This window comes from Sinocyclocheilus grahami, unplaced genomic scaffold (genome assembly GCF_001515645.1).
Source record: "Sinocyclocheilus grahami isolate Dianchi unplaced genomic scaffold, SAMN03320097.WGS_v1.1 scaffold824.1, whole genome shotgun sequence".
In the NCBI taxonomy this organism is placed as follows: Eukaryota; Metazoa; Chordata; class Actinopteri; order Cypriniformes; family Cyprinidae; genus Sinocyclocheilus; species Sinocyclocheilus grahami.
In genome coordinates this window covers 213,135-268,312 of record NW_015506003.1, presented here as the reverse complement: position 1 = coordinate 268,312, position 55,178 = coordinate 213,135, and the positions used below count along the sequence as shown (strand labels likewise).

General features: G+C 37.3%; 2 protein-coding genes across 3 annotated transcripts; one reads left to right on the top strand and one right to left on the bottom strand.

The window, feature by feature from the left end:
- Positions 1-9,621: 9,621 nt before the first annotated feature.
- Positions 9,622-29,239, bottom strand: LOC107562466 (protein FAM110B-like). 2 transcript variants are annotated; one of them, XM_016247101.1, is made up of 2 exons: positions 29,128-29,239; positions 9,622-12,506 (listed from the first exon to the last, which is right to left on the bottom strand). In XM_016247101.1, exon 2 carries the CDS (start codon positions 11,996-11,998, stop codon positions 10,646-10,648), a length of 1,353 nt encoding a protein of 450 aa, XP_016102587.1. In that variant the 5' UTR covers positions 11,999-12,506; positions 29,128-29,239; the 3' UTR covers positions 9,622-10,645. The 2 variants fall into 2 exon arrangements, with proteins under 2 accessions (XP_016102587.1, XP_016102589.1); XM_016247103.1 differs by lacking the exon at positions 29,128-29,239 and adding an exon at positions 20,027-20,137.
- A 15,080-nt stretch (positions 29,240-44,319) lies between these two features.
- On the top strand, positions 44,320-47,297 carry LOC107562451 (cytochrome c oxidase subunit 4 isoform 2, mitochondrial-like). The gene is made up of 4 exons (XM_016247084.1): positions 44,320-44,467; positions 46,513-46,611; positions 46,739-46,903; positions 46,943-47,297. The coding sequence occupies exons 2-4, from the start codon at positions 46,513-46,515 to the stop codon at positions 47,039-47,041; spliced, it is 363 nt and encodes a 120-aa protein (XP_016102570.1). The 5' UTR covers positions 44,320-44,467; the 3' UTR covers positions 47,042-47,297.
- The last annotated feature ends 7,881 nt before the right edge of the window (positions 47,298-55,178 follow it).

The window sequence follows — 55,178 nt, the reverse complement described above, 5'->3', positions numbered from 1 at the left end:
CCTGTGCCTCGAATTTACAGCTAATTACCCAAAAGACAAAAGGCAGTTATAGTTAATTTGTCTTGCTAACATCCATAACTCATGAGAGCTACATGATTCAGTTCACTGCATGATTCAGTTTATTAAAATGCATTTAGAATGAACACAAAATTCAAGATATGGGGGCAGAAATTTATATATTTATATAATTTCATATAGCTAATCAGTATCACGCGAAGACTGACGTTTTTCCACCAAAAAGCAGCATGATTACAAATGTGATATTGATTTTATACAGCCGTTCAATAAACAAGAATTTAATATTAAGATACTTACGTTTTAGACACAATATTGACTGTTTTTGCTCTATTTCGCCAACAAATATAATTCCAATTTGCATCTCTGAGCAACATGAGGTGTTTTGTTCCTGAATGAATCAACCGTTTAAATGATTCGGTTCAGTCGCAATGACTCACTTATTAACGGTGACTTGCTGCCACCTACTGGCGGTTGTAATTTCACTTTTTTAAATATTTAAAATATCAGTATTCAACATTTTATGTTTAAAATATCAAAACAGTATGAATGCATTTGTAACAGGAATATTCCTTTAGGCAAATCATAAAAGTGTCCCAAATCTGTGCATCATATCAAATACACTAAATCCTGGCCACATAACCGCTCAAAGGACAGAGTGAGGATTGACTAAAATATACAACATTTAATTAGTGCTTTGTAGCTTTTCAATTATCTGAAGTAGTTTCCCTTGAATAATTTATGCCCACAACATAAAAAGACATTTAGAGACAAGCAAAACTACTTTCCTTTCCAAAGTGATAAAGGAAACTATTTTGGGTGCACACGTAAACAGACTCAGAGATTCAAACAGGAACCAGGCAAACATTCTAGCTCTTATCTACCAAAACACCTGCCGTCAGTTGGGACCTATAGGGTCATTTCACAGAATGATGCAAAGACGACTAGGAGTTGGGCCGAATTGCGTATATCTGTTCTTGAGTGAGAGAATGTGAAAGTAAAGTTAATAAGGTACAGACACCTGGTAATGAATGTTCAGAGACAAGAGGAAAGAGGAATTGAGCAATGAAATAAAGAGATAGAAAAAGCAGAAAAATTAGAGTCTGAAGGCAGTAAAGTAAATACATTGTTTCTGTCATGTATTACTTTTGTTACATTTACTGACTGTTCATTTCTAATTTTAATCTGAAAGTGAACTAAACTTGTACTGTAAATTTTAGAGTTAAAAACTGTTGTAATGTACAAAAAAACCTGCCTTTTTCTACAGCATTACATTTAATAGTATTATACTGTAAAATGACATGAAATTACCAATAAACAGGATTTTACCATAGCATTTTTACAGCATTTTACCAGTAAAATTCCAATCATTATTTACAGTGTAACAATGAATGCACTTCATGGAGAAACTGAACTGAAATCTGAAGGGAGGAAGTGACAACATCTGACCTGGTTTATTAGTCGCTCATGCCTAATTAAGTGCCGCTCATCCATCAGGGCCAGGAGCCATTGATCTGTTGAGTCTGGTTGTTCCAGAGAAGGATGAAAGACCGACTGACACATGTCTGACTTTCTGTAAAAGCTCAGTTGGACTGATTTGAATTAAAAATATTAATCTAACAAATTTTTATTGTTAAAATTGTCATTGCAAATCGTTCATGATTATTTACAGGCTTGGATTTGGATTTTTCTGCTAGTTGTGTGCTAGCACGTGGCTTGTTTAAAAAAAAAAAAGCCATTAAGATGTTGCACGTGTTGGCTGTTGGTTTATTTCACAAGGACCACATGAACTCACAAATCTCAACTGTTAGTCTGAAATAATGAATAACCATACAGTCAAGGCTTGTATAATTTTAAGGCACGTTTTACAACTTACAGCAAGAATAGCAAAACAATTGGGTCAAAGTCCAGATAAACATGGCCTTCAGCTCATTGGCTAACCCTCCTTTATCTCATGGGTTTAAGCCCAGAGCAGACAGACATAAGAATGCACTACATTTCCTGAAGAACTTTCCCTAGCCAGCAGCCGTGTCTCTCTTCCACTATATACCGCTTCTCACAAACAATAAAGCCAAAGAAGCAAATTTCACTGCCTGGGGCATGATTGTCAAGCTACCCTCATCCAACAAGGCCACAATTTTAGTTTTCCACTGGTCTTTAAATCAGCTTTCACAGATTAAATATGTATTTAAAATGTCAAATGTTCATAGGGTGCAGTTCATGCCTGTTAAATAGTAGCCCTCTTCTGCTTAGTGTTTCTCTCTCAGATCTCTGAGAGTGATGAAATATTGAGCAGGCCTCAGTGTGTGTGTCCTCTCCATCTATCTATCTATCTATCTATCTATCTATTCTATCTGTCTGTCTGTCTGTCTGTCTGTCTGTCTGTCTGTCTGTCTGTCTGAAAAAAATGTCATCATTTACTCACCTTCATGCTGTTCCAAACCTGTATGATTTCTCAAAATATCTTTTGTATTCCACAGAAGAAAGTCATACAAGTTTGCAAAGGATGAGTAAATGATGACAACATTTTATTGTGTATTATAGAAGTTGGAGCAAAGGGTAGAAGTTGGAGGTATGCTTTCTGAGAGTAAAACTGTTTACAACGGAGTACCACAGGGTAGTGTATTAGGTCCTCTTTTGTTTTTATTATATATCAATGATATCCAGGCTGCTTGTGAGTGTAATATGTTCTTGATGCTGCCGATGATGGTGCTTTATTGGATTCTGAGAAGGAGACTAATACAATTCAAGAAAAGTTAGGTGAAGAGTTAGTTAAGGTGAAGGATTGGCTGTCGGAAAATAAGCTTTTATTACATTTAGGAAAAACAGAATCTATTCTTTTTGGGTCTAAGTATAAATTGAATAAGGAGGATGATTTGGTAGTCAAAGTTGATAGGTATGAACTAACTAATAAAACATCGGTCAATTAACTAGAATGTGTATTTTGGATAATAATTTAAGTGGGGTTAGTATGGCCAGGAAAGTATATGAAAAAGTGAATGCTAGAATGAAGTTTATAGCTAGATACGCTGTTTTTTTGGATAGAGATGGTATATTATTGGATATATATATATATTATATTGGATATTAATGGTACTTGCTACAGGCTTAGTTCAGTACCATTTTGATTTTGCATGTTGTTCGTGGATAACCGATTTATCCAGAACTTGGATGATAAAGTTACAAAAATCACAGAATAAATTGATAAGATTAGTTTTAGGATTACATTGTTTTAGTCATATGGATAATACACACTTTCAACAGCTTGGTTGGTTACCAATAGAAAGAAGATTAGTATTACGGAAATTAAAAATGGTACATAAAATCATTAATAATAGGGCTCCAGTATATTTAAATTCTTGTTTTCCTCGGGTTAATGTAAGACATGGTCATTTTATCAGACAGAGCATTATGGATATTAATTTATGTAGATACAAGACACTGTATGGTCAAAGGTCGTTTAAATATTCAGGCGCAAAAAGAATGGAATATCCTGCCTTTAGATATCAAGGTATTAACAAATTGTGAGGGTTTTAGAATAAGGGTGAAGAGACTGTTCTTAGATAGGATGTCTTAAAATGTATAAAGAATTGTTGATCTGTTTGTTATTTTATGGGAGTGAGCGGATTTTTGACTAGGATTTCTTCTCTCTTTTTTTAAAGCAAGAACTACAATGGAAATTAGTTACTGTAACTTTATTGTGTTATCCTTGACAAGAAGGTTGTAACACTGAATTGCTACTTTTTGTGTCAAATAAACTCAACTCAACTGTCCATTGAAAGCTGTTGTAATCAAATTTTCGGTTACAAGAGATGGTATATTATTGGCATAAGACTGACATGACACCTTCATAATCATGACATGACACCTACATAATCATGACATGACACATGTCATGAATATGAAGGGTTTTTATGCATGTTTATGACAACTGTCATTAAGTGTCATTTGCTCAGTTATGTAATTTTTAATGCAAAGATGACATTGTTTGAGATGTCTTTGTTATGGGCTATGGTTAGTGGTAAGGGTAAGGGTAGGGTTAGGTTAGGGTTAGGTCAAATAATGTCATATTTGCATTAAAAATGACATAACTGAGTGAATGACACTTAATGACAGTTGTCATAAACATGCATAAAAACCCTTCATATTCATGACATGTGTCATGTCATGATTATGAAGGTGTCATGTCAGTCTTATGCACACCCCTTCAAGTAAAGTGTTACCAAATTTTCTTATCGAAATCTACAAAATAAACTGGCAAACTGACATTAGAATTAAATTTTGCATGTGGAGTTCAAATGGGCAAAAAAACCCTAAATTTTCTAAGCTAAATTTCATTGTTACAGTTGAAATGTTGCATTCACTCTAACTTAGATTGAAGACTGTTTATGTAATGTATATATGTATGTGTATGTGTATATATATATATATATATATATGTATATATTGTGTGTGTGTGTGTGTGTGTGTGTGTGTGTGTATATATATATATATACTACTGTGCAAAAGTCTTAAGCCATTAGTATTTTCAACAAGTCAGCTTCTATCTTTTGCTGTAGTGTGTCAGTAGGAAATATCAGTTTACATTTCCAAACATTCCTTTTGCCATTCATTGTAATAATCCAGTGAGATTTTTGTATGCACAAGGAGTCTGACAACAGCCAGTGCTCCACATAGAGATCTGAGCTCACCGTCATCCAGTCCATCTGGAATCAGAAAAAACTGAGACAGACTAAAGAACTGTGGCAACATCTCCAAGATGCTTGAAGAAACCTCCCTTGAATATTTATTGAGATTTTGCTGTTTCCTCATTCAAGTAGACAGGAGTTGCTCATGTATGGCTCGAACGGCTGCCTGGATGTGATGCAAAATGCCCACTGAGTGAACTGACTTTTCTTGAAAGGGATTTGCTAAAGCACAGATGCTTAATAGGTCAAAGTTCATTCCCACTATCAATAGATTCTGATGCTTAAGACTGGCCAAAACTGACATAGATCTGTACAGCTTATCTCCCTGACTTCAGCTGCTGACAGTCTGCTCTCTAAGCAGATGAGTAGTGAGAGTTAAGTGGCTTCAGCTCAGCGAAGAATGGAGCTGATGAGAGAAGACTAACCAATACTCAACGCACATCCAGTTAGATGCAGAGGGCAGATGGGACTGAGTATGTATCTAATCAGCTTTCGAACACATATCCACCCGACCGCCTGTGAGGCAGCCCATGGGTCAGGCAGTGACATACATTGGAGGCGGCCATGCTTTGTGGTTTCCATCAACACACACCACATGTCCTGCACTGTAAAAAATACATATAATTGTGAAAAAATAAATAAAAGGGAAAGATTATGCATTAAGACACCTTATTTTTTCCAATAATCCTACTTAGTTCAGCAGATTTTAATGTGTTTGTTCGCTAAATGCAAAATGTCTCATTCACCCAATAAATGGCTGTGAAGTCAAGACAGAGATTTCTCATTTGGTCACCTTTTCATTCTTTCCATGGTTTTAAATGACTCTTATGATGTAAAAAACTCTTTTAAGTGAACTGACTTTTCTTGATAGAGACTTTGCTAAAGCAGATGCTTAATAGGTCAAAGTTCATTCCCACCATTGAATAGATTCTGATGCTTAAGACTGGCCAAAACTGACATAGATCTGTACAGCTTATCTCCCTGACTTCAGCTGCTGACAGTCTGCTCTCTAAGCAGATGAGTAGTGAGAGTTAAGTGGCTTCAGCTCAGCGAAGAATGGAGCTGATGAGAGAAGACTAACCAATACTCAACGCACATCCAGTTAGATGCAGAGGGCAGATGGGACTGAGTATGTATCTAATCAGCTTTCGAACACATATCCACCCGACCGCCTGTGAGGCAGCCCATGGGTCAGGCAGTGACATACATTGGAGGCGGCCATGCTTTGTGGTTTCCATCAACACACACCACATGTCCTGCACTGTAAAAAATACATATAATTGTGAAAAAATAAATAAAAGGGAAAGATTATGCATTAAGACACCTTATTTTTTCCAATAATCCTACTTAGTTCAGCAGATTTTAATGTGTTTGTTCGCTAAATGCAAAATGTCTCATTCACCCAATAAATGGCTGTGAAGTCAAGACAGAGATTTCTCATTTGGTCACCTTTTCATTCTTTCCATGGTTTTAAATGACTCTTATGATGTAAAAAACTCTTTAAAAAAAACTTGTGAAGTAGAAGCAACACACATAAACTTCAATAATAAGTGACAAATCAACAAACCTCAAAAGTAAAATCTTTAACATCACCAAAAAAGAACTAGCAAAGATGACAAAAACAACATCATCAGCATAAACACAGCCAGTAAACAGCAAAACATAAGCCTATAAATCTAACTGCATAATTTATTCATGCTGCAGTGAATGCAAGGTACATCAACATTGCAAATTCAGCAACATTATTTGGGAGACTATTGTTTGTGTAACCTGTTTTGCATAGATTCAAAGTAATTCACATTTCTCATCTGCAATTTAAGTTGCTTCTGGACAAAATGCAATTCCTTTTTTACAGCCTCATGGTGAAATCCCCCAAAAAGTCACTACACACTAATCGCTGTAATGTGTTTAATATTTGATCCCATTGTAATATCTAGTGAAAGCAGGGGAGCAGTGAGCACTTGAATATGATTACTAGAGCATAATGCAGTCAGTTATGAAACTAAACAAATTCTTCTTATTATCCAGAAGTGAACATTAAAATCCATTGCCGGAGGCTCACAGGTGCAGAAGTGTTTACTGTACTTTGTGTGTTCCTGAATAAAGCAGCTGGTGTAACAGTAAACACTCTATGAGTGCACGTATCCCTCAGTGCCTCTAGTTCACTTGCACTCTCATCTGTCTACATGCGTTCACTATGCACAACGAAAAACACACTTCACCCCAAACCACCTCACTAGGGAACAGCATTATCATAAATCTTACTCATCCTTCCACCAGTTTCATTTTTTTGGATTAAAATGGGAGGTACTTCAATAAAAACTAATTGGCCTATAGAAGATGTTGTTAATCACACCTCTGGCCTCTTCATCATCTTCTAACATGGTCATATCCCCCTCTCTCCCTGGCTGTAATTCACCGCTTGTCTGCTCAAGGTTGGTCATAATTCACAGGTGACTAGGGCAACAGGCAACAGAGCCTCAGACTCATCCTCAGGGAACAATATTTGACAGTATATAATATGTTTGCAAGCAGAGGTCGCATCCTTAAAGAGATGAAAAATTAAGATTCTGTCATATGCCAAGTGTGCTGCTTCTTTCTTCTGTGGAACAAAAAAGTTTTTTTTTGTCCATACAATAAAAGTAAAAGGGGTCCAATGTTGTTTTAGACTCAGATTACTTCCATTGCATAGCCAAAAACCATTTAAAACGTTATATATATATATATATATATATATGTATATATACAAACACTACCACTCAAAAGTTTGGGATTCATAAGACTTGTAATGTTTTTTTAAAGTCTCTTATGCTCATCAAGGCTGTATTTATTTGATCAAAAATACAGAAAAAAAACAGTAATCTTGCAAAATGTTACTACAATATAAAATAATGGTTTCTATTTTAATATCCTTTAAAATATAATTTATTCCTGTGATGCAAAGCTGAATTTCCATCAGCCACTACTCCAGTATAAAGTGTCACATGATCCTTAAGAAATCATTCTGAAATGCTGATTTATTTATATATATATATATATATATAGTAGTCAACATTTGAAGTGGATTAAAAACCTTGTCCTAAAACCAAAATGCGTTCTTGTCTTAAGACAACTTTGATGATCCTTTTTGATCCACTTCAAATGTTGACTACTGTGTGTATATATATATATATATATATATATGTATATATACAAACACTACCACTCAAAAGTTTGGGATTCATAAGACTTGTAATGTTTTTTTAAAGTCTCTTATGCTCATCAAGGCTGTATTTATTTGATCAAAAATACAGAAAAAAAACAGTAATCTTGCAAAATGTTACTACAATATAAAATAATGGTTTCTATTTTAATATCCTTTAAAATATAATTTATTTCTGTGATGCAAAGCTGAATTTCCACCAGCCACTACTCCAGTATAAAGTGTCACATGATCCTTAAGAAATCATTCTGAAATGCTGATTTATTATTAGAATTATCAATGTTGGCAACAGTTGTGCTGACAAATATTTTTTTGGAAACTGCGATACTTTTTCAGGATTCTTTGATGAAAAAGTTAAAAAGAACAGCATTTATTTAAAATATAAATATTTTCTAACAATATACATCTTTGCTATCACCTCCTATCAATTTAACACATCCTTGCTGAATAAAAGTTTTAGTTTCTTTAAAAAAAAAAGAAAGAATACAAATTTACTGACCCTAAACATTTGAACTGTAGTGTGTATTGTTAGAAAAGATTTCCATTTTAAATAAATACTCTTCTTTTTATTCATCAAAGAATCCTGAAAAAAGGTTCCAAAAAAATATTAAGCAGCACAACAGTTTCTAGCACTGATAATAAATCAGCATATTAGAATGATTTCTGAAGGATCATGTGACACTGAAGACTGGAGTAATGATGCTGAAAATTCAGCTTTGCATCACAGGAATAAATTACATTTTAAAATTATATTAAAATAGAAACCATTATTTTATATTGTGATAACATTTTGCAATATTATCGTTTTTTTCTGTATTTTTGATCAAATAAATGCAGCCTTGAGGAGCATAAGGTCCACTTCAAATGTTGACTACTGTGTGTATATATATATATATATATATATCTATATATATATAGTTTCAGACTTTCACAAAACTCTGTGACAACACAAGATATGAGCAAACCCACGTTCAAAAAGTCAAGATCATTAGATAACAGCATCTGTTCAGTTCAGGTTTGGATTTTGCCTCATTTCTTTTCTGGTAATCTAGATCATGGTTTAAACTACTCAAATTATAGAAAGAATACAGAAGTCACAACTTGTTTTCAAAAACATCATCTCTTTATTGACATCTTCAAAAGACCGATTTTTCATTTGACTCTTCCCAAGTCGATGGTAAACTTCAGAGAACAAGCAGAACCACCATGTTACACTCCTACTTCAATAACTACTGCACTGAACAGTTTTGAGCATTTGTACCTTTGTCTGTATTCTTTCAGTGCAAAATATTTCAATCAATAAATGTTTTGCGTTTACCTCTTCATGCATTTATGGCTATATTTAGATTGCACAGTCAAGGGAAAAAAATAATCTTGATTATTGTACTTTTAATTAAGCAAAACTTTCTCTCAAAAACTCTCAACCAAAAGTGAACATTTGTGTGGCCTCATGACTTGTCTATGTGCACATATTCAACCAACTTCCATCAAAATAACATTTGTCTCTTCGTAAGGCTTTTCTTTCTCACTACAAGTGCGAAAACTCTGCGGTAAACAGAATTAACAGCTTTGAGAATTGAGCCAAACACACTATCTATCAGTCCTTACCTGTCTTACACAACTGTTTAAAATATCACCTATCCAAAACAGAGAAACAGGCAGAAGGAACAGTCACAAACAAAGAAAACCCACACAAATCATACATAAACATTAAGCTGAATGGAATGTACATCTGTGTTTTGGAATGTATGTTTGAGAAGTGCACATCGTGCAACTGTGCTTTGCCACGTAATACAGCTGTACATCCAAGTGTGCATGCTGACAAGAGGCCCTCACATGCTTATATTTTGAACTTCTAAACTTATATTCAACATGAACAGTCTACCAGCCATGTTTGCAGAGGAGCAGCGCCTCTGTGGAAGCTCTGAATTCTTCACAGTATCACAGTTTCTCCTTCAAAAAAAACACTGAACATCTGATGCACTTGTGAATTTAACACCTATGGAGCAAAAGTGTGTGCACAGTGAGCAGGGGTTTGTATGGGTCTCAGTGTCTATATGAGTGCAATTTAGGGCTTTGCAGGCTGTGTCTCTGTTCTAGGTGTGGCTTATTTAACTCGTCCCTGAGGTCTTACTACCACCAACACCAAATGATGACCTCAAACACAAGCATCCTAAATGGCTTCATTCATTCTTCAATTCTTCATCCAATACAGAGATTTCTAAAACTAGAAAGTACCTGCTTGATTTCTACTATGAACACAATGGTTTATACAGGAATTCGCTTAGGCCACGGGTCCCACAGCACTGCTGTTTAATAAAGACTTTGTACCTAAAAAGCACCAGCATAGCAGATCGACTGCTGCCTTCATCATCATCCATTCAGTCACTCTTTTAGTGACTTTAGCTTTAGTCTTATTGCTTAAAACAAAATGTATCAAAGTCACAGTGCTGAGAGTCTGTAGTATTCCACATCTAGAGGTACGTCGTCCTTGAAGATCATCAGACACTCGAAAAACAACAGGATGTCCATGTAAATTCTATGTAACAAACATCATGAACATTATCTGTATAGTAAGGCAAATACAAACAAAACAAATATTTGTCAGAGCCTTTAAACATCTTCAAACAAGAATATAATAAATATTAGGTGTGTGACAGACATCAACCACTACAGCAAGTCTCTGTCTTATTTATACTGTCTGGTACTTCTGGGTGAGTAGACAACCAGAGAGGAGCTTCTAGACATTGGAGATATTTTGTGAGGCATCCCGTGCTTGTCGGATACCATAGAGCCACTTAATGACACGTGCATTCCTCTCGATGACAGATATGCCGTAAGGAACACGCTCACTGGGCTTTATAGGCCCATCATCCTCCTCCTCCTCTTCTCCTCGCTGTCCATCCCCACCGTCCCCACACTCGGAGCTAGGCGTACTGACGCTGCAGAGCTTGGAGACTGACACAATGTCCGAATTTGCCCGGGCAAAACGCTCTATGCCACCCATTCCTTCCACCTCATCTGGGTTCAGTCCACAGTAGTTGAAGAAGCGCTCCAGGTCAGCTGTGGCCCGAGAGTAGCGGTCGCTCAAGTCTGACTTGGAGCGGTGAAGGGAAGGGTGTTTCCGGGTTGAACCAGGACGTGACCCTCGAGAGCTGGCTGAGGAAATGCGGGTGAAAGCGGGGGAAGCCGGGGGTAGAATGCCAGGGCGTAGAAGCAGCGGGCTGGAGGGTATGCAGGAGGATGAAGGGTGAGCTGCCAAAGGTTGCTTCTGAGCAGAAGATGTGGGAGGTGCCTGTGGCTGGGCTAACTGTGGTTGAGCTACTTGAGCTTGTCTAGGTTTGGGTTGTAGAGGCAATCTCTGAGGTTTCCTGATCTCTGCCTGTGGTCGCACATCCACCCGTCGTACAGTTACGGAGTTGGGGGTCCCGTAACTACCTTGTGGTACCAGTTGGGGAGCTCTGGCTGGGACCGGAGGCGGCCTTCGGCTGGGCTCTGCAGGTGAGGGTTGATTGATAAGAGGAGAGGAGGTGCGAGAGGAGTTGGGCGTTGAGCCAAGGTGTGCTTTCAAGTTAATGCAGTGCTGAGGTTCTGCAGATTGTCCACTACCAACACTCTGACCTCCAGAAGAGGGTGAGGAGGCTGAGGGAGAAGGAGAGGATGGGGTAGGTGAAGATGCAAGTGGTCCATCACAGACATTAATTAGATTATTGAGTACTTCAAGGTTGAGTTGCGGTCCTTTGCTCATGCCATGATCCAGTCCTCCGTTCTCTGTCTTAAGTAGCCGCCGGGTAATCTTCCTTGCTGGTGGAGTGTTTATTCTGCATTGCATCATCATGCTTGGTGACAACAGCGGTTTGCGGATGATTGGAGGTTTCACAGGCTCTTGTCTAGTAAGTGCTACTTGCTGACTCTTTACGTACTTGGCCTTGTCTGCTTCCAGGCGCTCAACTGCACTCAGTTTCCGTGTTCCTGGCTCGGGCGCTCTGCGGAAGTAGTCCGGACCTTTGTTGAGGATTCGGAAAGGCATGGCAGAAGTGAAGGGACCCCCAGTAAGACGGCCATCTGTGGGACGAAGGGTCTCCACTGGCATGACTGGAAGCAGTGGGATTAATTTAAGTGGTGAAATGAAGGCTAAGGGTTAAAGTTTCTGTTGTTCAAGAATGTCTTGCAGTCCCAAGAAAAACTTTTGTAGTCACGGGTCTCTTTCCTTCCCCTTTGTATTTTAAGCTCGTTTCCCCCCACCTTCAAGGGCCCCTTTAACTTTCTTACCAGTCTGAACACTCCTGCTGGTGTTACTTCACTCTTTTTTGTGTGCCGGCCTCTTGCCTCTATTATCTGCTCTCTCCTGAGTCCGGCTCATTGAATAGAGGCCCGTGGGATGGGGTCATAAAGTGTCACATTCCACATAAGTCCGGCTGAGTGACCCACCAGGACCAGGCAGATCCTGAAGTGAGCTCCTTGCAGCTGAAAGGTTAGCTGAACTGTTCTGGTGAAACACGGTGGCTCAGTCTTTTCCTCTCAAACTCCAGATGTCCCAGATTTGTAAAACACTCCTTAAAAACCTGATCCTCTTTTTCTTGTAATCCTGGACTCTTTTCCTGGAGGAAGGAGAGAGAGAGAAAGATGCTGTCAGACATGGGTAGGCAAGAGAGGACCTCCTCTCGCTCCCCCTGCTCCACACATATAACAGATACTGGAGTACTCTAGGGCGAATGGGGGCAGACGTTTGGTTTTAATGCACTGTCTGGCCCCTCCCATTACACTCTTAAAGCCTCCAGATGCTGCATGTGTGAGCAGCCAATCAGGAAAGAGAAAAGAGTTCCACGCACAAGAGGTGGAGAAAGGAGTAAACCAGCAGCCAACCTCTGATTGGTCGAGGGTTGGAACGCTGACCAATTGCACCCTTCCCCCACTCACAACAAACAATCCTACTGAATTTTTATTCACATGTGATTCTTTGAAAATAAATAAAAAAAGAAAAGGGCAGAGCTATAGAACAGCTGCAATCTTTTATATTCAGTTGCATCAAATAGTGGTGTTTTATGAAAATATTTAAATGTCCTCCTTCATTCCACTTGTTCAGTGTTCATGAGCACACAAAGGCACTTTGTGCAGTGTCTTTACAGAGTACATTATAGGCAGATTATCATCTTTCATATTCTTGTCTCAGACTAGATCTAAGCAAAGACTAATTTAAATCTGTCTGAAACACTCATGAGCATCCACACAGCCTGTCTCAGAAAAGCTAGTTTTATATAGTGTAGTTAAACTTTTTTAACTTCAAACCATAAACAAAGAGAGTGCTGTTCTAGAATCTGTGCTGGCTCAAATTTACACATTTTCCCTCACTCTCTCTCTTCATCACAACTTTGCTTTCATATTCTCTTGATCCTCATTGTCAAGGGAGTGAAGATAATTAGCCTTTTCCCTTCCCTATTCTTCTTTTTGTTACTGCATTAAAGGTTTGGATTACATCATCAAGAGCGCTGAGAGGCTTGTTCCTTGCCGTTCATCATCATCATCATCACCATCATTATATTCAAATACATATTTTTAATTAATCTTTTTATAGCATGACTTCTTGTCTGGGCCCTCATCCCCATTACACTCCCCCTCCCCTTCTTTCACTAATAAGATAAAAAAGACTTAATACAATAGAAAGACAGACATATTCTCTAACCAAGCAACAGTTCATTTGAAACCCTAAATATAGTCTTAAACTCTAATTACTGAACAGAGTGAACTGCCTTTAGAGAAACCTGCTAATAACCTCACTGACATATTTGGCCGAAAGACTGAACAATAAATAGTCTAAATTGCTTAAATGAGCCACTTGGCTTGCACTGCAGTTATTTCCAACATGAAATCAAAATTGACCCCATTTGCTTTCTTAATACATGTTCCTTGTATTATTGTGAACATTTTATCAGTGCATATTTTTCTGTCTGTCTTTACTGCAAATCTTAATCAAAATGTAGTAGCTTGCTCTTCCTCTGAATTTTCAGGGTTCGAATAATTTTAACTTCAATATTTTACTGATTATCGTTTTAATCTATGTAAAATAGGAACATTTCATGTTAAATTTGATTGACTCTTCAGGGTTATTTGCTTTAGATGCAAGATTAAAAACCATTACTGTTGCCACCAATGATTCCATTCTGGTTTTTGTCATTCAGCCATGTGATTCTGACTCATATGTGACAGGAAAGTGACAGGTAGGTTAAAAGTTGGTTACCATTGAGAAATGTCTTGTGTTGTGATGTTTCCATTACTATGGAAATAGAATTATTTAAACATGCTTGGCATGTCTCTGTCTGTTATTGTGTCTTATAAGAGGCTTATTGACAGAGTAATGCAATAAATGCTTATCCAGGTCAAATTCTGTGATACATTTAGATGATGCATACACACATAAACACATTCAGCTGTCTCTCAATGGTCAGGCTTTTAATAGAAGGCACAGTTGCTCAGGATCCTGCTATGCTGCTAGGGGTGAGGCAGCTCTAGTGTCCAAAAGCCCAAATGGATCATCATTCCTTCCCCTCTACATCTCCGTATTCCCCTGCGCTACACTAGCCTTTTCCAAACACCAACATGGAGAAAGCTCTTCCACAGGGATCATAGACTACAAGCATGAAGGCTTGTACATATATGGATAACAATGAAAGCTAGCAGAAATTCTAGGCTTGTAAAGTCATCAGAGCCCTTTCTCAAAATTATTTAACTACCTCAGGCATCAGTGAGATAAGCACACAGACAAACAGCTAATTCAACATCCAAATGATGTTCCAACTTAAACTATATACTAAAGATGATTTTTGGAACTATAATATTTTGCTAAAATAAAAAAAGAAATAAAACAAAAAATCACTTTAAACATGAATTTTTTTTTTACTTTTTAAAGATTAACTTCTACATATGCACTCTAAACATAAAATATGGTAAATTAACATGAAATTAAATATCCAAGGTTGGCTGATAGTATCCAAAATGAACAGATACAAACAAATGTTTAAAATAGATCTCTAATATTTGCAGATAATATGGGTACCAAAATATTGTACATCTCTAATCTAAACAGAACTTAACCTGAGCAATGATTAAAAATAAAGTTCTCCCATGCAGACTGTAATACGCAGGAATTCGTTCCCAATTTTGGGTAGCAATCCACCAGCTGGGAACCACTGTTTAGAGCAATGATAGACTCTGTCCAACAGAAGTTGAAATCTTACTCATCTTACAGCACTCCGTGATCCCAAAACCATTAAAGTGTTTAGGTCTCATGTAAAATAAGATCCCCAAACAGAAGCAAACACACAGTGGAATGTGAAGGCCAAAGGGGCGAGAGTGGCACGAACAGTCCACAGCTATGGGCACAAGCGTGGTGTGAACTGATTGAGATAACAGAAGCATTTCAGCACTGAGCCAACTGGACCCAGAACACTGAGGACATGGTGAGAGCCAGGAATACACACATTTGGAGCCATACACACCCACGTCAGACTGCTACAACCACAGAGACACAGGCATCTCCAAAGCAAACCTTGCTGGGCACAAAATAAAGATCTGGTCTTGATTTCTGAGAGCTGATGTAATTTTCCCCACAGTGTTTAGTGGTGAACTGGACTGTTGGTTGAGCCACAAAAAAACGTGAATGGAAAATGTTTGCTAACGGCTTGAGCATGGCATCTAACAGTGATGTTTTTGTGGGTGTTTTTAAACCTGAATGGATGTGTAATGTTCATTTTATTAGTGTTTAATGATTTGAGGTACACTAAATGAAGGAAAATGTGATGCAAATAAGCTTACAGTAAAAACCATGGACAAATGCACTGGGAGACGGCGAGTCGAGCACGGAGGTCTACAGCTGCAGGGAGAAAGCAAAAAATGACCTCACTAATTTTGGCTGAAAGAAACTCCACAATGTAATTAGAGGGGAATTCAGCATGACTGGAGGGGATCTGCTGTTTTAAGGATATCTTTTAATTACTGCTGCGACAACAGGCTCAACATGAGAGATACACGTGAGTGGGGAAAATAAAAAAAGAACAAGGAAGAGAGAGACAATGCAAGACAGAACATGAGAGAGAGAGAGAGAAGTGGGTCGGATATCTAAAAAACAGAGATAAAGAGTGAGATAGAGACAGCATGTTGGTAAACAGTAATTTGAAGATTTTTAGTTTTCTAATGTGAGTGGTGCTTGCCAAAGCAAATCGCATCACCCCAATGTCAGGTCTTGCTTAAGTGCTAAAGAATTTTTTTAGTCAGTTACTATGTTGTTGCTAGTGTGTTCAGCTCAAATCCATAAGCCCAGTCTCTATGATGGTCCTTAGATATGCTTGGGTGCTCCTTTTAATGTCCATAATATGTTTTGATACGTTGACCAATTTAGCTTGACACACCACATCTTTCCTCAACAAACCCCACAATTTGAGGCAGCATTCATGTTCATAGCACGTGAGCTGACACTACCTGAACTGTAAAAGACCGGATTTCAGTAATAACTCAAAATGCGTCATAATTTTGACTGCGCTTTGGGAAAGGGAAGAATTGCAATGGTGATGCTTGCCCTAGCTGTACAGTCTTGGATGTCAAACTGTCTATGTAGAGGCATATACGACTTTGTGACTGGAGACTGACAACAGATCAAAACCAACATTTCCTGCTCCTAGCAGCCCAGAAGGATTCACTCTGAGGCTGAGTCACCTGTGCAATGTTACAGTTACCCTCCTGTTCCCCAGGCTACATACTTTCCATCCTTTAAAGTGTCAGGAAGCTCGCATGAATCTGTTCAGGTATTAGGTGAGGACTGAGTGTAGAACATCTGACATCACTATGAGTAACGAGGGAATTCAGGAATCTCTCCCAACTGGAAACATGAGCCATCCTGCTGACTAAAGCGGATGTTAAGTAAAAAGAGAATGAATATGTAAATCGAACTCAGGCAGAGACCTTCACCAACCTGTGTAGTAAAGAGACTTGGTGAGGTAAATATTACCTTTGCAGGGTCGTTTTTTCTGCATGCTACCAAAAGAGGAAACTGATAAAGAGAGTCAGATAAGATGAATTTTGGAAGAGCCCCCATAAACTACTATTCAGCAACAAGAAGTTATTTATTCCCGGTGCTTTTATGTCACAGTTCTCAATTGATTTATTGATAACGGCTTGTTTCAGCTGTATTTAGAGTGACTGAGTGGCTGTGCCCTACAGATGAACCTCATTTGTGTAACCACTCACTTAAAGATTTGACCTCTTGCATGAGAATGTAGGTGTTAGATGTAAGTACAAGCTAACTAGCATCATTCCCAATGTTTTTTCCTGACGGCTTTCACTGTATTGACAGAGTCACACCTCTCCCTCAACTTACCTCAGCAACCGCGATAAAGACGCCCCAGAGAATTCAAGCCTTTAGCCTGATAACCTTTCACACTGCCTCCATCCATTACTACCAAAAATCTCTATTGGTGAGGGACAGCTGGTTAAAAAGGGTTTTAAACAGCCTTCTCTTCTCAACGTGTGGCAACGCACAGCACAGCCGTTTCCCCTCCGTCCACAGCAGGCCAGGATGACCTCTCAACACAACATCATTAGACAGAGCTGGTATTGTACTAAACGTCCCACAGCAAGACCAGGATACAACTAACATTGAATGTCTGAATGAGCCCCGAGGATATTATCATCATTCATCTCCCATTTATAATGTCAGCCAATATATGAATACCTAAAGAGATTTAAATACAGTTGCCCTCAGTGCCATTTCTCACACTCAAAGTTTAGCCAAATAAAAGGAGGCATAACATAGACTTCTGTTGATTTTAATAAAAATAAATTTTATACATTTATGATTACTATAGACTAATCATAAAGCAGCCTTTATTAATATTTTATAAATATTATATATGGCTGTAGCCTACTTAATGATTATTTTGGTAATCTGTCACAATTTCATTGGTTAGTCAGAAAAAAATATTTTCTGTATTTTATTCAAAGAACATGCTATTTCATTGCTGTCCCCCAAACACTGTGATGTAAACTAATAACAATTATCCCCGTAAATGTGTCAGAAGCATGTTAGAGAGGAAACGAGCAGAGAATAGGCTCGGCCCGTTCCTCCATCTCTCATGTTGACTGTAATAAGATAATCAGATGAGAGCAAAAAGTCCATCTGTCTTTCATGGGCCAGCCACAATGTGAGCATAAATTCCCCAAATTTCCCTCCATCTATCACTTTTAAAGTTCAAATCAGAGAAACCAGATTAGATCAAATCAGATCCCTGGAGTTTAGCATGAGAGAGGCTGTGTTGCAGTGTTGCAGCACAGCACCGCTCAGACAGATGTATCTGACCCCAGAGACCTGGGTGATCTGTCACTTACATGACTATTAGTGATTTATCGTTTCCACCGGATAAAGCTCTGCACTACCAGCTGCACTCTTGAGCAAGGACACTGTGGTGGCAGAGGTCACTTTAAAATCTCAACCTGTTCAATCGTCCTGGCAAGATCCTCACAGCGCTGCCAGCGGTAAAAAGAGAGATGCACCTCACTGTCATATTGATCAAGCAAAATGGCCTGATCATCCCCTAATTACAACCATGGCACCCTTCTATCTGTCAGACTCATCTCAGGAATCCATGACCCAGGTGTCCTTTAAATGGACCCTGACCCTGTGGCCTGCCTCAGGCTTGGCAAAGTAAAGCTGAGAAATGTCACTCACACATTCTAAACACTGAAGACACATGCACACTCACACCTGACAGAATTACCGTCTGCCACACACAAGCACGCTAACAGACACACAGAAGCAAATATGTGTGTGGACACAGTGTCTAATCACAGAGATGGTTTAAGCGTCAGTCCAGAGTGTTGTTTTTACCTTCTTCCACCACAGCTACCAATTCCGCTTTCCCACAGTCTCTTACACACACACACACACACACACACACCAAAACAAAAGAAAAACAAACAACTAGTAACTACGTTTACAAAAACTAGAGCACAACACAAACATGGCCTCCAAACAGGCAGAGGTCACGTATTAACCCAGTTTGACCAATAACTAATTCACGAATGTCAGTGAGTTAATGGATCTCAGATCGGGAAAGAGAGAGAGTTCTTTTCCTGCACGAATATGCAGACAATACAACAGAAAACGCCTCACAGTTGTTATTACACACACTGACTCAGTTCCTCATTTCTCATATCACAACTATTTTGACAAACTGTTGACATTCTTTTTTAGGGATGTACGATGTATTTCATATCGGCTATCAAGTTTTTCGATATTGGATATTTAATTGTTGATGCTCATTTCCCCCCCATGTTTACATTCAAATGACATTTGCTGTCATCTCATTTAAAGTTAACCTTCAAAACACTAATAATTTATAAAATGAAGCAAATCTCAAGATGAATGCCCATTTTTGTACATATTAATCTTGTGATGCCTAAATTCACTTGCAGAATTTTTTTTTAGACAAAATAGTATAAAGAAAGTATAGATAAATATACTTTGACTGTTAAAAAATTCTATGCCAATTCTTTGCCAATTATCAGCTTTATAAATAAATAAATATCAGCCAGAACTGTAATATTGGTGCATCTCTAACAACAATGGCACAGAATGACATTCAGCACACACAAAAACCAACACAATCCAACAACTGAGCTCAAAAATGCAAACCCAGAGACATCCACTGTTTTAATGCATATAATAAAAGTCCTAATGGGAAAATGCTTGGAGTTTATCTGTATTTAATTGCCCAAAAACTGAACTCAAATCACCCTACACTCACACGATTCTTACTGATCCCATATAAACAACCATTATGTCTTACTAGGTAATCAGTCCAGTCCCAGCACGCTCAAATTAGACTCACTAGACACTCACATCCTTCATAAATGAATGAAATGAGAGGACATGAGTTATGCATGAGCCTTACTGTGACTGTCATTACAGTTGAAGATAAAAAGACAAAAAAATACAAGTAAATAAAAAAAAAAACTAATATAAAAATATAAAAGAGTTCAACAGGGTCAACACAAACTAACTGCAGAAAGCATGAGACTAATCCACTAGTCTATAAATTACTGGATCTCTGTTACAAGTTGTTTAACTTACCAGGATAAGTGTTTTCCAAGAGCAGGATGAAACTCTCAAGCTGTCGAGCCTTTTGAAGAACGGAGCTCAGCAGAGAGTCGGCACTCCAGTGAATGTGTGTGAGAGTCTGTGTGTGTGTGTGCACGACTGACACGGCAACTCAAATACTTCTCCTCCTCCCTCTTTCCTACATAGCTCCTCCTAGCCAACTCTTTCAGGAAGAGCTGGGCTGGAGAAATACAAGCAGGAAGCACAACTCTTCCCCATGGACACATGTCCAAATTAATTCATTCAGGCACCACAGTATGTGTTTGTGCCTTATTTACTCCACAAATCCTTTGCCTATTCTTGGTCTCGAGGGTTTCCGATTGAAGTTGCTGCTTCTGATCGGTGTTCACCTCCTGGATATTTGTGACGGTCATTGCCCAAAACAGCTCTCAATAATCTTTTCCCACATTCCACCTCAGACTACAGGAGGAAGTGATAGCTTCATCAAAGTAAAAGGAGCGCTGCAGTGGTGGCCATAAGGAAATCCCGTCATTCAGTCGGACAATTTCAGGAAGATTTCCAAGGAATTACCTGAGACAGACTGAAGAGAATCATCTCATATGACTGTTTCTGTTCTGGGAAGCAGACCACTAAGAAGAATTTGTGGTTTGTCTGGATTTAGCATCACCCTCAAAACACAAGTTCATCCCGTAAAATCCTGTAAGAGTGGACTGGATCCAGCTCAAAGTGACAGAAATAAATTAAAGTTACGAAACAACACTTCATTTTCACTGACACGCCTGTATCAAACTCACTTTGAAGACTCCACCTCTCCATTTTAAATAGATTAACTAGATTATTTAAGGAGTGGTTGGATGAAGTCTGGTTTGGCAGACCACCTTTGTGTGAAGGTGAATGTTCTGCTGAAAACAGATAACATCTGCCATCAAGATGCACTACAAATAAACAAGTCTGACCAAAACAGCTCCTCCTTTTCAGGTCTATTCATTCAGTCAAGTGCAGGTGTGGATTCTTATCACATTCCTCTCCATTTGACTGCCTTTGAAACCCACACCCTCATGCCAAGGGGGCATACCAGAGTATTCACAATACCCACAGAATGTCTGCCTGTGGCTACCGTAAAAGATCTCCATGGGAATGGCTGAAGCTCTGTCTGCGTTGAGGAAAGTTCATCAGGCAGATGCTACCAAAGCTCTGAAATAGGGGTGTGAATGATGGAATTGTTCATTCAGACTTCTATTCTAAAGTGAAAATGCACATTGAGTTGCATGTCATTTTTGCAAATGTGCACCCCTAGATTTAGAAAATTAAGCAACATTTCACTGTCTATAAACAATGATTACATTCACTGAAAACACAGTGATAGTGTGATAGAGATCATAACAACAAGCACTATCAGTACTTAGCTTGAAGGATTTTTTCTGCTTGCCCAATCAGGCCAAAACTTGCCCTGCTAACATTTTCACTGGACACCACCCTCATTCCCCCAGTATATAATACATATATTTTGCCACATGTAACTTTATATAATCATATAACTTATAATTAATAAATTAGGTTTATAATGTATTTTTGAAATTAAATGTACAGTGGGTACGGAAAGTATTCAGACCCCCTTACATTTTTCACTCTTTGTTATGTTGCAGCCATTTGCTAAAATCATTTAAGTTAATTTTTTAGCAAAGGGTCTGAATATTTAGGACCATGTGATATTTCAGTTTTTCTTTTTTAATAAATCTGCAAAAATGTCAACAATTCTGTGTTTTTCTGTCAATATGGGGTGCTGTGTGTACATTAATGAGGAAAAAAATTAACTTAAATGATTTTAGCAAATGGCTGCAATATAACAAAGAGTGAAAAATTTAAGGGGGTCTGAATACTTTCCGTACCCACTGTATATGTATATTTTGTATTAAATGCATATATATTAAAATATTGATAACAAAATATAATTTATTATTAAAGCTTATCAAATTTTTCATCAGGAAACTACAAGACTTTTCTGACGGTCTCTGTTTTTCTCAATGTAAAATACTTAATTAGACAAAATTAAGAGTAAATACATTTTTTAAAAAAAACTCAAATGCATTAAAACACAGCGGACTGTTTCAATGAACACTTCAATAATCAAATTGCTTAAGCATATTTATTCACTATATTTATAAATAGGGTAAATGTATAGGGTATTCAGTGTCCTGTACATTAACATCAACAAATCACCTTTAGTCTGAACTATATGAGATTGTTGACATGGGCTACACTAGTTACAATTTTATCTAATTATTGTTTGAATGCATTTTCATAACTATCATCAAGAGCTGATGACCATTGAGTTCTTCTCATGTCTGCCATCAGATTTCCTTTTCTATTTTTCTCTTCAAACTCTGTGCAGGGATGAAGACTTCAGATCCTTCAACTTAACATCATAACTTCATCCTTGCCCAAGTACTTGAAATGTTTATGGTGAAGCTGCTTATGTTGCAGGATCAACGCTAATGTTAAAGAGTCTGGCTGCCCTGTGTGCCACATTGGTAACGCTGTCAGCACTGATCTGTCTGGGTGCTCATCTGCGCTGCTGAAGAATGGCAGGTGTCTTTGAAAGAGAGGATTATGGAGCAGTGCAGGATTACTACTGCCCATCTTTCATTCTGAAGATCACAGCCCACACTGTAGGCTCTGAGCGAGACACACACACTCACTCACAGGGTCAGACTCGTATACGGACATCTCCTTTTACAACTCAAATTACACACAGACATGTCCAAACGGGCTTTCACACCACTAAATCATCACAAATACAAATGCACACACACCCCTCTGTGAACGTTCATGTACACATAAACATGATTGACTGATTAGTCAAATTAGGCATGGGCCAATTACCGGTTTCAAGGTATACAGCGATTTGAAAATTTCACGGTTTCAAAACCGCTAATATTTTCCGTTATACTGTTCCTGCGGTATGCGCTGTTTTTCATGTCTCCTCAAAGACTGAACGTGTAGGAATCCCTCAGGTTGAGTGCAGTGTAGACTAGAGAGTAACACGACCCTGCTCCTCCTGTTGGTGCGAGCGAGCGGTCAGTCACGTGTGTGTAGGATGGCCGAACTTAAGAAGCTACCCCTGAAACTTGCGCGATCGGCAACTGGCCGTTTTTTGTCTTATTGCAATGCTTATTGTCTCTGTTCTGGACTTGCACAAACTGCGTTGCAATGCAATCGTTTTCCAAAATGACATTTATGTGGAAAATATGAAGTCTGTAAACGGTTAGAACGAGCTGTTTTAGGGGGGCGTGGCAGAGTCTTAACTTTGATAAAGAATATCTCTTTGGTTTTGAGACTTTAGTCTTTGCAACTTCAGGGATCTTATCTATGCACAATCAGCTTGTAACACTTCAAAGAGAAAGGAAAACTTGAAATCGCATCATATGACCCCTTTAACACAGGCCAGAGACGTTGAAGATGGACGCAGAGAAAAATACTGTAGCAGGCAGATCACTCACTGTTCATGATGCACAAACTATTGGAAGAAAATCCTAAATATTGATTTGGGGGTTAATATGAATGTATTTCTGAACGGAACTGACTGTCTTCAGAAAAGTTTACGTGGGGTTTTCTTTTCATCTCGTCTCTGTATAGTTCATATGAAAGCAGTGTTTCAGAGCAGCACTGCTTTGTTTACAGCGGTAACCAAGGAAACGCTGTATCTGCTGTTCCAGAAGCGCCTCCTGCTGTCAGAGAGTGAATCTGCATCTCATTCAGAGCTTCTGCTGTTTGTTTCGTTCAGGCATGTAGTATAATTTCACAAAGCTAGTCAGAACATGTTTTTTTCTTCAAATTGGGTTATTATTAAATCAAATTATGTATATGAAATGATACAACTAAATGATATGAAATTATATCAATTATATGTATATGAATTATATAACTAAAATGAAATAACTGTAATTACAGATTTAGGTTAAATAAAAATGTCAGTCTTTATTTTTCTTCTTTTTAGGAAACAAATCAAAGAAAAAATAAACAAATTCTACTGTTCCTAATTTTCGGTGTTGCTCAAAAACAAAATATTGTGTTTTTTTTACCCAGTCATTTAAAAATAACACATTTTAGAGCTGTAACGACAATAGCGTGATACCGTGATATTTTTGCTTAAGGTTATCATACCGGCCCATGCCTAAGTCAAACAGTGATGAAAATGTCTGTTTGTCACGATGAGGTCAGCCATCATAACAAGCCGTTTACATACTTTACAGTTGCATTTAAATAAATGGTTCAGATTTCCATATGGGTTACATTTCTTATCAGAGGATAGAAGAGAGATGGACGCCAAACCAATTCCCTCTGAATGCAAAAGTGGCATTATAAGCAGATCCGGACAGAATCTCTGTTGTTCATTTGGCATTTTTTTGCACAAAATTCTGCAGTATGGATCTACCCAGCTAACAACAATTTGCTAACATTCCCATTAAGTTATTTATTATTAAATGTCATTTCAAAACATTGTTTTTTTTATGTTTTAAAAAATCATTTTGCAAACATTACGGGAATGTTACTTTTGCTCAGAATGTTCTGAAACTAGTAACATTCAAAAAACATTAGATGAACAACTAAAATATTTCAGAAAATTTAACGTTCTGTTAATGTTACTGGAAGAATGTTTGTTCATAACGTTAAGGGGAAGCTTGCCAGAGCATTTGCCGAAGTTCTGAGAATGTTCCCTGTTGGCTGGGTGAACAACCACTCAAGAGGCGGAGCATATATAGAACCTTCAAGTCAGCGGAAAACTGCAGAGTTTTCAGCAGAATTCTGTGCAGAGATTATGTGTAGGCCTGGTTACAAGTGGGTGGCACTGAAAAGAATGTTTGAAATTGAGCCTGCTTCAACATGCGCACAGCCACACACACACAAAATTTAAACAGTTTGCTAAAGAGGCCAGGCAAGTCAACACCACAGATTTGGAAACGTTACACAAAAACAAGAGCACCTGAGCCAATCAATGCATGGCGAAAGAGGGAGATCAGGGGTGAGTAGGGAAAGTAACGATTCACTCAACTTTATTTTATTTTAAAACAAGCCCCAAATCAAATAAATAAGTTACACAAATAAAATAATCTCTTCATATAAACAAAAATAAGGGTTTGTCTCTGCTCTTTCCATTTAAAATTAGAGGCAACCACTGCATTTTAATCATGATCCAAACAAAGATGCTGCATACATGCATCATGAGCAGTTTTTAATCTAAATTAGATTGTATAATTTCTAAATTTGAAGCAAAAACAATGGTTTGACTTCAGTTTTGTGAAATTATGCATAAATATCTGCATGAAACAGAAACAGCAGACGAGCTGAATGAGATGCAGATTCACTCTCTGCCAGCAGGTGGCGCTTAAAGCGTTTCCTGGTTTCTGCTGTAAACAAAGCAGCGCTGCCCTTATGAACTTTAATATGCATTATACAGAGGCAAGATGAAACGAAAAAATACCATCTAAACTTTTCTAAAGACAGTAAGTTCCCTTTAGACATACATTCATATAAACTCCTACACCTAACTGAATCGCGATTTGTTTAGCATCTCAACCGATTTGAATCGTCACATATTTAAATCGGTTTTCATCCGGCTCGCGGTTAATCGTTACATCCCTAGGGGTGAGTGTACTCTCAGTCGCAGTGCCATGGGGAGGAGGCCAGATTCAATCTCTCACGTGCTGGAGGGAAACACGGCCCTCTGGGTAGGGTGGAGGGCTGGCTGGACTAGTGTTGTTTATCTAGGGAGGGCAGTTTCTAGGGAGAGGCTTGAAAGAGCCAACTCACATTCCTCAGGAAAAAAAATTTAGATTTAGAAGAGTGCATGAGGAAAAGAGAAAAGCTAGGTCACGTTTTAAAGTCCAAACGTGGGGAAGCTATATTTAGTAAAAGCATGTGGGTGGTTGATGTGGCAAACTTCTTATGGGTCAAAAGCATCATCAGAGATAAAAATAAGACTAGACTTATTAGTTGAGTGTGCCAGAATTTCATATTTCTGGAATTTCAGTGCTCATATTATGTGACCGTCATGGTTTCCTCTGAATAAAATAAAATATTTACATTTATTCATTTAGCAGATGCTTTTATTAATGGTTAATTTACAAATGAGGAACATCTCAAGCACTTTATTATAAAAGTCAACAATACAGTAATCAGGTATACATTAGAAATGTAGCTTAAAATATTCAAACATTTGTTGATTAGCAACCATTTAAGTAATAATAAACTTAATACAGGGGTTGGTTAAATAGACTCTGTCAGAGAAATGAGTCACACGGTGTGAGGAAAAATTGTTAAGGACATTGGTTCAAGATGTCTATATTTTATGGAAATTTGCTTTACAGTAAAAATTTAATAAAACAGTCATTTTAACTTTATATCTTTCAGTACTATTACACCTAAAAACATAATGTGTAATTGGGAATGCCAAGACAATTCTAGCTGATTTCAATTAGGCCACAGATTGAGGAAACTGCAGCTGCAAAACTGTGTGTGTGTGTGTGTGTGTGTGTGTGTGTGTGTGTGTGTCCCATTATCAACCCATCAGCTACTGAGAAATCACACAATAAACAAGACCTATTATACATTGATGATGCCTATTCAAACATTTCACTGATTTTTTTTTCCCCTAAATGAATCATCATCAACTGTTATTAATTCTTTAAAAACTATCAAGCATTTTAGAGTTTTAGGAAAGTTTGAGATCACTCGATGTCTCAGATTCTCTCTCTAATCTTCTCCACTCTGCTGAGCGTTGGATCATTTTATCCGCTGGAGCCTTGAGGCTGTCAAATATCACAGAGAGAGACTGTGGCGCTTCACATGGTTTGCAAACTAACTGGCTTAGGACCTAGTGGCTAGTCTGTGGTTGAGGGTATGTGTGTGTGTGGTTTGAGAAAACAGACTTTGCTCTGGAGGAGACAAAGAATATGCAGACTACAGATTAATCTTTACTAAACAGTAACAGTCCCCCCGTTGGCTATCTCTGCTGATAGACCTCCACTCGCCGCTGACAGTCCTAAATTGGAATTTGACTTCCGGCACATCCTGAAAATCCACAAAGCACAAACAGAGAAGACAGAGGAGACCAGTAAAGTCATGGACTCAGATTGTGTTATGACATCCAGACTGATCCCACATTTCACAACACTGTGGAGAATGATTTCCACAAAACTGACATCAGCACTAATACTCAACCAAAGAGTGCACAATCTTTTTGCCATGTGGCTTGCTGTGGGCCTTTACTCTATTCAAATACATATTAGGCCTGTTTAGACTTCATTTTCCACATCTAGCGTACAACTGAGCACACAAGCTCTTCAAAGTATATGCATTCCCGGTGTAAACACTAAGGAAGAAAAATGCAGACAGTCATAAAACCCAGTCATAAAAATGGAATTTACTGTATAAATTAATGTTTTATGCCTTAATTTGATTACCCATCATTTTTGATAATTAATTTGTATTACATCATAATCCAGAAAAATTAAAACAGACAAACAGAATTTCTAAAAATAAAAATAACATTAAAATACAGCATTATTGTAGTATTATAGTATTATTGTAAAATGTTTTAAATGATTATAAATGATTATAAACATTTTATTAAACCATTAAAATGGGAAACATGGAATTTAGGAAAAATAAAGCGGAATTTGGAGAAAACTAAAATGCGGCCTTAATGTAATTTGTGTTAAGCTTTTAATAAATTGTTATAACATCTAAAATAAACACTTCAGTCATTATACCACAAAGAAAAGGGGCACAGGTGCCAGAATACATAGACATGACATAATAGCCGTTCATTTTTGTTTGAATACTTCAGGCCTTATTGTGTACAGAAAGGTCAACGAGATGCAATTCCCTATTTAGACAGACACTGAATGATAATGCTCAGGCTATCAACTAACAGGGAGTAACAAAAATATACCCTAAACCCATTTCAGTTTCCTTTGCAGTGGAATCAGGTCAGAACAACATAAAAAGTAGTAGTAGTCTATATGTGTACAGTAAAACAAAACTGCCAAGCTGTCTTGTTGTTATATGATCAGTTTCACTTGGATTGGTGACTAAAGATATCCTATATGTGCAGACATCCAAAATCACAGGTCTATTTTAAGCATTAGAGGACTCTAGTACTTCAGCAGCCAAATAACCACACACTCATAAGTTCTCCCACTGACAGCTGGGATTCAATAACATGGGAAACTGTCTGAAAGCTTAAAGGGAAAACCCCCCAAAACATCTCAATAAAGGAACTTCCTTATTAACAAAATACGCTCTATCCACCCACTTAAATATAAAAATAGTGCAAAAGACACAGTGCCGTGAAACAGATAGGAAGCACCTGTCACTTCACACTTCTGTGCAGCTTTTTAGTTACTTCAGTGAGCAGTGTTGCAGTCGAGGACAAATCCCTCACAGAGAATGTGTGCGGTAAACCTTCACTCCAGGACTTGCCCTTGGGCTCCACTTAACAAGACTGCACATTAATTTTCAACGCGACAACCTGCAGTAAAAGTGCTCCCTCATCACCCAGAACTGATTAGAGATGGGCGGGCTGACTCACTGCCGCGAATCGGTTCTTTCGAACAATTCATTTTCAAAGCAAAAGATTCAGGGAATTACGTCATCACGCAGTGGCAAATTAACGTTCTCAAAAATTGTACTATCAATGTATCATTCAGCTCATAAAAACATAGTTATCAAGAACACATATATCATCTGCGTTTACACTGAACAATATAAAAAATCATTTACATCACCTGGAATCTTTCAGACCATCTGTGAACCGCTTCAAAAGATTCGCTAAAACCAAATCCCTCAGATAGCGTTACACATCGTACTAACTGAACGTGCTCAATAATGATTTTAAAAAACAACATGTGAGTGATGGCATTTCGATCGTTGCACGCGTCGTTTATTTTATTACTTTGACATTTAAATTAAACTTGATTTAAAATATTTGAATGTCTTTTCCGCATTTACACTCGATTCTGATGCTATCGTTTTTGGCTTCGAATAATCCCAAATCTGATAATCATTTGATTATCATAAACTGTCATTGAGTCTTCATTTTTAGCACTTACCTGCAGCGTTTCCAAAGCAGACCCCGAACGGTTAAGAATCAAACAAGAATGTACCGCATGAATTTAGCTAATAGCTGAAGTGTCTTTGAGACAAAAATGAGTGTAGCTACATTTTCACGAGCACGATTGAATTTCTGCGGGGAATATACCATTATCAGACCATAACATATGAGGTTGCAGTGTTATTGTGTTATAAAAAACATAGGACGTCGACGGTAGCACATGCTTTAATTTAACACACAAACATATGCCTGTTATTTATTAATATGTTCTTACAATAAAACAAAATGCAGTTTAGGACAAGAAAGCGGGTTTGTGTGTTTGCACACGGAGTGAACACCCCTATTACTGCGAATAATAGTATGAGCCGAATCCCGCCGTTGGTCGCTTCCCAGTTTGGAAAACGCAGGAACGTTTCCAAGGTAACCGCTCCTCAACGTGTTACGTATTACGTCATTGTTTTGCCTCCCTAAAAACTCAGTACGTTCAAATTCGCTGTATGTGTATTTTGTATGCATATTTTTGTTTGCGTTTTATGTTTTCATGTGTATTATTGTAGTCCTAACTGTACTTTGACTGTGTTTATTGAAGTTTAATAATAATAAAATAAAACAAAATTAAAAAGTACGTTCAAATTCAAATGTAGTACCTACTCAAGCAGTATTAACAGTATTATATGTATTAACTGATAATAAATCTGGGTAAAAACCAATATTTAAACCTCAAATCATTTGGTTTAAAATCATTGTCAGCAATGCTAAAAACATGGTAAACTGTAAGGAGAAGAGGCTTTGCAAGCTGAAAAAAAAGAAAAGAAAAGAGGAAGGTACTTTAGAAAACTAAAACTAAAAGTGTTTGATTTAAATTCGGGCCTAGATCATTTTTTTGCAGCTCAGTAGGACAAGAGCATATGGAGGACCAAACCTGCAGAAATGAAAAATAAATACATAAATATATAGATAAATAAAGAAATAAAATAGCAGGAAAATAAATAAAGAAATAAATGACTTGATAAAAACAAATATAGTTCATTTGTATTAGAATTGAACCCTGAATTTATTTTTATTGTTTATTTATTTTATGTATTTATTTGTACATTTATTTTTATTCTTTTGAACTTTTATTTACTTATTCTCTCATTTATTTTTATATTAATTTGATTGATTGATTTATTTTTAAATGTATTTATTCATGCATTTATTTATTTTTTAATATTTATTTATTCCCACATGTATTTATTTCCAGATTGTAGTTTGAGTTTGTAGTTTAGCTTGAGTATGTAGTTGCAGTTGTGTTAGCTAAATGGACTACATCATGTGTCGAGGCTCAGCTAACTCCAGATAGGGGTGTTATGGGGGGATGGGGTTAATTCATTAACTGACACAGATTCACTATAACAGTGTTAGTTGTCGTCTGCGTATACAATGGGGCTGCTGATAAACTAAAGTAGCAGAGGGTGAATTCAAAGTGATTTAATTAACTTAAAGTAGATTTTCACTTTTTGTCCTCTTTATGTGCTATGGAGAGGCAACTGTGAAGACAAAGAATGCAGTCATTTCATTAATTTAAATAATCTCTCTTAAAATGACAGATTGTATTTTTATTATATATATGCATATTTATGTTTTCATATTTTAAATTTGATCATGATTCTTAAATTAAATCACCAAATAAATATAAAAAAAAAAACAAATCAATAAAGGCATTTTAGGGGAATATATTGCACCAGTCTCAGTTAAAATTACAGATTTTATTTTTATTTAATATTTTTATTTAATATTTTTAATATATATAATGCATAGTTTATATTGTAATATAAAAATAAAAAAATCAAGCAAAGCAATACAGGCATTGTAGAGGAATATATTGCATCAAAAATATCCCACTGCTGCTAATTGAAGATGAGGTCTGTGTAGACTACACTCTTAAAAATAAAGGTGCTTCACGATGCCATAGAATAACCTTTTTGTCTAAATGGTTCCATAAAGAACCTTTAACATCTGAAGAACCTTTCTGTTTCACAAAAGGTTCTTTGTGGCGAAAGAAGGTTCTTCAGATTATAAAAAGGTATAAAAGAGATGGTTCTTTAAAGAACTTTTGACTGAATGGTTCTTTGTGGAACCAAAAATGGTTCTTCTATGGCATCGCTTGAAGAACCTTTTGAAGCACCTTTATTTTTAAGAGTGTATAGATGTAATTAACGAGGAGATGCAGAGAATAAGAAATAAGTTTTGGAAAAAAGCAGCAGCCTGATCTTTAAACCTCCATTACTCACTCCCACTCGGGGCTCTGAGAGGCCAAATGCAGTTTGAATCCATTGTTCAGTGCTCGGTTTAACTGTCTGTTAGCCATGACAGAGGAAAACAGAGAGACACCGTCCCCTGGGCCATGAACCTCAACCGTCAATCCTCTCTCATTACAAACATTTCTCATTAAATACCAAGCTACTGCTGATCTGTCTCTCTACTGAAAATAAACAATTGAAAAAGTGAAGTATATCAGTTCCACTTCCATACTCACTCTATCACTTGCATGTGAAGCATGTGGTTTGTATATGCTGACATGTAAACAAAACAAAAGAGCCTAAAGCAATTGTACCACCATGAATGTTATGTAAGCTTATTGCTTTATCTTTATCATTTAATTTTTTATCTGTGAAGAGAAGTGAAAGCTTTCCTCCCTGAAAAATCAATTTGTCTGATTTAAATGCAGAATATGAGCAAATAATACCATCTGTTTATCTCCTTTACTTCCATTTTGAGTTCTCTCTCTGAAAATTGTTTCCGTTTTATTCATAACCCCTGGGCATGAAACAATGACAATTATTTCAACAGTCTGCGGTAGTCGACTCTCCAAATAAATATTCCTGAGAAAACCTGCCTGATGATGCTCTGGAGCTTAATATATGAGCTTGTTGAGAGCCAAGTTATTGTCTTTTTTCAATGACTTCCAGTTAACTGAGCCAGGACTTCATGTTCTGCTTAATCTAGGTCCAAAATCAACCATAATTATAGGAGAGGAAAAGCACACCTTGACACACTCTCAAATCTTTTGTTGTTTTTATTTAGCCACTTCCCACTGAGGACTAGTGAGGTGTTAAACGTTCTCTCACACAGATTTTGTCTTGTGTATATGTGTTGGTTAAGTTTTTGTCAGGCTGAAACAACACTTGTTTATCTGTCATCTCTCTTTATTCAAGGTTTCTTTCATCTTAAACACATAATATGCTCATAATCATAATTCAGTTATATTAACATTAATGGGTGTTGATACCTGACATGTTCAAGTGTGTAAGATTTCAAGTCTTAAAATATGGATCAAGTGTGGAAGATAATTTACTCTCCCTAATGTCATTCCAAACCTGAAAGCATTTTTCTTCTTCTGCACAAAAATCAGATATTTTGAAGAATGAGGGTTACCAAATAGTTTTGGTACACATATATGTCAATCGTATAGAGGGGGGGGGGGGCTCAAAATACCTTCTGTTATGTCCACAGAAGAAAGAAAGTCATGCAGGTTTGAAACAACATGAGTAAATGATGACAGAATTTTCCTTTTTGGGTGAACTGTCACTTTAATAATAAATGAGCATCTTAATGAAGACACACAAACATCTGCGTGACTGTTCTTTATAATATATTGAAATATGACTACATATTTTCAATGTCCTTATCATATTCTCAAACCACATCTCACAACCGCATCTCTTACTTGCATTGAGACAGAGGCTGGTAGAAAGCCAATCCAGGATGCTGCTATTCAATCCCCAATGACAGTCTCTCTCTCTCTCTCTCTCTCTCACACACACACACACACACACATTCACAACTTAATTCACATATAAACAAATACTGTTTTTCCCTTTCCCTGTCTGTCAGATAAGCACCCTGACTCTTTCCCATTAGATGATGGACCCATGGGAAAGGATGCTGCTGGCGATGGAGAAGGATCGCTTATCTCTTACCTTTCATTATCCCACGGGTGAAAACAGAAAGAGAGTGGCAAGATGAAACAGGAAAGATAAGGCCAACAGCTTTGGATAACAGAAAACCATTGCAGAGACAGACAATGAGAAAACACCAGATGACAACCATGATAAGCGTGTGAGATGTTTCATAGGTGAAAAATCATATACTGGACCACAACCACGCAGAATCCATTACGGTTCCAGAGATTTTAAAAGAATGATAAGTGCCTAGTGTGTGGTGCTTTGAGATACGACCCTCTGAAAATGTTTTGACTAAGCATAAGGTCACAGTCTACTTGTCTTTCCATAATGCTTACAAGAGAAAGAGCAGTGCATTGTCTTATCAGTGCACAAACACTCCTTCACTATCACTATTTTAAGCAATAGTTCACCCAAAAATAAACATGCTTTCGTTGTTTACTCACGATCATGCTTTTGAAACTCATATGACTTTTTTTCTTCCATGGAGATGATGTTAAACAGAATGTTCAAGCAATTCTTTTGTATTATGAAAGTGAATGGTACTAAAAATACCCTTATAACAAAAAAAAAGTTGTCAGAAATTCACCATTGCGGTGACAATGTTTCAGATATTATGGGCTGGCATATTGGTGCCTGTATATTCTACAAGTTATAACTGTATATTTAATCAAATGATATAATGTTAATATATCTACTCAAAAATAAGATACACAAAACACCATCATGCTAACACTAAAATAATATAATAAACATTAACTAAATAACATAAAATGCAACACATAACTCCCTATTGTACATTACTAATAAAAATAAGAAGAAACAAAATTATTTAAATAAAACTGAATCATATGTTTCACGCCGAGACTTCTGTGAATGCCCTTTTACTGTTTTCACCATTAATTATATGGTCTATTTTTTACTAGCAAAATCCATAAATTTGATTACATGTAATGTAACTCTAAACCATTCACAGTTTTTACCTTTATATGATAAGTTTTTACTGTAGCATTTTTGTAATATTGTGCATGAGTTTATCTTTTTCTTTTTCATTGTGAACATTTTTGAAAATATCTTCTTTTATGTTCCCCAGAAGAAAGAAAGACAACGTGAGGGTGTGAGTAAATGATGACATAATTTAAATTTTTGGGTGTACTGTCCCTTTACTGTACCTGACTTCTGTTGTCTCTCAATACATGTCCTTTCCATGCTCTCTGGTGTTCTCCTGTTCCCAGTGGAGTGAGTCCGTGAGTCCGTGAGTCCGTGAGTCCGTGAGTCCGTGAGTCCACCCAGCAGGACCATGACAGAGGGATCGGCAGATGCCAGGCAGCAGAGACTAAATACTAAAGACTAAACACTGAATTAAACAGGTTCTCCCCGACCCCCCATCCCACCCCACAACGTGCACAAAAAACTCACTCGCACACATGCACCACCTACTCTCTGTCAGTCTCTATCAGGAAATAGATACAATGTAAACAAAGTCAAGGCTGCTTTATGCTCATTAGTATTGGGTGCTTGTCTATTTTTATACATTAGCTTGCACATGTGTATACAAATCCAAACCACTATTGTGCCAGGCGTTTTGTTGTTTAGGGAGTTAAGGCATGCTTGAATTACACGTGTTTCAGAATGTGGGTACTGAAACTCCACTGCCTTTTGTAAGGATTGTTCATGTGAATAAGTGCATGTGGAAGTAGAAAGAGGAAGAGTTTTGATGGTGTTGGTGACCGATGTCACTTGAAATGTCAAAGATATAATGTCTGTTCATACAGGATAAATACTGTGAATGTGAATATGCAAAAGTGTGGTGAAAAAGATGATAACCAAGAAGAAAACATTGGTCTTCATAAAAATAAAAAAAATAAAAAAACTTAAAGCTGAACCTTAAAGCTGTTCAAATAAATAGTTAGTTATAGCTATTTATAGCAGGACTGTGTTATAAGATACAGTACACATGTAATTTTTACTTTTTCATGCTTCCGTCCTTTCATCTTTTTCCAAATACTGCATCCCACCAAATCCAAATTCTCTTTCCTTTTCTTCACCTAGACAAGCAGCTGCGGTCCTTCTCGCTGTGAATGGAAAGCCCCAGGAGAGATGGAGGATGAGTGCGACTAGACGCTATAGGTCAAAGGTCGAGACTGCATGTGCCAGAATTCTATATGGCACATCAGTTAGGCAAATGTACACACCTACTAATCATAATATATATATATACACACACTGCACTAAAAATCTTTAAAAGGGTCATTATAGTTTGGTCATCTGTTTGTACATTTTTGCAATATTTTAAACAATATCAGACAAATAATGTGTTTAGCAACTTCAATTGCAGTGTGTTATATCAAGATAAATGAATAAATTGTATTATATATTTGGATAAATTTATTAATTATGCCTTCAGAAAAATAAAAAACAAACATAAAAAGATAAAAAAAGAGGAGACTAACTTTTCTTGAACACTTAATTCACTGATGTCACTATTTAAACTATTTATTATTTAGTTTTATATTTTGAATATATGTTCTATATATATGTTTTATATACATGACAACACAAACGTCCCGCCCCTCACCTCAGCAGCATGTACTCCAGTTGTATTGTAAACAACGGCGTCGTTAATATCGCTTATCAGTTTGAGGCCGATTGAGAAGCAAGAGGATATTATTGAAGATGATTGTGTAGAACCTGTGCAAGCACGGCTTTTAATTGTAGGCCTAAGTTTTTTGTTTGTTGTCTCATACTTTTAGATACGCTGTTATTTGTAAATTCTACTGCTTATGTTAGCTTTTAATATACAGTTTTATCCTGATTAAAGCTTTAATACAGTACTGCAACTGCACGTTTAATGTGCATGTTTAACGCTTCTTATAGCTATGTGAAAATTTTGAACTTTCAGCTTCGTAACTTTGCAGATATTGTTTATGCTCAAACAGCAACATCACACACTAACTAATGTTAAAAAAGTGAAATCGCAATCAACCACCCCTTTAAGAGAAATTTTACTTTAGACATTTTTATTTCTATTTCAGCAAAAAAAAAAAAAAAAATGTTTTTAAGTCAAGATTTTCATCTAATATTTATATTTTATCATCTATTATTTATAGATTTATTTCAATTAGTGAAAACAATTTTTAATAGTTTTAGTTTTAGTTAACAGTAACAACACTGGGATGAGGCAGGCCAAAGAAGGCATCTTCATGATGAAAGAATAATTAATTAATTAATTAAAATGATTGGTTTGTCATTGTTTTTAGAAGAATGTGTTAAGCTGGTATCAATTATTCTTTTTTTTTTTTTTACACACACACACACACACATATTATATATATATAAGACTAGAATTCTATAAAGATAAAATTCACTGCTTTCTTATGTCTTCTTATGCTATAAGACAAATTGACTGTGAAATTGGCCATAAAAATGTCAGACACAGTTGTTCATATTAAGCAGCAGCACATTACACAAAGAAGATACAGAAAATCAGCTTTTTCTTTCCCTAAAAACACACAGCCACACACACACTCATTACTCACCCATTGCTGTGTCAAAGATCAAAGCCCAGGGGAGCTGACCTCGGTGTTATCCCTGCCATCCCAGTTACACTTCCTTCCCTCACTCCCTTCTCACACTTTCCACCTTCCAAACTCCTTCCAAAGCAAATCCTTCTGCTATTAAGCGACAAAATGACACAAGGCATAAGTTCATGCTCAGTGACTGCATCCCTGCGCACAGAAGCACTCAGCTGAATTATGAATATGAATATCATATTGAATAATGAATGCAGGATAATGTTTTTGTCTTGAAGCTGTGCAAAAAGGGATGAGACTCAGAGACTCGCAGATGTAGGACAAGGGTTTTGATACACTGGCTCGTGGTTAAGGCTGGCTTGTTTCTTTCGGATAATGTAGCCCGTTGCTTTTGTTATATGCTTTCTAATTTATGTTTTAGGACTGTGGATTTATTAAAATATAACTCATTAACCACAAAGGTTTCTGTGATTCTATGAGCTAATACATGTGTATATCATACTTTTGAAAACTGTACTTGACCTTACAATTCCTTAAAGGGTCATATTTTTATTGTTTTATTTTCCCCCCTGAGATTCCCTTATAATATTGGTAAAATTGGTAATACTTTACAGTAAATACATTTGGTAACACTTAACAAGTGAATTCAGGTTACAGTAATTAGGACATTTGTATCTGCACAGTATGTTTGTTTTTCTGACGTCATATTTGGAAAGGTCGTTCCTGTTGAGCCGTGTACGTGTGTGTATGCAGTATGAGTGTTTGCTTTACAGATTTAGGTTAAACATGTAAATGTGGGGCAGTGGGACCTGTTCGATAGTTTTCCACATTCACACAAATCCCTTTGGTTTCCTTCTTGTGTAAAGCTTTTACATGTACATACACTTCTGATGAAAAGGAAAATGATTTCCTTCTCCACTCAAAAACAATCGCAAGAAAACCCCAGCACAAGCAATACTTGCTCCACTTGTTTCAGATATCTATTGCATTGAAACTCCACAATAAAACAATTGCTGACTCAAGAGGACCAATGTCAATTTCTTCCCTAGAAAGATCAGTATTTAATTCGATATGCACAAATAACACATAATTTCTTAGCATTTATTTTATTTCCGGCAGCTCAAATAATAGCACATTGTGCTAGCAACATCAAAATCAATCATTGTTTTTGCCAAAGTCACAGATTTAGGTTCAATAACAAAGAATGAAAAACATTACTTTAAATCCTGTTCATTTTCCAAAATGACGATTCAGTTATTTGTTTACTTGAGACTTGCTGTGACCTGATCATTGAATCAGTGAGATGTTAATTGTTGCATTCAGATCGGATCAGTCAAACTCACAGATATCATGGAAAAACATTGCTATTTCTCACGAGCTGGGTACTTTGTAAGAATTCGTAAGATGTAAATCTCACAAAAACGATTTTTAGAAAACCAGAAAGCATGAAGGTTCACCCCTAAACATAACCGTCAATGGAGCATAAACAGATTGAAAGCGTGCAAATGAAATTGAACGAATTAGAAGCCAATTTGCTCAAATGTAAAATAGTTACGAATTGCCATAAGATCGCCAGATATTATGCATTGGAAGGTAATGAAGTAAAAGTAAAGGTAGTAAAAGAAAAACATTCTGTTTACTTGTTGTGTTTGGCAGAGAAAACTTGTTGGACCAGCAAATGGTGCATTTTAATGCCTAAAAGATGAGATAAGTATATCAAGTCACCTTTATTTATATAGCGCTTCATACAATGCAGATTGTGTCAAAGCAGCTTTACAGAGTTAAACAGGAAAAACGTGTGCTGATAATGCAAGAGGACAATAGAAAACAGTCGGTTTATTAGTTAAAGTCAGTTCATTGTTGATTCAGTTATCTCATCATCCAACTCAGTTCAGTTCTCTTCCAATAGTGCAGTCAAGTCAATAATGTTGGCAGAAATTGTGTATATCTCAGATATATCTCCTCTTGCCTTTTATGGAATGTTTTAGTACACAGTACATCAGGATTTTAAGATGGTGAGGAAATGATTTGAATAAATATGCATGAATGAAATCTCTTTGGTATAATGTTGAACTTGTTGTCTATGCTCACAGTGTTGTTTGGGGGGAGGGGCACTAATGTTACACCCTGAAGCCTAATGCTTAACCTCATTTGCCTCATTACGTCTCGTGCCAACAGATAATACAGAAAACTCTAAGCAAGGTAGCTCAGCCTGATAATCCTGTCACGAAGATAACACTGAAAGCTATTATTATCGCCAAAGGTTTAGCACTGCCAGTTTGAATAAAGAAAAACAAACAGTGAGAAGCTCTAATTGGTGTGTAATGCAGGTCAGTGTCCCATCATCCATCAGGGCCATCATGGAGTGAGTCATATGACATCCCATTCACTACTCGGAAGCATAACCTCATTGAACAAGAGCCAGCAGAGGAGGAGAGGGTCCAGATCAAACACAAAGCTGTAACCACATATGAAATGAGCGACAAAAAGAGCAGCCACACTTCTAATGAAATGCAGTGGGAGAATGACCCATTTACCCAGCATGCCCCGGGGGTCTGAAAGGAAAAGACTGTCTTATGATGCCAGTATGCAAAGTAGGTTGGATGTGAATGGAAGAAGGAAAGGAAGAGTGAGAGAGGTGGCACAGTAAACCAGGACACTGCCAGAAGAAGGTCTAGGTCATGGCTCAGTATGTATGGTGTCTGCCCTTGGCCATATTTTTAAGGGCAGGGCTTCATAGGTTAGGTTCACCCACATATTTATGGCCGTACAAGCATTGATGTAAAGAGAGTGAATGATATATTATCTCTGAAGTAGTGCTCTTGCAGATTTTGGAATGAGAAGGCATTTCCCCACAAGGATGAAAGAGCCACAAACAGGTAGAAAGCAATGAAGCATCTCTTTAAATTTCACTTCTGTGACAGAAATAAAAAGTTACATACAAAGTACACACACACACACATACATCCCCACATTTATCTGCTACAAATTATTGTTTTAAAATATACAAACTTACCTGTAAACTGTGTAAATTAATGTCAAGTGCAAGTGCTGTAAAATTCTAAAACAAACAACAACAAATTGTTTTATTTAAAAAATGATTGATTAAACACGTCAACAATTAAAAAAGAACAGACACTGTGTACGTTATGAGGACCACATGTCCCCACATGGATAGCCAGTAATAGCCAATTTTGACCTTTTGGGGACATTTTTTTTAGTGCCATGTTGAAACAAGCTTATAAATCATACAGAATTAAGTTTTTTTTTTTCTAAAAATGCAGGAAGTTTTGTTTGAGAGGCTAGGTTTAGGGTAAGGGGATAGAAAATGCAGTTTGTACAGTATAAAAACCATTTCACAAGTTCGTCTGCACATCCAGTCCTGATGGTTAATTGTAAACAAACTTGGCTTGCTGTCCTCAATGGAGGCTCAAACCCGAGGCTCGGTTTGAAATCTGAGTTCAACCTCCCCATTGTGGTACTACATAGAGGGAGAATAACAGAAACAGAGGAGGAGATGGGGAGGTAGAGGGATGCCCGAAGAATTGTTGCTGGGACGGCACAATGACTGCTGCTTATATAGGCTCATAATGATGATTGACAGGACTGAATGATTAGGCTCCTCCCAAACCTACATATGGAGCTTCATTATGTCTATGGAGAGTCCACATGAAACATGGAAAACCAAGGTGTGTATATGTGTGTGTGTGTGTGTCAGTTTCTTGAATAATAATTAGATTTATGAAATAACTGACATGCATTTGTGCTTGCAGTGAAGTAGGCATCTCACGGTCTGCAGATAAACTATTAGCGAGTTGCATATGTTTGGATGTGGATGAATGGCATTTGGGGGACCAGACTGACTACAAGCTAACGGTCAAGAGGATCATTATACTTCAGTCTTCACCTCTGGTTTTTCGTTGCTTGAAGACAATGCAAGAAGCCAGGGATGGGGAGGGAGAAGACAAATGGCATATGAGTTTCCTCTAGAGAGCAAAAAATGCAAAATCTGAGCATATAATAGGACTGAGCTGGAGGAAGGGGGCTAGGAGACAACAATGGGTTTAACGACAGAAGCAGGGGGTTGTGTACGCTCAGTTTAAGCTGTTTGGTTGGGGGTGGGCAGACACACGTGCCACTCTTGGTGGGAGGGGACAGGATGGAATTGAGGGAGCACAGCCAGTGGTGCCCAATCCAGCCCTCTGCTTTGTTCTGCCAGCTGTTGGTGTCACGGTCAACACCCGAGAATCAGTGGACCCCAAGGGGACAGTCACCACCTTAATACTCACCAACACAGTTCTCTGTTAGGGAGGGGTAGATTGATGTTGAAATAGTGAGGCTTTCAACTGAAAAAAGATCAGACATAAATGTTTTATTTTAAAGCTGCTCCACAGAAGATGTTTAGGGACAAAATGAATAAAATTCCTTTATTGAGCTACTGATTTCTGAAGGATCCTGTGACACTGAAGACTGGAGTAATGGCTGCTGAAAATTCAGCTTTGCCATCACAGGAATAAATTACATTATTATTTACATTATTATTTTAAATTGTATTAATAATACAATTCATTCACTTTTTTACTGTATTTTTGCAGCTGTGGTGAGAATAAGAGACATTCAAAAACATTAAAAAGTCTTAATTATTCCAAACTTTTGGTCACTAGTGCACAAACAAAAATAAATCATTATTCATCATTATTCATTGTGCATGCAACTTGCAATTTTATATTTCAAGCACAGATGCCGATAGAGGTGCCGAAGATTCGTAGTGGAGCTTTAATACTGATTATTTATCTAGCATGAAAATAAATGATACATTTCAGAAGACAGGTCACAAGAAATGTACTTTGTTAGCAAATGGTTGTGTGAGACAGGAACTATTTTCCCTCCGCTCTTTCCAGCACTATTCAAACAGAGATTTAATAGCAGAGAAAATAAGCATTATCTGGAGTTTTTCACTTCACTAAATAATGATCTAAATGTAGCATTTACTGTAGGCCAATAGGTTTTCATGCTGCTTGATATAATAGTAAACTATAAAAGTTGTTAAATGATTGTTTAGGACTTGGTTAGTGGCAGTTTTATATAGAAAAATAATTTAAAAAATAAATAAATAAAAAACTTTCCATCAAGTTAAGGTATCATATAGAGCTGTACAGTTTACAGTTATAAAACCATGAAGAGTGTTAGCATTTTCCAGCCATGAATTCCCTCAGGAATTTCCTATGGGTTTTTAAAACAGCAGTTTTGATTCGGGTGAAATAAGGTCTATTGTTAACATTACTTGAAGAGACTTTAATATTTTACTGTAATATAAATTAGACAGATATAACGCAAGTTAAAAGTAGTGTTTTTGTTAAAAATGTAAGTTGCTAAGTAACTACCACAAGGATGTATGTCAGTTTACTTGCTTGAAAAATCAGTTTAGCCCTTTTAGCAACTTAACACCTAACAGTATAGCACCATAACAGTTTCAATATGCATATATGACACTGTGTAATTTATGTTGTAGAACAATCTGTCTCTTCAAGTAGTTCACCACAGACCTTAATTTACTCGGGAACTCTTCTAAAAACCCATTGTGAATTCCAGAGGACATTTGGTGAATTAGACTTTCTTCAGCTCAACTGAGGTAGCCTACAATTTGTGATGTTGTCCTTTTTTCCTGTTTTTAAAGCAAAGCAAGTCTTTGGATTCACATCACAAACAAATCTTGTACATAACCGTCCAGCTCCTGGTTTGTTTTAGAACCATGCAGTCTTTATCACGTTTGAAGACATGTTGTTCGGTCAGAGTAACTGCTGCCCCCTGTATAAACTGTAAGAATGATTGAAGATCTGCAGGTGGCACCCTGTGAGGCTTACTGCTGCCATCAAGAGGTTTCTGATGGTTTTCACATTCAAAAAATGAGTAGAGTTCTTATTGTTGATATTAAAAAGGACATTAATGTGCTGTTCACTTTCATTTATTCACTGATACACAACCAGTGAGTTTGTTTCGATCTTTAAGTCCTCTTGAGGCCTTGTTTACAGTCTACGTGTTAAAGTTTTAGTTGGAGTTGCATCCAAAGAAAACTGTCTCAACTTGTCCAACATTTTTTGTAGTTGTGGTGTGAGGAAAAAAGTGACAGTGACAGTCCATATTCGAGGTTTTGTCATCTACACACGGAGCCCTGTTTCAGCATGACTGAATGGCAGATGAAAACAGATCAAATTGAGGTGTAAACACAAATGTTTATGGGAAAAGATGTGTATTGAGCAGGTCATTCTGGGTACATCAGAGTTAGTGTAGGTTGCTCTTCAGGTTCTTGTATCTAACACAGAATGGTAATGAAGAGTAGAGTCCTGTCTATAAGCCAAGCCAGGAATATTTTAGGTTAAATACAACTTGCTGTAGTGTAATATTCTTATTTCTTAAGTGTACTATTCTTATTCCTTCTGTTATTTTAGTGTCACTGAGTTTATATTCATACTGTGAATAGGGAATTTTATTTTGTAAAATTTTTAAGTCTTAGTAATTGTATTGCAGTTTTATTGTGTTTTGTCATTTTTATTAGTTTTTTAATATAGTCCAAGTAACAGAAATGTTCTTTTTAATATTCTTTTATACATTTATAATATAAAAATACAGCATTATATGGAATCAAATATTTAATTGAATAGGTTTTTATTCATTTTAAATGAACATATTTAAGATTGCGTTTTCATCACATCAATTTCATTCTTGTGTGTATCAAAAAAGATTCAATGTTTACTGACTTTAAATGATCATGAGCTGAAAGTGATTTTATCATTCTATTCTTGTGGTATACTTTAAAATCAGTGTGTATTTTAATGTTAATTTTGCCCCAAATAATTACGTTTGTTTTCTCTTTTGTACAAATTGAAGTTTTTTTCAGCAGCATGTGAAAGATGATTTTGATGGAGATTAACTTGTATTTAACATTCCTTCGAGGCATTGAGATATGAAATCATTAAAATGTGTGGCAACAAAAATGTTGTTCAATAATAACTTGACACCTGCAGTTATTATTGAGAAATTCTCACTTTTCTAAAACACTAATTGGTAACAGTAAAGCAGAGAGAACTGAGGATTTGAAGAAATTACATTTAAGAACACAATTTAACCGTGTATGATTATCTGATCTTTCTTTAGACATATCTGACACTGGAATATTTCACAGCAGGTTTACCATTATTTGACCCTTAACACGGAGTATTCCTCAATATTTCTCTGTCTTTCACAGCTGGTTGAGCAGTGAAACATATTCCCACATGCAGACTCACTACAAGACTTCTGAGGCAGACTTTAGTTCAGGTTGCATTGGGCTAAACCCAGATCAGGACTGGACAAGAGCCAGATAAACTGCCCGCCTCTCTCCCCCCTCCTCTTTTACCCCTTTTTTTCTGATGTTCTCTTTATGATAGCTTCCATTTCCTCTGTTCTCTGAAAGTTTGCTTTCAAGAACTGTAATCATAAATAAAATGATCTGTGGATTCAAAAACAAGTCTTTATGGGATCAAAACTAAACTGCCATAAATCCATAACAAAACAAGCACTGGACATTTGATATGTGAAGAGTTAAACTAAAGCACAGACGTCACAGTGAATAGTGAAGTCACGTGGTTGTCTCAGATGTTTACTTGCACAGTCTCTCACAGTATAAAATCCCTACTAAAGCCAATGCCTCCCACTAGCTCTCTCTCTCTCCTTCCTTTCTCCACCCACTCCTGTGTTTTCATGGTCAATAGTACCAACACCCCTAGCAGGGGCATACGCATAAAACAAAGCTTTTTTTCCCCCCCTGTATTTTCTTATTTGTGATTTTGTCAGCCTTATCGTCTTGTCTCTCTGGAAAACTGTGAGTACGATGAGGGAACTTTCTAGTAGCAGCGGGGGGAGAAGGATAGCAAGCATGGACTGAAAAATGTAAAGAAAATGCATATGTGCACTTAAAAAGCATATTTAACTACGAAAAATACTTTAGTTCAAAAGATGCAAAAGATTCTGCAGCAAGAGAAAGAGCTATAGAGTATTGATAGACATCGATGAATAGGCCAGCATTCAACAGCGTTTAATGCACATGAGTTTAATGCATTTACATAATGACTTCCTTGCTTTTACTCACTGTTGTACATGATCATGCTGTCCGTATCTTTCCAGTAGAAACTCCTCTTCAAATAATGTTAATTAAAAAAAATAACAGTGTAAAGAGCCATCTATAGTCATATAACAATAAGTAGTAGGGCAAAATACAGCAGATTATTGACTTTTATAAATCATTTGTTAATTTGTTTGAGAGTTTAGTCTATAGGGGTCATTGTGAACTCTTGGTTTGGGCTTTTGCCAGTTTTGTCCATTTTAATTATTTTGTCTCTCTCTCGCTGCACATGGAGCATGCAGAAAGTTTTTAGCTTTGCACAGATGAATAAAACGTGTTTTATGACAGTAAGTGTCCATTTGCGTTCTAAAAAATAAAAAGTAATTAAATAAATTATATTTTTAATGTGTTTTTGTTCAATAAAACCCCAAGTTTCCCAGAACTGTGCACCAAAACTCAGAATGTTTATTTTTAACCAGTGGATGATTGGTGGAGTTTTACTGTAATTAACAGAAGAAGATGATTATTATGTGGCCAGACTAAACAAGCAGGGATTTGGATTTGATCCAGAACAGAAGGAGGAACTGAAACATCACAGATTTTATATACCATTATGTATACTTAGCAAAATAGTAAAAACTCAAGGCTTTCCCTTTTACTCAGGATCTCGATAGTCATTTGGTACTAAACAACACTAGAACTGAACGTAATACACAAGCATATGGAAGCACTAACATTGAGCCTCATTCATGAAACACGATTGTAAATCGTTCGGAAAGTCGTTCTGACGTAAATTTTAGAATTCATGACAATGTTCGCATTTTGAAAATGTTAGTTGGTACGAAAGAAATGTACACCTGCTCCCTGCCATGTGTAAATGGCGCATAAAACATTCAAACGTTCTGTATTATTTTAGACAAACTGATGACAACGCATTTTTTCACTGTGTATTATAATGATATTTTTTTGTTTTTTTACTTTTTTAACTTTGGGTAAAACCATAGACTGTAGGGTAAAACGAAGAGCTCGTCGTCAGTGACCCCTTTTTACACAGCCGCCCAATCACAGTGGAGGAGGGGCGGGACAAACACTACATTGACCAACCATGATAATACCTGTACAACACAACAATGGAGAAGTTAATATTGCTGGTTACTGCATTATATTCTTCTAAATAAGATACTCGTAACATGTTACTGCCGTAAATATTCCAAATCATAGCAAACAGCGCGTCACTCCAGAAAAGTGCAGTGCCTCCAAAGCTCTCTCAAGCACCACCAGCTGGTCGTTTTCAGAAGAGCACCTGGCATTAGCTGGCTAAAAACACGTTAATTTATTCATTTATTGTTAGGCATATAGCCTATTAGTCTCTTATGCATTTATGCAATATAACTTGCCAAACCTGAGAACTGAGTTCAAAGGTTTCCACAGCATAGCTGTAATTCATATGCGGGGAATATGCCAATTATGAATGAGCGTGCACGCGCGCCCTCTTTACGAATGATTGGAATTCATTAACATACACTTTTAACTATCAACCTTTACGTATTTGTGAATCTGAAGGAGAGTTTTACGCGTAAATGACTCAGAATTGACTCATATATTTACGAATGTTTCATGAATGAGGCCCATTAAGAGCATGAAGTTCAAGTTGGCTTTAAGAACATATCCGGTTCTGTGTAGATCACATGTAAGTTAAACATGTAGGTACACAACCATTTGCGTTATATTTAACCTCAGTCTGCCAGGCGCTGTGGTCTTTCTGAGAACTTTTGAGTATGTTTTCATTTTCTTTTGTGGATCAGATGCTCCGCTTGACAGCCGGACGTGTAGCGGGGCTTTTGTCCAGACGAGGAGCGGCTGCATTCAGCTCCAGCAGCGTCAAGATGGCCAGCCATGGGCATGCTAATATGACATGTCCTTTTAAAGAACAGAATAAAATGTAATTAAATGAATAAAACTAGGATGATCAATGAGTGTATGTTTGTATTTTTCTCATTAATCAATTGATCATTTCCTCTGGTTCTCACAGGTGGGGTGACAGAACAGGCAGATATGTCTGTACCCCTGTACTGGGACCGAATGGACACTGCTCTGCCTGATAAACCATACAAAGACACCCTCAGTGCTGCAGACAAGAGCCTGAAGCAGAAGGAGAAAGGCCCCTGGAACAGCCGCTCCAAAGAGGAGAAACTTGCCTGTTAGTACTGCTCCTGTGTATTTTATTCCTTGAAGACGCAGGTTATGCAGGTGAAGAGGATGCTGGACATGCGGGTGAACCCTGTGGAGGGGTTCTCAGCCAAATGGGACTATGAGAAGGGCCAGTGGAAATAGATTAAAGGAAATGCAGCTGTGAGAAACACATCAAAGCCTTGCTACTTATCTGGCTTTCTCCTTTGTCAGTCTTCATGCATTGCTATGCCGTCCTTTATGCGAACATTTGAATATTATCCAATGGGCAACCTCATAAAATTTGAGCAAGCATGAAAATGTCCACAACACTGAATGAATCACAAGCATTTCCTCTTGACTGACAGAAGTAAAACTTGAAAGAAATAACATCATGTATCTTTGTATTCGTTCAACAAAAGAAACGGACATAATAACCACAAGAGTAGATGTCTTGTGAATTCAAATGGGTTTTTATTTCCTTTAAATGATATCAGACATTTAAAAAAAATCCTAAGACATAAAACAATTAATTCAGGGGTGAAGCTGTTTAAATAAACCTAAAACCTTAAAAAAATAGTTTTCTTTTTGTTCTCGTTTAGGTTAATTTGTCTAAATACAAACACAATAAGTAACAAATACACTTCAAAAGAAATTATAATGGAGTTTAAGGCCATAGGAAGGAACAATATGCGTTTACACCAAATATCATAAATAATATTTTCAAATCATCAAATGCTTTAAATATTTTTCACTAAGCTATGATGAGCTAGTCTAATCGTCATTTAAGTTAACTAGTTTACATAGTGCTGTGCCAATGCTGGTACATTTCACTCTTAAGCATACTGTCAAACACAGACACACACACACAGACACACACAAACAAACTCTGCAACATGACAGACAGATAGACAAAGCATGCAAGCAGCAATTTCGTAACACGGAATGTATTCTGTGAAATCAGTGTCTACAGAGCAGCAAAAAGTGTAAGGCTGATGATACACGGGGCAACTTTTTGAGCAATGTTGCCGTCAATGGGCAACCAGGTTAGATACAGGGCCAACGACAGATCTAAAGTGTCCAGACAGATATTGGTTACCCATTCTCAATGGGAAAGTGCCCAAGCAACATTGCTCCCAAAAAAAGTTGCACCGGCAAAATTGCTCAAAAATTTGGCCCCTGTATCGTCAGCTTAAATGTTGGCAATTTGAATCTGCTGAGACTCACCAACTATAATTTGTACATCGCTGTTAAACACCTCACTCCCAACTTAGAAGTTTAAAAGGGGCCTGTTGGATTAAATGTCACATTTCTTCCTTTCACACTTAGTCAACATAAAACTGAATTTGCAACCCATTTTACTTACGCAATGTGACATGGGCCTACTTCTGAATGAAACTGGGAATCGTGACAGTGACGCGTATACCAATCCGCATTGTAACAACATTCAAATTGACTGTTACATTACATCACAGATGCGCTCCACTTAGTCAACACAACACGGTGGGACGTGGGATGTAAACATGAAACTTCTTGGCAATAAAATAGAAACAAATAAATCCAAAACAAATGTATTTCTGAAGTTCCTTCATGTTAGCAGGAGGTCTAAACGAAGCAGTGGGTGTATTTGGATCTTCAGTTATCCTGATCCTCACAGGCGTTTTTGTGCAATGAGTGACCCGACCACGACACCCGTGAGCAAGGTCATTCCCACCAGCAACCACTTCTTGAAGTTTTCTTGTGATTTTCTGCTCTCTGCCACTGCATCTTTTCCAAAGATCTCTGTGAAGCATTCCTGCACAAAAAACAAACAAAAAAACCCAAGCATAGAATGAGATTTATTTCTATAAGAGCAGACTCATAAACCAGTAAATCTTATGAAAACATGTACACATATACAAAAGAGTTATTTACTAGAACAAACACTTAAATTAATCACTTGAAATAAAATATATACAAAAAGTAAATTAATAAAATATCACTTTTTTGCCACAGCAACATTTCTCATTTAGGCTCAAATAACTAAAAACTAAAACTAAGAACTACACACACACACACACACACACACACGTATGAATGTATATTATATATATTATATACACAAAATGTATTGCCACAGCCCCATTAGTAGTACAGCGAAGGTAACATTCAAGCACTGTAACAAATATTGTAACAAGCTATTCATAGAGGAGGAAAATATTACCATGCTCAACCATCCAATACCTGACAAGCTCATTTCAGCCAACCATTGAACTCCTTCAGTGCCCCTCCCCCCCAGGCCTTCCAATAATCCCGCCCTTCCTGTGACAAGTTTGTGTGCGCAATAATGTGTTCATACGATGACCACCAGGGGGCGAGATTTACCATGCCTGTTTCTAAGACTTCACCAACCTCATTTCTCAGCAGGATTCTGTAGCAAGCCCAATTTTATCTGAAAAGCTGAAAGGGGATTTCAGGCTTTATAACGTAACCTGTTTCCTCAGGGAACACACAGAATTAGAGCACACCAACTCCAGACGGAGGCTGAAATAACTCAACCGAAGCACTGCAGTAAAAATCTAATATGACTCATAAGCATGTATGCTTTCATATAACCCAGACAATTTCTGTTAGGACAGAAGCATTTTTTTTCTTCAACGTTTTCTCAGTTGGATCTTCGGATTCAGAGACGATACAATTTGTTTCACTGGTATCGCATTTTTGTCAAAGGTATTAGAGCAATGCAGTGATCAAGCCGAAAATATTCTGTGCATGTAGCCAATTACAACACATACACACACACACACACACAACCCTCAGACGCCCACCCCTGTTTTCCACTCAAGAAGACTGATGTCATCCTCCAGTCTTTCCCTTTGCCCTAGTTATCTACACAAGCTTGAAAATATGGGAAGAAGATTGTGGAGGACTTAAATGAAACCATCCGACGAGTTCAAAATGCGCACTGTTGCAACACTTATCAGTCATTTATTAGCGTTTCTCTTTACAATGAAACAAAACAGGAGGAGATGTCACAGCATGTAGCAGGAAGAAGTTTATTTGACTGTTTATTTTGGGATTTTTCAGAGTAAAAAGGGGCAGGTGGCTGATGGCTGGTGTAATACGGATATATTTTTAGTCTATGTGATACTATTATACAAGTTAAAATTCGAAAATATATTATAAAACACTGAGAACAAACTTTGGTATATGGCCAAGCAGACCAAATATATTAACCAGTTATCAGCTATTGCCAAGTAAAAAGCACAATCAGGAGATGGAAAAGAAATGATGGGGAGAAGAGGATATGGGATTGAGTTGTGAGTCTTGTGACACAGGCTTGACTCAAACTCTGCATATAGTTTCATATGCATAGCAGTTCAGTAAATCAGAGAATGTGTTAAATTGTTAGTTCACCCAAAATGAAAATTCTGTCATTAATTACTCATGTCATTCCAAACCACTAAGAATCATCTTCAGAACACAAATTAAGATATTATTGATGAAATCCGAGAGCTCTCAGACCCTGCATAGACAACAATGCAAATGTTCCCAGGCCCAGAAACGTAGTAAGGACATCGGTAAAACAGTCCTCAGTGGTTCAACCGTAATTTTACAAACCAGCGAGAATGCTTTTTGTGCGCAAATCACGTCTTCCGCAATTATCAAGAGTACCTCTGCACATAAACAATGCTAAGCCTTGTTTACATGCAAAGGAACGTACACGCATTTGTCGTGATAATCTATAATGGCATCCTAGGGTGACGCGAAGGAGAATAACACAAAAAGTACTCTCGCAGCTTCGTAAAAAAATTACGGTTGAACCACTGATGTCACATGGACTATTTTAACGATGTCCTTTCTACGTTTCTGGGTGTGGGAACATTTCAGTTGCATTGCTGTCTACGCAGGATCTGAGAGCTCTCGTATTTCATCAAAAATATCTTAATTTGTGTTCTGAAGATGAACGAAGGTCTTACGGGTTTGGAACAACATGAGGGTGAGTAATGACAGAATTTTCATTTTTGGGTGAACTAACCCTTTAACCCCTAGGTCACAGCTCCAGTGCTTCGTCTCCATAGTTCTGCATATTAATACTCATCATAATCTATTCTAGCAACTGGATTGTGAATTCTTAATCATTACAAATATCTTTTCATCAATGCACTAAAAATATTATGAGTGTCTGATGGAAGGACAATGGACAATCGAAATACAACTGATAAGCCTTGGTTATATAATCTGGGGTGGAGCGGTCAAATTTATTGACAGGTACTTTGTTTTAACTGACAAAGAGCCTGAAAGAGCTGGATGAGGAGAAGGAAGTAAGAGACAGTCAAGTAGGTGGAGAGTGTTTGGATATGAAATGTGTGACAGGTGTAGTCAAGGAGATGTCCGTTGCATAGATGTGTGCAATGAAGTAAAAAAGCAGAGTGATTTACATAGGAACAAGATGAAATTCATAGGAATTGATTTCGTAAGTGTGAGGGAGGGGTGATGGGAGTGGTGGGGGCTGATAACAGACCAGCAGTTCCAGAGCAGAGGGGTTATCACAAACAGTGACGCGGCACATGACAAGTCGAGTCTAGAACTCACTTGACACAGATACCCAAAAACACCTCATATATGCACAAATCTATGATAAACAACATCATTAATAATAATAATAATGATGATTACAATTTCTCCAATAGTTATATTGGTTTATTATTAATTATCGAACTAACAACTGGACTTTTACAATTCTGTAAAAAATGATTCTAAAAAACATGATAAAAAAATTATTGCTTAGAAAAATAACTGCATACAAACCACATAATTTGATGTTTGACTGTAACAAACAGTGAAAAAAAATACTCAACAGCAATATGACAGTCAAGCTCAAGTTGAGCAAAACTCGCCTAACCCAAAAAAACTAATCCAACACACTGTACTGTACAATACTACAGAACGTTTACCATCTTATGAGAACAATCTAGAATAAAAGTGAACTTCTGTGTCAATGCACAGTGAAGAGTAAATATAATTTCTCTCATGCACTTCCTCAGGCACGCCTTTGTCAACCTTAGGTAGTTTAAACATGACCCACGCTGACCTCATCATGAATGGCGAATAGAGAGGGTGTGCTGCAGTCAATGCAGTCAGATGGCATGATTTTGCATCACCCTTTAACAGGTACATGAGTAACCCCTGCAGGAATGCTAACAGTATGTCCTGAAAGCAGAACCAAGCCTAATGCACACACACATTAATGAGTATCTGTGAAACCGTGAGAACAAGGTGAGAACAATGTAGATTGGTATGACAAGAATGTGACTCTTTGATTACGGTCCAAGTCATAAATCTAAGACATGTTAAGGCATGCTTGTTGGCAGTAAGATTATGGTGCAACACACATCCTACAGCGTTTTATGTGCAATCGAGTATAGGCACAGGCAGTACATGTGATAGGTGGATCCAGGAGGAGCAGATATGGAGGTGTGGCTTTACCTTTTGAGCTGACATCTTTCATGCTGAAGTGAGTAAGCAAAATATCTCTGTGTCATGCATATAATATTATTTGTTATAATTTATATGCATTTCTTTCATGTTCAATCTAATTCCATAATCATCTTCATTTTGTGCTAACCGGCAAACAACAGGCAACTACAATTTCAGTTCCTTAGTTTCTATTTCACCAGGCATTTTCGATATTTTCTTATGTTTACTATCGAAAGTGAACATTGAATCTGTAGTCAGCTCAACGCTTTAAAAAAAAATTCAAAAGAGATCATAAAATAAATCTATATCAATTGAGCAGGTTAATCCAAGTTTTCTGAAGCGAATTGTTTTATATGATGAACATGTTTAATTTCAGCTTTTATTTATATATAATCATTGATCAGTGCACATACATAGAGCACACTGAATATGGTAAACGGAGGCTCAAATGTGCTTTCTTGATGCGTGATTCATATGGATTTCTTTTACAATCTTTTTCTAGAGTTTTTAGAGCAAGAAAGTTTCAGTTGTTTAGACTTTCAGTGGAGTAACAGACAAATCTCGGGTTGTCTTCATTTCTTGAACATGAACTAAAGTCTTATGGGTTTGGAAGGACATGAGGATGAGTAACTGATGACAGCTAGGTTAGATGACAAACCCTTTAAAGGGCTCCTATTATGCTCTTTTACAAAGTCTTCATTTTGTTTTGGGGTGTACTAGAACATGCTCTCATACTAGGTTGTTCGAAAAACACATTATTTTTCACATATTTTACATTACTACAACACCTCTCTCCCCAGTCTGGCATGAACGGCTCAAATAGTTCCTGTATCAAATGAAGGCCCGCCTTCTGAAATACCGAATACCGAACACGGTTTTTCACGTTCCTGTTTTCACTTTTATTTTGGCAGAAAGCCGCAGGAAGACCTCAGTGCTTCTTTTTGTTGACAAACGATTCTCATTACGAATTTGGGAAGACGTTTGTTGCATGTATCGCATTGTCACATGCCTTGTAAAAATTCATAATTTTACTGAACAGCTGATGAGTAACAGCGCAGATTCCCCTCGCGCTTTGGACTTTGAACCCTGCCGCCGCGAGCTCTTGCAGTGCAATGTGCATGTGCAATTCCTGCATGTATTAGAAAACATAATTCTGCAGTTTATTTCATTGTTTAAGGGCATTTCACGATTTTAATCATCAGAGTAACCAGCAACAACCACCCTTTCTCTTCTCATCGAAGACATGCGATGCAGTACTAAACAGTCTCTCGCTGTCGGTGCTTGTAATGATTTTTGCGTCTTTCTCAGACAGCTTTAAATGTTTCCACACTGCCGTCATGTTTGCTGCATTAGCGCGCGCCTCTATTTGATCGCGTCACGTCTTTGTTCGGTACAATTTATTCTGTCTTTTTGCTTATTCGGCCGAATAATTTCCGTTGCCGAACATTCGGTGCATCCCTAACTCGTTACCTTCTCTAGTGCAGCTCAACCAGGTCTCGTCCTATTCGTCAATCTTTGTGATATCACAAATCCTGGAAAATATGCGTTGTAGTCGAGTCATTTGTTGTAGTTTTTAAAAAGTGATTTCTGTTCAAATAAAATATCTCCTTTTGAAGTGGACTTTGAGCTTTGTAACTTTGCAGATCTTTTTTATGCTCAAACAGCAACATTACAGACTAACTAAAGTTGAAAAAGTGAAAAAGCATAATAGGACCCCTTTAACAAAATGTAGGGGCTTAATAATCCCAAGCCCACCAAGCCAGGTACAGCACATGCCCTGACATGTCTCTAACAACACGGTAATATGCCTGACCATCATGACAGCATTTGTGACTCGCTTTTTAAACAGATCATTAACCAACGTGACTCTTTGTATATCTTGCAACAACACCTTGAAAGATCCACTCCCAAACTCCCACTGATCCACTATAGGTGTGACTGAGTAAGAAAGCATTTGTACACAAACTGGCTTTTTTACTGGCTCCAAACAGCACTGAGGTTGTGCGAACGCTCCCAAGAGATACCGGCTGCTAGGCAGCGGTGACTGCCAGGCGTGTTCCATAGCCCTATCTGAACAAAGAGCACATACAAACCAGGCCCTACAGGAGAGAGTGAAACCAGGTGCAAGGTGTCTGCGTTTTGTTAGTTAGTATAGGCTAATATCCAAATAGATGCCAAGAAAGGGGCCGATTTTGTTTCTGAAAGGAACAAGGTGAAGGAGAGGTACTAGAGGGGTATATAAGCTGGCACAGATGATGAGACCACAGAAACACACAGTCATCCTCACCACTATATTGCTACAGTTACAATACCGCTACTGAGCTACTCTGTTGACATCAGTGTATTACATCAAGCCCAGCCTCATCCTGTTTGAAGAGGAGCAATTTGTTCATGAAAGAGAGAGTGTGTGTGTTTGGGAGATTATGAGAGTGTCATACAGAGAGTTCAGTTTGGTTCGGTCGAGTCAGAGCACTGGGTTTCTCCACTGTTACACCATCCTGACCCTTTAACCCTTGCCATGGCGTTAGTGAAGCCAGTCACTTGCTTTCCAGAACAGCTTGTTCTGTTTCAGCCAGATGATTGATGATGAATACACTTAGAACATAACACGTTTCACAGAAACACAACATGGCCGCTCTTCTGTACTGATTAGAGAACACTGGTGTAGCGAATTTGCTCATGGGAAATATGAATAATTAACCATAACTAGTTATAATTAACTATTCATATTTTAGATCCGCTGTAGATATTTAGCTGACCACTCAGGGTCAACTGTCTTGTCAATTCTAAGAACGTTAATTTCCTGGTTAAGGGAAATAACTTTCTTACTGTACAATTCTAC

Coding starts and splice junctions, on each gene's coding strand:
- LOC107562466 (XM_016247101.1), bottom strand. CDS start 11,998: ATGCCAGTGGAGACCCTTCGTCCCACAGATGGCCGTCTTACTGGGGGT.
- LOC107562451 (XM_016247084.1), top strand. CDS start 46,513: ATGCTCCGCTTGACAGCCGGACGTGTAGCGGGGCTTTTGTCCAGACGA. Junction 46,612..46,738: donor AGATGGCCAGCCATGGGCAT/GCTAATATGACA, acceptor CTGGTTCTCACA/GGTGGGGTGACAGAACAGGC. Junction 46,904..46,942: donor GCTCCAAAGAGGAGAAACTT/GCCTGTTAGTAC, acceptor TATTCCTTGAAG/ACGCAGGTTATGCAGGTGAA.